The sequence below is a fragment of the Elephas maximus genome, chromosome 11 (genome assembly GCF_024166365.1).
Source record: "Elephas maximus indicus isolate mEleMax1 chromosome 11, mEleMax1 primary haplotype, whole genome shotgun sequence".
Classification (NCBI taxonomy): Eukaryota; Metazoa; Chordata; class Mammalia; order Proboscidea; family Elephantidae; genus Elephas; species Elephas maximus.
Window position 1 is genome coordinate 88920271 of NC_064829.1, and position 72089 is coordinate 88992359.

At 42.7% G+C, this 72089-nt stretch overlaps 2 protein-coding genes across 4 annotated transcripts; both read right to left on the minus strand.

The window, feature by feature from the left end:
• Window positions 1-2866: 2866 nt before the first annotated feature.
• LOC126085065 (zinc finger protein 530-like) lies at window positions 2867-50102 on the minus strand. 3 transcript variants are annotated; one of them, XM_049900018.1, is made up of 2 exons: window positions 50024-50102; window positions 2867-6649 (listed from the first exon to the last, which is right to left on the minus strand). In XM_049900018.1, the coding sequence occupies exon 2, from the start codon at window positions 6358-6360 to the stop codon at window positions 5164-5166; it is 1197 nt and encodes a 398-aa protein (XP_049755975.1). In that variant the 5' UTR covers window positions 6361-6649; window positions 50024-50102; the 3' UTR covers window positions 2867-5163. The 3 variants fall into 3 exon arrangements, with proteins under 3 accessions (XP_049755975.1, XP_049755974.1, XP_049755973.1); XM_049900017.1 differs by lacking the exon at window positions 50024-50102 and adding an exon at window positions 27556-27933; XM_049900016.1 differs by lacking the exon at window positions 50024-50102 and adding an exon at window positions 26984-27423.
• Window positions 50103-66948: 16846 nt separating this feature from the next.
• Window positions 66949-69759, minus strand: LOC126085062 (zinc finger and SCAN domain-containing protein 4-like). The gene is made up of 3 exons (XM_049900012.1): window positions 69364-69759; window positions 68271-68436; window positions 66949-67688 (listed from the first exon to the last, which is right to left on the minus strand). The coding sequence occupies exons 1-3, from the start codon at window positions 69757-69759 to the stop codon at window positions 66949-66951; spliced, it is 1302 nt and encodes a 433-aa protein (XP_049755969.1).
• Window positions 69760-72089: the final 2330 nt, after the last annotated feature.

Below are 72089 nucleotides of genomic sequence, written 5' to 3' on the forward strand. Positions count from 1 at the left end.
CCCTCCCCTTATCCCGTGGCCCTCCCAACTGCCCTCCCGCGCCCTTCCCCCTCGCCGTATCCCGTGGCCCTCCCAACTGCCCTCCCGCATGCCCCTTCGTCATCTCCCTCCGCCAGAAGTCTCCACAGCCCCTTCCTCGGAGGGCACGTCCTGGAAAGCGAACGAGCTGTTCCTGTGGATGCGCAGCCATTGCTGGGGCGATTTGCAATTTGCTTTGAATTTTATGTGGCGCGGTGGTTAAGAGCTCACCTGTTAACTAAAAGGTCGGCAGTTCAATTCAAGAGCCGCTCTTTGGAAACCCTATGGGGCAGTTCTACTCTGAACACATGGGGTCGCCATGAGTCCAGATGGAATTGATGGCAACTGGTTAGGGAGTCCCTGGGTGGTGCAAAGGGTTAATGTGTTGCGCTGCTAACTAAAAGGTTGACGGTTGAAGTCCACCCAGAGACACCTTGCAAGAAAGGCCTGGCGGTCAGCCTTCCGAAAAATCAGCCATTGAAAACCCTATGGAGCCCAATTCTACTCTGACACACATGGGGTCGCTAAGAGTCCACTCAAAGACAACCAACAACAAGCGGGGGAGGTGGGGAGGCAGAGCCGCAGGGCTGGTACGGTAAGGGTCAGTCTCGGTTGCAGCATCTCTCCCAGTGCCCACTATAATGATAACGGGGTGACAGCTGGGTATGGGAACACGGAGTTGAGAGGCCACCCTGCAGCCGAATTTAGATGAAGACTGACAGGACCGTGGGGCATCTCACTGCATGTGGGGGTATCTGGGATGACACCAGTGCCCCTGTCGGAGTGCCTAAGCAGTGGAGATGTGGTCTCTGGGAATCATATTCACCGGAAGGAAGCGAGTTTGCAGGGGAGGCGATATTCACTCCTACAGGTGGAGTATGAGGGGCCCCTGGGGATGTCGGGGTGCAGTGCATTGGTAGTTGGAGTTCGCGAAGGAATCGGGGATCCGGGCCTGGCGTCCTCGCCATTCCCGGCGGTGAGAGTGCGCGGTGCGCAGTGGAGCACGCGGCAACTGGGCATTCCTCAACACCGGCGCTGATCCGAGGGTTCGGGACCGCCGGCATCCGGGCGGGCAGGTTTGTAGGGTTCTCCAGTCCAGGGGTGCCCGGGGCAACAGGGCGAGGGCAGGTTCCCCGGAAGCGAGCCCAGCGGGCTGGGCTTGATCGGAACCCCTGTTTCTCAATGAGGGCTCACAGACCCGAAACCCTGAGTGCCCACCCGGCCATGAGCTCCACCTGTACGGACGCAGGCAATGCGTGTACCCAGCCCAGGGCCCAGCATCCAGGGAGGCGCCGGGATGGCCAGTGATTGTGTCTGGTGGGAAGACCTTGGGCACAGCGGCCGCGTGACCACGGGGCTGCAGTTCCGGTTCCCCACTCCCTCCGTTCCGACCGTCCCCTCCCAGCCCAGGCACGCAGCCTGCAGGGAACCTTTCCGCAGAGCTATCCTGCGCCTTCCGTCCCAGCACGGCCCCTGCCCAACTGCAGGGCTGTCTGCTGATTGCGGATCTCTTGGCGCCTCAGTCTCCTGGTCTATGAAACGTGGATGTTAAAGGCCCTTTCTCTCTATGGCCCTGGGAGGGTGAGGCTGTGAGGAGCACCGGGCATCCAGGTGGCAAGCTGTGGCCTTGACGACCACCACTGACAGGCCCTGGTGCTCCTGAAACAGACTTCTCCGGCTCACCCTGCCTGGACCAACTCCCCCATGGACTTGGTAGTGTTTCCAGGAGCTATGACCTTGAGCAAGGCCCTTGGTCTCCATCTCCTCAGGTCTAAATGGGGATATAAACAGTTCCTCCAAGTCTGAGGGGACTGGTAAGGGCCATGTTATATCCCTAGTGCCCGCTCATTGCCTCTCCTGAGGTAGGTAATGATGGTACCACTCCTCTGCCCATGTCCACAGAAAGTTATTCAGGGTGGCTGAGATGGATTTAACAGGGAGAGTTACTGGGATGCTTCCCGTCATGGTCACTGAGGAGTCACTGTTGAGGAGGAATGTGGGGATTACCGCAGAGACCTGAGTTCCAATTCCAACCCTGGCTCGTTAGACTGGGAAGCTGAGCCATCTCCCAGAGTAGTATTCACTGGGACACACATGTATTGCAGCATGGAGGATTAATGAAAGTTGCAAAACACGTTTCTTTACTCCTGACAACATCCTGGTGAAGTGGGATGAGGGAACTGAGCCTCAGAGCAATTAAATGACGTCCACAAGGCCACACAATGTGCTGGACTCACACCCCAGCAGGCTGGCTCCAGACTTAGGGAACTTTTAATTGCTTTAACATGGTATTTGATGCCCTCAGCAGAACACATTCTTAGGGCAGTGAGACTATTCTGTCTGTAATGGTGGACACATGACAGTTTGCATTTGTCAAAACCCATAAATAGTACAAGTGAACCTGGATGCAAACTATGTTGTTGCTGGGTCCTGTCTTGTCGATTGTGACTCATAGTGACCCCAAGTGACAGGGTAGAATTGTCCCATAGGGTTTTCTTGGCTTCAATTTCTACAGGAGCAGATTGCCAGGTCTTTCTCCAGCAGAGCCATCAGACGGTGAACAGCCCATGCGAAAGCCCAGCGCTTAACCTTTGCACCACCAGACTCCCCGGTGCAAACTACAGACTTCAGTAATAATGTGTTAATCGTGGTTCATCAACTGGAACAAATGTACCACAGGAATGAAAGATATTAATAGGAGAAATAGTGTGTGGCGGGGGCGGGGGGTCGGGGTGGTTATATGGAAACTTGCTATACTCTGCACAATCTTCCTCTAACCCAAAAAACTGCACTAAAAAAAGAGCTATTAAAAAATGCTCATTAAACATGAGACAAATAAAATTAAAACCACAATTAAACGACAGTTAATTAAAACTATACACCTATTAAAACTACTAAAATTAAAAACACTGGCCACACTGGGTACTGGCAAGAAAATAGAGGAACTAGAATTCTTTCTCATACAATGTTGGTGGGAATGCAAAAGATATCATTTTACATCACAATTCGGCAGTTTCTTCAAAAATCATTTCACCTACCCTGTGATGTGAGCACTGCCTTCGGAGATGTGAGCATTAAAAAATAACACAGATCAACATAAATGTATGCCTATGTTCATAACAGATTTATTTGTAACAGCCAAAACCAGAAACAACTCAAATGTCCATTAACAGACAAATGGATCAACAAACTGTGGCATATACACAGAACAGAACTACTACTCAGCAATAAAAACAATCAAGTAGTCACATAAGCAACACTGCTCAATCTCAAAAGAACTATGCAGTATGAAGGAAACCAGGGGGAAGAAGTCAGCATCTTAAGTTTTCAGTCATATAAACGTCTAGAAAATAGAACCTAATCTACTGTGAAAACAGAGGAACTATGCAGTTGCCTGGAGGGCTGGGAGAGCAGGAGAGATTCTAAGAGGGCCTGAGAAAACTTGGTGGTGATGGATGTGTTCATTTTCATGCTTATGATCGTTTCACAGGTTCATACTTACATCGAAAATATCAATTATAACTCAATTATTTGAAGAGTTCAAAATAAAAACTGGGGAAAAAAAAATTTTCCCCCTCAGAAAACTAGGTTGGGCAACTTCCCCGACCGCAGCATCTTTGCTTATGCCTGGGCAAAGGCAGGCCTGCAGCAGAGGCAGAAAATGCATTGAGGAAATGCACTGAGCAAAGAAGACCGTTTCCATCTGAGGCAACAGGCATGCTGGCTGGGTCACAAATGCCACAAGCTGGACAACAGCACTTCCATTCTCTCCAACCTCATTGTCCAGCCGCGCCAACAAGTCTTAAGGCCAACAGGCCAGCAATGCGGTAAGAATCCAGAAACCCTTTAGATTACTGGCTCCGCTGATTACCAAAGCTCCAGGGGAGACATGAGTTTGGAGGCTCCGAGAACTTCTGTAACATCATGCTGCAGAGCCGTCATCTCTGGAACTACATCGACGCACATGTAGAAGAGACATGTTTGCTCTCATTTACTAGTATTCCCCACTCCCTATTAGTGACACCCAGAATCTTTGTACCAATTATCATTTGCATTTTGGATACCAGGGTACATGGCTCCTTGGTGGGACCTGGGGATTCGTCACATTAACAGAGATCTATTACGTGACATCCCCTGGGAACAAGGAGACACATCCCTGCTGTCCCCAGAAGCACTGGAGGTCATCACAGCAGTGGCCCCCTTCTCAAAGCAACCTCTGGGGCTGCAATAAATCCTGACAGCCAGGACACAAACTAGGATTGTTGGGTCCCGCAGTCTTTTCCTGGGAGGCGTGGGCAGCAAAGCACACAAGGTCCAAACTTGCGGGAGAACTACTCTCCGCCATCACACTGTCCATGACAAGGAACACAAATTTGCGGGCACAGAGAAAAGCTGTTCATCTATTCCTACTAACTGGCTCTAGTCTGTTTTCAACCTACACTACAGTGAATAGAGCCCCCAATGTTAAAGGTGACTGAAACAATAAGGCCTTTATCAGTACACAAACCAGAACAATTTATGGGAAGCATTTCTTGGTTGGTGACCTGGCTGGAAAAATTAATGAGGAGCATCCCAGGAGACCAACAATGGCATGAAGAAGGTAAACCTTTTAAGGCAGCTGCCGGCAGAACCCAGACCAGGTCCTCTTGTCCAAAACCAGATCAAGTTCATACCCTAAAGGTTCAGATTCCTCATTATTTCTCCAGGGAAGGCGAGAAAGAGCATAGACATCTGCCATTCCTGAGGACAGTGGGTTGAATGATGCATGGTAGGGTGACCTGTTAGGTGGTGGTTTTGATGGCTTCTACCATATAAACTGGCAGTGACATAATTCTGCCAAGGGCCTGGGCAGGTCAGAATGTGCAGTGCAGCTCTTCAAAGTTTCATGCACCTGGAACTTGTGGGGAATTTCCCCAGTGTGGGTTTCAGATGTAAAGGGTTCAACTTCATGCCATATAAAGTCTATTGCACTGACGTTGAATGAGATAGCACACTCCCTGCAGGTCTGAGGTCTTTCTCCCGTGTGCACTTCCTGGGGCTGAAGGCTTTCCCACATTTGCTACACTCATAAGGCCTCTTTTTGGTGTGAAATTTTTGGTGATGACGTTGGAGAACTGGCTGAAGGATTTGCTGCATTCACAGCATTCATAGTGCATTTTCCAAGGAGAAGTCTCCAGTGAACTCGTCGGTGAACTCTTCAGCAAAATCTCCACTGAACTCTCCACTGAACTCTCCAGTGTGGACTCTCCGGTGCCGAGTGAGGGTAGAGTTTCGGATGAAGGATTTCCCACAATCACTGCACTCGTAAGGCCTCTCTCCTGTGTGAACCCTCTGGTGTTCAATGAGACTGGAGACTCGTCTATAGGCTTTCCCACACTCACCACACTCATAAGGCCTCTCTTCTGTATGAACCCTCTGGTGCTCACTGAGGATGGAGCTTCGGCTAAAGAATTTCCCACATTCGCCACACTCATAAGGCCTTTCTCCTGTGTGAACCTTCTGGTGTTCAATGAAGTTGGACCTCCGGCTGAAGGATCGCCCACACTCAGCACAATCATAAGGCCTTTCTCCTGTGTGAACGCTCTGGTGTTGCATAAGGTTGGAGATTTGGCTAAAGCACTTGCCGCACTGGTCACACTCATATGGCCTTTCTCCTGTGTGAACCCTCTTGTGTAGAGTGAGCTTGGAGCTCTGTTTAAAGGATTTTCCACATATGCCACAGGTGTAACGCGCATAACCAATCTCTCCGGTGTGACTCCTCTGATGTTCAACAAGGTTGGAGCTTCGCGTGTAGGATTTCCCACATTCACTGCACTCATAAGGCTTTTCTCCTGTGTGGATTCTCCAGTGTCTGATGAGTTCAGCAGTACGCTTAAAGGACTTTCCACATTCGCTGCACTCGTAAGGCCTTTCCGCGCTGTGAGTTATTTGGTGTTTGACAAGGATGGAGATTTGGCCGAAGAACTGCCCACATATACCACACTCATAAGGCCTTTCCTGAGGGCCAGTTCGCTGGCCCTTACCGCGTCGACACTTGCAGCTTACGGTGGGGTGCCCACACTTTTTACATCGATAAAGCCCCTCGCCAGTGCAGAAGCTCTGGGGCTGGAGAAGTGTGCGCTCGTGGCTAAAAGTGCTCCCGCATTCACCCCACTCATACTGACTGCTTCCACTGTGAAAGGCCTCCCCACATTCAATGCCACTGTGTGGCTTCTCACTGCTGGGCGCAGCCTGGTGTGGGAGTAGCCCTGAAGAGGCTGGAAAGTCCATCCCAACCTCCTCACAGGTGCCTGTTCCTGACACATGAAATATGCAGCTCTTCACAAACGAGTTCCTGTCCATGGCCCTTGATACAGTTTCTCTCTACTGTACTCCTTTTTTTGCTGGGCAAAGTTTGCGCTGAACCAGAAGTCTCTCACGCACACCCCACCCAAGTTTGGTTTCTGTCCAGGGTATGTTGCCTGACGCTGTGCCAGGCACAAACTGTTTTTCAAGATGGAACACACACCTCACTCATAAGGGTGTTTTCAGGACTGACAGACCTGCCTGGGGAGTCCTGACTTGTAACAGTCCTTCCAATAGAAACACACTGCTCAGAAGGTGTCTCTTCAGCGCCCGTTCCATGCCCAACCTGAAAGCAGAGAAACGATAATGAGATATTGATTTTAGTGGGAAAGACAATCCCATCACAAATGTGTGTCTGACACACCAAGGAATGAGTTCATGGGACTCTTCTGAGGATAAGGGAGCTGGGGCAAACTGAGGAAGGGACTGCTTTGCAGTACTGGCTTCTGTTGGGAATGGGTGCCACTGAGTTGCTTTTGACTCACAGCAACCCCACGTGACAGAAGAGAACTGCCTCATAGGGTTTTCTAGGTTGCAATCTTTACAGGAGTAGATCACCAGGTCTTTCTCCCACAGAGCCGTTGGGTGGGTTCGAACCACCAACCTTTCGGTTAACCGCCAAGTGCTTAACTGCTGTGCCACCAAAGCTCCTTACTGGGCCTCTAAATCACAGAATTTATACATCATGAAGTGCAACACAGCGAGGAGAGGCAGGGTCTCTAGTTCAATTCTGTGCCAATAGCCTTTAAGCAGGGCCTTGTCTGCTGGCGACATGTGCGTGGTATGCGGAAAATATGTCTACATGCAGGAAAATTCAATTGAACTAAGTAACTGATGTTCGACACTGATATGGGTATGTGCACACCTCATGACAAATTATGTGGGGGCCAACGTTGGGGAAAGGTGTTCTGGCGGCACAATGCTTAAGTGCTCAGCTGCTAACCAAAAGATTGATGGTTCAAACCCACCCAACAGCTCCATGGGAGAATGACGTGCGGTTTAGAAAACCCCATTGCGCAGTTCTGCTCTATCACATGGGGTCACCATGATTCAGAATCGACTCGATGGCATACAACAACAACAGTAGGGAACAATGAAGAGAAACAGGTAACGTATAGAGGTCAGAAAGGTAGGTATAACAAGGCGCCAGAAGTCACAGTAGAAAATGGTAAATCAGCAAAGTGTCACAAATGAGGAAAAGCACAGTGACATCGGTAAGATGGTGGAGTAAGAAGCTCCAGGCTCCTCTCCTCCAACAAAAACACCACAAAACAAGTAGAAATTGTCAGAGCCAACCTAGTGAGAACTCTGGAAAACAGTCAAGCATTTACACCAACCAAGCCAAGATGGAATCAAGAAAAAGGCAACATATGTTAATGATGGTGGAGTATTTTGGCAAAGGGTAGTGATGATGATGGCACAACATGAAGAATGTAATCTATGTCACTGAATTGCACATGTGGAAACTGTTGTGTTGGCGAACATTTAGGTGTATATATTTTCACCACAATAAATGAAAAAAAGCAACTTCAAAATGTTACGAGCACTTTGTGGCTTCTTCACTTGCCTGTGTTCCATTCATTTCCCGGCTTGGCAGCTAACTTGGCAGCCATGCTTCTGCCATGGAAACCTGGAACCCATTTCCAGAGGAAGCTGAACAGACCTCATTTATAAATTATTGTGCTTGTGTGCTCTAACCTGTCAGACAGCTACCTAAAGGACTGAAGCAAAGCACTTGTCTGTTTTGTCCACTAAAAACTCAAGCTGGGCAGTAGAGCAGCATACACTGTACAAAACACTGTAAGGCAAACAATAAAAATGTACTCATCCAGAGCAAAAGAGTGCAACTGAGATACAGAATCGGCTGCCTAAAGCCAAAGCGGAAAAGCCAGGAAAAGAGCTTATTTGGTAAATTAGGGCATAAAAAAAGTGCCCACAGGTAACAACAAATGATGGTGAAGGGCACACAGCTTGACAAAGGTAAACAATGTCACTAAGATGTACACAGAAAAAGGAACCTTTTGGTAACTGCTCTGGCATATAAAATTTTGCAGCAACAACAACCAAAAAATATATGTGTGAGTGTGTATGTATGTAGGCATATAAGTGTATAGCTATGTATGTAAGTATATGGTGTGTGCATATGTATATGAATCCATGTGACTATGTGCATATATTCATATATGTAATAAAGCACACAGGAGGCACAGTCACAGATACCTCTTAGACATAACCAAACACCTTGTGAGACTGGACTTCCGAGTTTGAAGGATTAGGACCATTGTCTCATGGGACAACTGGCAAAATATAGTTCATAAAGTTTTATGTTCTATATCCCAGTTTGGCGAGTACTGTCTGGGGCATTAAAAGCTTGTGAGCGGCCATCTAAAACACAAAAATTGTTGTCTACTCGTCTGGAGCAAAAGAGAAAGAAGGAAACCAAAGACTCAAAGAAGAAACTAGTATACGGGACTGATACTCTACACAAACCATGGCTTCATCTACCCTGAGACCAGAAGAACTAGATGGTGCCTGGCTACCATAAACAACCATTCTGCTCAGGGCCACAACAGACGGATCCTGATAGAAAGGGAGAAAAATGTGGAACAGAACTTCAATTCTTAAAAAACCCAGACTTATTGGACCAGTAGAGACTGGAGCACTCCCTGAGACTTATTGCCTTGAGATACTCTCTTAAACCTTGAACTGAAGCTGACCCCTGATGTCACCTTGTAGTTAAATAACAGATCAGCTAATAAAGAATATCACCCCTGAGTACTATGCTCCTTTAAAAATTAATCTGTATGAGATCAAACAGTCAACAGTTACTTTAAAACAAAGGTAAGAGGGTAAAGGGGCAGGGAAACTAGATTACCAGAAATGGAACAACCAGAACAGAAATAATGAGATTGTTCACATGTTGTGAAGAACGTAACCAATGTCACTGACTAACTTGTGCAGAAAATGTTGAATGGGAACCTAAACTGTTATCTAAACCTTCACAGAAAACACAATAAAATATTTAAAGAAAAAAAAAAGGCCCCGTGTATACAGCAGAGTTTAGAAAACCACACATATGTCCAGGGCAAGATGTATGCTAAGCTTTCACCTCTGACTGTTCTCTGGGCTAAGTGCTGAAGAACTGTACCAGCAGACTCAATCTGCGAAGACTGAAAGAGGTTTTTCTTTCCCTCATTATTTTTCTTTGGTTTGCTTGTTTCGTTTTCAAAGTTATGTTGTGCAGGGAATCTGTAAAAAAACAGCTGAACACAAGCTAAAGGAACAGGGACTCCAATGACCGACATGTCAAGAAACACAGTCTTTGCAAACATAGTTAGAAAAAGTCATTAAATCAATGACTACTACAGCCTTCAACAATCAAAATAAAACAAAAACCCTGACAAACTCTGAGGGGTGGGAAGAATCTGATTTAGAGTTAGCACACTGTAATATTCAAATGCCCCGTTTGCAACAACAAAAAATTATAACAGTACAAAGATACAGAAGGGATGGGCCCATTCAAATGAACAAAATATATGACAGAAAACACCACTCTGGAGTTCAGACATTGTGCTTACTAGATAAAGACTTTAAAGCTATCTTAAAGAGCTAAATGAAAACAGGGAAAGAAAATAAAGGAAATCAGAAGATGATGTATAAATAAAATGAGAACATAAGTAAAGAGTAAGGAGTTATAAAAAGGAACTACACAAATTCTGGAGCTGGACTGTACGATAAATAACAAATTCACTAGAAGGGTTTAACGGCTGATTTAAGCACCCAAGCGAATTGGAGAATTGAAGATAACGGAAATTTTTAAATCTGAGGCGCAAAAAGAAAAAAAGGATGAAGGGAATAGAGCCTAAGGGACTTGTATACCACGAACAAGTGGACCAAAATACACATTGTCAGAGTCCCAGAAGGAGAAGAAAGGGACAGAAAGTATATTTGAATAATAGCTGAAAACTTCCCAAATTTGATTAAAGACATGAATCTGTGCATCCAAGAAGCTCAATGAACTTCAAGTAGGATAAACTCAAAGTATCCCCACCAAGACACACCAAACTGTCCAAAGTGAAAGACAAAGAGAGAATCTTGAACTGCTCTATGAGAAATACTGAAGAGAGTCTTCAGGTCAAAATGAAAGGACACTAGACAGTAAACTGAAGCCATATGAAGAAATAAAGATCTTGGATAAGTGTAAAATTCCATGGGTGTCTTACCAATGCTGCTATAACAAAAATTCAACAAAAAGGTGGCTTTAAAGAACAGAAGCTTATTTTATTATAGTATAGGGCTGCTGTAAGTCGGAATCAACTGAACTGAAGCAACTTGTTTGGCTTTTGGTTTAAGAGGCTAGTAGACTGAAGAAAGGGCACTGGCTACCAGGGAAGGCTCTCCCTGTTGGCTCTGGGTGAAGATCCTTGTCTGTTTCAAATTCTGTGACCCCAGCATTCCTTGCTTCCTTGGTGATCCTCATACATGCTTCTGTCTTTCCCAGTTTGTTCTTGCTTGTCTCTGTCTATAAAAAAAAAACCTACTGCCATCGAGTTGATTCCAACTCATAGTGACCCTATAGCTACCCTACAGAACAGAGCACAATTGCCCCATAATTTCCAAGGAGCCGCTAATGGATTCGAACTGCCAACCTTTTGGTTAGCAGCCACAGCACTTAACCACTATACCACCAGGGTTTCCTCTGTGTCTATACTGCTCTTTATATTACTCAGAAGTGATTAGGTTTGGATACACCCTACACTGATATGGTCTCATTAACATAAGAAAGCCCTATCTCCAAATAGAATCTCATCCACAGGTACAAAAATCAGGACTTTAACACATTTTTGAGGGAAACCATTCAAGTCATAACAAGGGGCAGGAGTAAAAGCCAGTATTATTGTGGCTATCAATTCAAACTAGATTGTTATCAATTTAGGATATTAAATGTAATCCCTATGGTAACCACAAAGAAAAAGCCTTTAATATATACACACCAAAAAAATAAATGAAAAAGGAATCATAATGGTTCGTGGTACAAATGGCATGGAGGCAGCATCTGACCTCCTCCTTTAACTTCACAAGGGGTTTGGGGAATCATTATCAGCTGATTCCTATGAGGCAGAGCTCAGGCCTATCTCCTCTCTCCAACCTTTTTTTTTTTTACCAATTCTGACAAAAGCTGTCCCTCCCACGGCACTCTCTACTTCTCTGCTGGGTTCAATAATTTGTTGCAATTGCCACACAGAACTCACAGACAATACTCAGGATTATGGGGTTTATTAGGGAAGTAACAGGTTACAATTCAGGACCAGAAATGACTTAGGATGCAGTTCTTTGGTCAGGACAGCTTCTCGGCCATGCCTGCAGGCAGGCCTCTCCCTGGCCCTCAGCATTTCAGCCCCTCAAACCAGCCTCAGCCCTGCTGCAACAAGTCTCTTTAGCTCTGCCAATAAGTCCCCAGGAGCACCCCATTCCAGTAAGCCTTGGCCTAAAGGTGCTCAGCTCTTACCCTGTGGGTCGGCAAGCCTAGCTCTGCTAACAAATACCCAGAGACACCCTACTCCGCCAGGAAGCCTCCTGCCCGAACACTCGGCTCTCTTACTCTCAGTCAGTGTACCCACGGTAACTGCCTTGCTCCATAGGCCGGGAAGGCCACTGCACCGTCTCACACCAGTCTCCTGGTTCTGCTGCCACCATTTCTCATCATCTTGCACCACATCTCGTGTTAAAGCTCTCTCTCTCTCTGTCTCCTAGGTCTAGGAGGTTCTCAGTAAAGGGATCCTGGGTCCAAAGGTCGTGCTCCTGTCTCATCTTGGTAGTAGTGAGGTCCCTCCTTTCCGCCTCTGAGATTGCTCATTTGAATACAAGCGGATGGCAAAACTGACCATTCTTCTTTCATACGTGGAGGATAACTTCCCCCTCCCAATCATTTTCCAGTCCGAAACAGTCATTAATAATTAGTCCTTCAGTAAGGCAGGGTGAGGTTACTCAGTACCAGCCATTCAGTCTGCTCCAAGTATTCACCTGATCTGGTCAAGTTCTCCAAAAGTCATCTCAACTTCACCCTTTCTGGTGTCTGATAAAATTTAACTGAGAAGATAATTCTCTCGCTCTGAGCTTCATGAGGTAGCCATATAGCAAAACCTTTAAGGGACTTTAGGTTCGGCCACTGTACTCCAGTCCAGCAGTGCCTCCCCTACTTAGCCCACTCTTTCACACTTACAGCTTCTACAGTTAGTTTTACCATCACAATTAACCCTGTTAACAATCAGTACTCACAACCAAATCATAATCATTATCAGTATCTTCCCCCACCCTCCCTTAACCAGACCCATGAGGAAAAGAGGAAACTACTCAGTGGGGATCTTCCTTGTCCCCCTCATTCTAAGTACACCCCTGAAAGTGTGTAAACCAGGCACTTCATGTCTTTATTGTCCCCCATTTTAGATAGCCAGTTTCTAAACTGCTCATCAAACCAGTACTGAGGAGACAATCATGTGCCTTGATCTGAATAATCTTCTTTTGCGATTGGAACTTTTGAGCATCTGCATCCATAAACCAAGCTTCTAGTCCAGAGCAAGACATCAAATTGCAGCAATTCATATCAGCTTACAGTGTCAAACATGTCTCTCTCTCTCTCATCCCCCATTACCTGGGGTCAGATCATCTCACCTCCACTGAGTCGGGGTCAGCACATCATCCCTAATCATCCAAGCTAAGTCAAGGGGTACCAGCTCAAGAATCTGCACACCTCCAAGCACTTCAGACCAGCCAGTCCCTTCTCTCTCATCCCTGGCCACCTGGGCTAGGCCAACAGATTTCAGAGGAACATGTCCAAACTCAGCCTGTCTCTTCATTGCTGCACTTCCCTCGCTTCCACTCATCTGGTGGCCCCAGGTGGTCACCTCTAGCAAGCATACCAGGCTGTCTACTCACCCACCCCCTTTTAACGTCCAGTCCTGAAGGGGGTTGCTCTGATGGGCAATGACTTTTCCTGCCTCAGAGCATCCAATGGCAAACCACTTGCTCAAAATCCAAAAAGCAAAAGTCACTTTTTATTGCAGATCCTTCTTTCAAATGCAAATTTTCTGCTCTCTCTGCAGTTCTGGGTAGGTTTGCATGTCTTTTCAAATGCAAACTTCCTGACTTGAAAGGTTTAGGGTGGGGCTCAGGTTTTAAACCTAAGCCCCCAATCCTCTAAACACAGGGCTACGGCATTCAAACCAACAGTCTGTGTTTAAGGCAAATCCTAGTTCCCCTTTTAGCATATCCAATCAAGTATTGGCTGAAGACAGAGTTACACACTCTGTTTTCTGTAAGAGCCAATATTCATTTCCATTTTACATTTAGGTCTGTTTTACAACATTAGGTAGGAGAAACATTCAATGTCCACAGTACATTCTGATAAATACATAAACCCTTTTGAAACACTCCAGTTTCATCTTCTCTTCTCCATCCTTTGGCTGTTTTTCCATTCATATGCATATGGCCTTGGACCTCTCACTGGGTGGAACCAGAAGACCCTGGCCCCGTATCAGTCATCTTGCTTAACTGGTCTGGCCCTTGCCCCAAGCCACTCCAGATGCAGCTTTTCTTCCCTCAGCTGCACCACAACATCTCTTACTTTTCTTTCAGCCATTACAGATAACAAGAACAAAAGTAATCATCTAAGAATCAAAAGTTTCACTTCTCACACTTCTTCATTCTTTCTCTTACCAAGTCCCATGCTTCCATGAGACTTGGGGCCATTACAACAAACTCCACTACTGACACCAACTTTAAAAATGGCGTAGTGGCGTCAGAGGTCCTTAACTTCACAAAGGAGAATCCGCACCAATAGCCCAGGGCTGATTCCTATGCGTGGGGGTCATACATGCCTCCTCCCTCCAACTTTTTTTTTTTTTAAACCAATTCTGACACCAGCTGTCCCTCCATGGCATGCTCTACTTCTCTGCTGGATTCAGTAATTCAGTGCAATGGCCACACAGAACTCACAGACAATACTCAGGATTACAGGGTTTATTGGGGAAGTAACACGTTACAATTCAAGACCAGGAACTACTCAGGATACAGTTCTTTGGTCAGGACAGCTTCTCAGCCATGCCCACAGGCAGATCTCTCCCTGGCCCCTGGCCCCGGCCCAGCCTCAGCCCTGCTCCAGCAAGTGTTACAAAGCTCTTTAGCTCCACCAATTAAAGTGCGCAGAGGCACCTGACTGCCAGGAAGCCTCCTGCCTAGAGATTTTCAGCTCTATCTGTGAGCCGGCACACCCACTGTAGCCTCCTTACTCCACGGGCCACAAAGCCCACTGTGCCATCTCGCACTGGTCTCTTGGTTCTGCTTCCACTGTTTCTCTGCCACTGCTTCTCGCCGTCTCTGGTGTTAGAGCTCTTTGGCTCCTGGGTCTAGGAGGTTCTCAGCGCAAGGACCCCTGGTCCAGAATTCACACTCTGCTCCCCCTCTTCTTCTTGGTAGTAGCGAGGTCCCTCCTTTCCGCCTCTAGGATGGCTCATTTTAAGCCTAGTATCTGGCAAAACTGACCATTAGGGCTCCATACACCTTATTTACATGGGTCCCACCACCAAGAGGGTGCCACACACCTTATCTGCATTATTAGCAAGCTGTCCAATCCCCTTGGTGGGCCACAAGTACCTTATTTGCATAGACTCACCCAATCATTCGGTGGGAGTTTTAAAAGATCATGGCAAGAAAGGCCATATAAAAGTTATCCATTGCACCACCATCATTCATTAAATAAGTAAAAACACATACCCAAACACACATACAAAAGAAGACAGTATCAGAGGAAATAAATAATGCCCAAAACAGGCATAAGACAAACAAAAATATTAAAATTACAGAAATAAAATCTCTTTTATCAGACTACAAACAGACTAAACTCTCCAAACAAAAGGCAGAGATTGGCAGAATGGATTAAAAAAGCCTGAATCAACTATATCCTTTCTTCAGAGAGTCCCTTTAGTAGCAAAGACACAAATAGGCTGAAAGTGAAAGGATAGAAAAAAATATTTTATACGAACAGTAAGCAAAAGCAAGCTGATGTGGCTATACTAATCACTACGGATTATTTTGTGTGTGTTCCCCCTACCCCAAACATGTGTTGGGACTCTAACCCCTACACCTGTGGATGAAATCCTGTTTGTAAACAGGGTCTTCCTTGTTGTCTTAGTTATCTAGCACTGCTATAACAGAAATACCACAAGTGGATGGCTTTATCAAACAGAAAATTTATTCTCTCACAGTCTAGTAGGCTGTAAGTCTGAATTCAGGGTGCCAACTCCAGGGGAAGGCTTTCTCTCTCTGTTGGCTCTGGAGGAAAGTCCTTGTCATCAATCTTCTCCTGGTCTAGGAGCTTCTCAGATACAGCGACCCCAGATCCAAAGGGTGCGCTATGCTCTCAGTGCTTCTTTCTTCTTGGTGGTATGAGGTCCCCATCTCTCTGCTCACTTCTCCCTTTTATATCTCAAAAGAGATTGATTTGCGACATAACCTAATCTTGTAGATTGAGTTCTGCTTGTTAATGTAACAGCCACTAATCCCACCTCATTACCATCACAGAGGTAGAATTTACAACACATAGGAAAGTCACATCAGATGACAAAATGGTGGACACAATACTGGGAATCAGGGATTAGCCAAGTTGACACACATTTTTAGGGAACACAATTCAATCCATAACATTTATTACGTTAATTAGATCATACCAAAGTGGGATGGCTTCTAAATCTAATCACTTCTGAATTCTAAAAACCCACAGCCATCAAGTCAATTCAGACTCACAGGGTTTCCAAAGCTGTAACCTTTATGGAAGCAGACTGCCACTTCTTTCTCCCACAGAGTAGCTGGTGGGTTCAACCTGCCGACCCTTCAGTTAGCAGCTGAGATAGCACTTACACTGCACTGCGCCATGAAGGCTCTTTGAGTTCTAAAAAGAACAGTTGTAAAAAAGACACAGAGACACATACACGGGGGAAGACAGATGCCATGTGAGGACTACGAAGGAACCAGGGAACAAATTGGGCTACTGACAAGGAAGGAATCAATACAGTCAAGACCCTCATCTGGACTTCTAGCCAAATATGCAAGAAAATAAATCTCTGTTCTTTAAAGCCATCCACACTGGTATTTGTGTTACAGCAGCAGTAGGTAAGACAAACGTAAGCAACAAAGAGAGACACTGTATACAGGTAAGAATCACTCAAGAAGATACAACAATTATAAAAACATATGTACCCCAACAACAAAGCCTAAAAATATATGAAGCAAACAGGGACAGAATTGAAGGGAGTCAGAGTTCTATGATAATAGTGGGAGACTTCAATACACTATTTTCAGTAATGGATAGAACATGTAGACAGAAGATCAACAAGAAAATAGAAGTCTTGAACAATACCATGTGTCAATTAGATCTAATAAACATATATAGACCATTCATTTAACAAGAGAAAGAGAATATACATTTTTCTTTATTACACAGGGATCACTCTCCAGAAAATACAGAAAATACATAAGGCCAGAAAATAAGTCTCAATAAATTAAAAAATTTTGAAATTATACAAAGCATCTTCTTTGGCCACAATGGAGTGAAGCTAGAAATCAATAAAAAAGGGAAACCTGGAAAAAATCTCAATTACACACAAATTAAACAACACACTCTTAAACAGCCATGGAGAATGAGGAATTCACAGGACAAATTAAAATATACTGAAGAGACAAAAGGAAAAAAACAAACTAAACTTGCAGGCAGGGAAGGCACTGCTCAGAGGGAAATTTACAGGTGTAAAAGCCTACATTATAAAATAAGAAACATCAACAACCTAACTTTACACCTTAAAGAACTAGGAAAAAAAAACAAACTAAACACAAAGCTAGGAGGCCTGGTGAAGCAACTGTTAAGTGCTTGGCTGCTAACCAAAATGTTGGGAGTTTGAATGCACTGAGGAGCTTGGCAAGAGAAAGACCTGGTGATCTTCTGTAAAGATTTCAGCCTAGGAAACCCTATGGGATAGTTCTCTGTCACTCTGGGTCACTATAAGTCGGAATTGACTCAACTGCACGTAACAACAACAAACCCAAAACTAGCAGAAGAAGGAAATAATAAAGATTTCAGCAGAGACAGATGAAATAGAGGACAGAAAAACAATAGACAGAATGGATGAAATCAAGAGTCGGTTCTTCAAAATATCAGTAAAAGAGATAAAACGTTACCTAGACTGACAAAAAAGATAGCTAATAACTAAAGTCAGACAAGAAAGTAGGGGCACTAACACTGGTCTTACAGAGATTAAAAAGGATTATAAGCGAATACTGCAAACAAACTAGATAACCCAGATGGAATAGACAAATTCCAAGAAACACACAAACAACAAAAACTGACTCAAGAAGAAACAGACTGAAGAAGAGACTTGTAAAAAAATAAATAGATTGAATCAGTAACCAAAACTTCCTGAAAAACGAAAGTCCAGGACCAAATGGTTTAACTGGTTAATTCTACCAATCATTTAAAGAACAGTTACCAGTCCTTCTCAAAGTCTTCCAAAAAACAGAAGCGGAGAGAACATTTCCCAACACATTCTATGAAGCCGGCTTTATCCTATTCCCTAAGCCTGACAGGCACAAGAAAAAAAAACAATATTCCTTATGAATATACAAGCAAAATTCCTCAACAGAGTACTGTTAAACCAAATCCGGCAGCATATTAAAAACATCATACAGCATGTCCAAATGGGATTTATTCCACAAACACAAGGGTGGTTCAAGAAAATCAATGTAATACATCACATTAACAGAACAAGGCAGAAAAAAATCCCACGTGACCAAGTCCATTACGCAGAAAAAGTATCTAAAAAAATCCAACACTCTTTCATAATAAAATCACGCAGCAAACCAGGAATAGAAGGGAAATTCCTTAACATGATAGAGAGGATTTATGAAAAACCAATAGCTAACAACATACTCAGCGGTGAAAGACTGAAAAACTTTCCCCCAAGATCACAAACAAGACAAGCATGCTTGCTTTTGCCACTTCTATCCAATAGGGAGGAACTCTGGTGGTGCTGTGGTTAAGAGCTCAACTGCTAACCAAAAGGCCGGCAGTTTGAATCTACCAACGGCACCTTGGAAACCCTATGAGGCAGTTCTACTCTGTCCTATAGGGTTTCTACGAGTCGGAATCGACTCAATGGCAATAGATTTGGTTTAGTTTTTTAAATGCAATATGGTACATCAGTGTAAAGAGAAAATGGAAAAGCTCAATATCATCAATCGTAACCAAGCCAGGGGCCAACTGCGGAACAGACCATCAATTGCTCATAGGCAAGTTCAAGTTAAAGCTGAAGAAAATTAGAATAAGTCCAACAAAGCCAAAGTATAACCTTTAGTATATCCCACCTGAATTCAGAGACCATCTCAAGAATACATTTCACACACTGAACACTAATGACTGAAGGCCAGACAAGTTGTGCAATGACATCAAGGACATCATACATGAAGAAAGCAAGAGGTCATTAAAAAGACAGAAAGAATGAAAAGACCAAAATGAACGTCAGAAGAGACTCTGAAACTTGCTCTTGAATGTTGAGCAGTTAAAGCGAATGGAAGAAATGATAAAGTAAAAGAGATGAACAGAAGGTTTCAAAGGACAGTTCGAGAAGACGAAGTAAAGTATTACAATGACGTGTGCAAAGCCTTGGAATTAGTGAAGCAAAAGGGAAGAACACGCTCAGCATTTCTCAAGCTGAAAAGAACTGAAGAAAAAATTCAAGCCTTGAGTTACAATAGTGAAGGATTCTACGGGCAAAATACTGAACAACACAGGAAGCATCAAAAGAAGATTTAAGGAATAGAGTCGCTGTACCAAAAACAACTGGTCAACATTCAATCATTTCAAGAGGTAGCTATGATGAAGAACCGATGGTACTGAAGGAAAAAGCCCAAGCCTCATGGAAGATACTGGTAAAAAAACAAGGCTCCAGGAACTGATGGAATACCAATTAAGATGTTTCAACAAACATTCAGTGCTGGAAGTGTTCACTCACCCATGCCAAGAAATTTGGAACACAGCTACAAAGCCAACCAACTAGAAGAGATCCATGTTTATGCCTGTTCCAAAGAAAGGTGATCCAAATGAATGTGGAAATTATCGAATAATATTACTAATATCACACACAAATAAAATTTTGCTGAGGATCATTCAAAAGTGGCTGCAGCAGAACATCAACAGGGAACTGCCAGATATTCAAGGCAGATTCAGAAGAGGACATGGAACAAGGGGTATCATTGCTGATGTCAAATGGATCCTGGCTAAAAGCAGAGAATAACAGAAAGATGTTTACCTGTCTTTTATTGACTATGCAAAAGCATTCAACTGTGTAGGTCATAACAAATTACAGGTAACATTTTAAAGAATGGAAATCCCAGAACACTTGATTGTACTCATGAAGAACCTGTACATAGATCAAGAGGCAGTCATTCGAGCAGAACAAGGGTATACTGCGTGCTTTAAAAATCAGAAAAGATGCGTGTCAGGGTTGTATCCTTTCACCATACTTACTCAATCTGTACACTGAGCAAATAACCTGAGAAGCTGGATATCAAGATTGCAGGACTCATTAACAACCTGCGTTACGCAGATGACACAACCTTGCCTACTGACAGTGAAGAGGACTTGAAGCTCTTATTGATGAAGATCAAAGACTACATCCTTCCGTACATATTACACCTCAACATAAATAAAAAAATCCTCACAACTGCACCAGTAAGCAACATCATGATAAACGGAGAAAGGTTGGACGTTGTCAAGGATTTCCTTTTACTTTGATCCATAATCGGCTCCCATGCAAGCAGCAATCAAGAAATTAAACAATGCATTCCACTGGACAAATCTGCTGCAAAAGACCTCTTTAAAGTGTTAAAAAGCAAAGATGTCACTTTAAGGACTAATGTGCGCCTGACCTGAGTTATGGTGTTTTCAATCACCTCATATGCGTGTGAAAGCCAGACAACGAATAGGGAAGACTAAATAAGAATTGATGCCTTTGAATTATGATGCCAGCAAAGAATACTGAATATACTGTGGACTGCCAAAAAAACAAACAAATCTATCTTGGAAGAAGTACAGCCAGAATGCTCCTTAGAAGCAAGGATGGCTTTGGACATGTCACCAGGAAGAAACAGTCCCTAGGGAAAGACATTATGCTCGGTGAAGTAGAGGGTCAGAGAAAAAGAAGAGGACTCTCAAAGAAATGGATTGACACAGTGGCTGTAACGATGGGCTCAGGCGTAATGACGACTATAAGGATGGCGCAAGACTGGATAGCGTTTCGTTCTGTTGTACACAGGGTTGCTATGAGTCAGGACCAACTCGAGGGCACCTAACAACAATTCGATATGGTTCTGAAGTTTTAACCAATAATTAGGCAGTAAAAAGAAATTTGGAAAGGAAGAAGTAAAACTATCTCTATTCAAATGAAATGACTATATATATATATAATATCACAAAGAATCTATAAGAACGCTAATAGAGCTAATAAATTTTGCAAATTTTCAGGGTTCAAAAATTAGTTCCATTTCTATATACCACTAATGAAGAATCTGAAAAGGAAGTTAAGAAATTCCACTCAACACCAGCATCTAAAAGAATAAAATACCTAGGAATAAATTTAACCAAAGACGTGAAATACTTGTACTGAAAGAAATTAAAAAAGAAATATATAAATTGGAAGATATCCCATGCTCATGGTTTTGAAGACTTAATCTTATTAAGATGTCAACAGTACCCAGATGATCTACAATTTAACGCATATCCTGTGAAAACCGCAACAGCCTCTTTCGGCAGAAACAGAAAAGCTGATGCTAAAAGTTATATGGAATTGCAAGGGACCCCGAAAAGCCAAAACACTCATGAAAAAGACACTACAAAGCTATCTTAATGAAGACAGTGTGGCACTGGCATTAAGGACAGATCTATGCCAAAGGACAGACTATGGAATAAAATTGAGGGTTCAGAAATAAACCTATACATCTACGGCCAACTGTTTTTCCACAAGGGTGCCAAGTTCATTCAATGGGGAAAAAATAATCTCTTCAACGAATACTGCTGGGACAACTGGATTTCCACATGCAAAAGAACAAAGCTGGACCCCTACTCACATCATACATGAAAATTAACTCAAAATAGATGAATCACCTAAAAATAAGAGATAAATTATAAAACTCTTAGAAAACATAGGGGTAAATCTTCAGAGCACTGTATACGGCAAAGTATTCTTAGATAGGACACCAAAAGCATGAGAAACAAAAGGAAAAATAGACAAATTGGACTTCACAAAAATTTAAAACTTCTGTGCATCGAGAGACATTATTAAGGTGCAAAAACAACCTACAAATGGGAGAAAATATTTGAAAATCATTTATCTTGTATGAGTGGAGTATCCAGAGGCTATAAAGAGCACTTACAGCTCAACAAAAAGACAAACAACCCAATTAAAAACCTGAACAAAGGACTTGAAGATACATCTCTCCAAAAATATACAATTAGCCAACAAGCAAATAAAAAGATGAACATTATTAGTTATTAGGAAAATGAAAATCAAAACAACAATGAGATATCATTTCATACTCAAGAGGATGGCTTTATTTCCCTGGATGGTACAAACAGTTAAGTGTTCGACCACTAGCCAAAAGACTGGCAGTGTGAACTCATCCAGAGATGCCCTGAAGACAGGCCTGGTAATCCGCTTCTGAAAGGTCACAGCCTTGAAAATCCTATGAAGCACTTCTATTCTGCATACATGGGGTTACCATGAGTCGGGATGGGCTCTACAACTAACAACAACAGGATGGCTATTAACAAAGAAATGTAAAATAACAATTGTTGGGCAGGATGTGGAGAAATACAAACACTTGTGCATTGCTGGTGTGAATGTAAAATGGCACAGCCGTTTTTGAAAACAGTCTGGGGGTCTCTAAAATGGTTAAACAAAGAATTATAATCCAGAATTTCTACTCCTAGATACATACCCAAAATACTTAAACACAGGACTCAAACAGATGCTTGTACACTAATATTCACAGCAAAGTTATTTATAATTGCCCAAAGGTGGAAACAACCTAAGTGTCCATCAACAGATGAAGTGATGAACAAAATGTGGTCTATACACAGAACGGAATATTACGCAGCTATAAGAAGAACGACGTTCTGATACATGCTACAATATGAAGTGAGCCTTAAAAACATTACGCTAAGTGAAAACCAAAAAAACCCACTGCCATCGAGTCAATTCCAATTCATAGCGACCCTACTAAGGGAAATAAGTCACAAAAGAACAAATATTGTATGATCCCCCTTACACGAAACACCTAGAACTTAAATTTAGTGAAAGATGGTAGATTAAATGATATTATGGGCTGGGGAGAATGGGAAGTTATGGCATAATGAGTAAAGTCTCTGTTCGGGTGATGAAAATTTTTGGAAACGGTGGTCAAAGTAGTGCAACACTGTGAATGCAATTAGTGTCACTGAACTGTATCACTAAAAAATAGTTAAAATGGCAAATCTTGTGTTATACAGGCAGTCCCCTGGTTACCAATATTCAATTTAAATGGACAATTCATACTTAAGAATGGACTTCCATAAAGCCTATTACATTAAAAATTTGAGTTAAATACAATGGCTCTTAATAATGAATCCACACACTACGTTCATGAAAACATTGCATGGTTTGGAAGTGTTTAAGTGTTTTATATGCATACAAACGTAAAATATATACTATATACTAAGACAAACATCTGACTGACACTAAGTAAGAACCATATGTACCTGTTCTGACTTATTACAAATTCAACTTAAAGACAGACTTGGGAAAGGATCGCATTAGTAATCTAGTGAGTGTCTATATATTCGTGTATATGTATATACATATATGTATACGTTCATGTACACACACACACACATATGTAACCACAATTAAAATAGACTGTATGGTCTCACTTACATGAAATAAGCAAATATATAAACCCACTAAAACCAAACCCACTGCCATCAAGTTGATTCTGACTCATAGCAACCCTAGAGGACAGAGTAGAACCGCCCCATAGAGTTTCCAAGGAGCGCCTGGTGGATTCGAACTGCTGACCTTTTGGTTAGCACCCATAGCACTTAACCACTACACCACCAGGGTTTCCTAAGCAAATATACAGAAACCAAAAATTATTAGTGGTTACCAGGGGTAGGAGGGAGATAGAAAGGGGGAATTTTTGTTAGGGGCATTGAGTTTATGTTAATGGTGATAGAATATTTTGGGAAAGGACAGAAACAATGGTGGCACAATATGAAAAATGCAATCAATGTCACTGAATTGTAAATGTGGAAGTTGCCGTGTCGGTGAATGCTTTGGTGTATATATTTTCACAATAAAAAAAAAATCTTTGAAATCTCGAAAAAAAATGAGGAAGGTAAAAAGAGGTATGCCCAGTGGCATTTGCACCAAAACACTGGTGGACAAGGACAAGTTCCCAGTATGATCTGAACAGAGTTCTTAACATCATGCCCTCCCAGAACTGCCACTCAGCAGGGCCATGACTCCTCTCAAACCAACTTGGCATGGATGGAGTCATGTCCACCTGGGAGCAAACAGGGCTCCCCTCCCACAGGAGCTGAGCAACGACATGTGACTGGCATGATACAAGTCCTAAGGGAAAGACTGGACAAAGGAGTGGCCAGCACTGGCCCAAAGTACAACAAACCACAGGAAAGAAAACTTTAAGAAAAAAAAAAAAAAAGAAAACCACAAAACCTTGATAAAGGGCATTGCAAGAAGAGTCCCCGGTCCATGTCAATGCCTGCAATTCCTGGCACAGACAAGCAGGAGGAGGTGTCAACTAGATGTTATTGTTAGTTTACTCACGGCAGCCCCATATGATAAAGTAGAACTGCCCTATAAGGTCTTCTTGGCCGTAATCTTTAAGGAAGCAGACTCCCAAGCCTGTCTTCCAAGGTGCCTCTGCATGGGTTCAAACTGCCAGCCTTCTGGCTAGTAGTTGAGCACTTAACCATTTGCACCGCCCAAGGCCTTCGACTAGAGGGGGGTAGAACTGGGGTACAGAGATACTGTTGTCTGGACACAGTCACCCCGCCTGGGGAGGGTAAGCAAGCTAGGCTGATAGCCAAGACTCCTGACTCCCAAACCCTTCTATGCAAGGATTCAGGGTAGCAGGTGGCAGGGCTGCTCTGGAATGCACTGCTGGGGCAGTGGATACAGTTCAGCCCTGGTACTCACAGTACATATGCTGGGGAAGTGGGGAAGGCAACAGTGCCCATGGTTTGACTGTGGGAAGACAGAGTTGCATCTGGGGAAAAGAGAAAGACCTGCTCAAGACACACAGGTGGGTGCGAGGGTCTTACCCAATGATGCTATAATCACAAAGTTCTCCAGCAACACATGGCAGAATAGCAGCCTCTGCAGCTCATCTAGGAGCCTCAACTCTTCCTGGGAAAAGTCATTGGCCGTGTCCTCAAAGGTCACACAGCCCTGCTAGGATGTGGACAACAGTTTATTCCATGATTAGCTTTTTTTGTGGGATCTCAAGTTCATGCCCCCCATTATGGACTGAATTGTTTCTCTGCCAAATTTGTGTTGGAATCCCAGCCCCTATTTCTGTGGATCTAATCTAACCTAATGTAATGCAATCACCTTTCATAATACAACCTAATGTGATGTGACCAAGTAATGTACTAAGATCCTACAAGTGTAGGGTGAGTGCTAAACCTAATCACTTCTGAATTAAACGATGAGCAGCACAGACACAAAGATGTACAGACACAGGAGGAAGACAGATGGTATCAGAGGACAAGCGAGTCAGATGTCATCTACAACCCCAGGAACTCCAAGGATTGCTGGCTACTAGAAGCTGAATAAACAAAGACCACCTCCTAGAACCCCCCTTGAACTCAGACCTCTCACCTCCTGCACTGTGAGAAGACAAACTTCTGTCCTTTAAAGCCACCCATCTGGAGTATCTGTTACAGCACCACTAGGAAACTAAGACATACTCTCACCCATCCCCTGATCACCTTCCTCCCCAATCCCCACCTCAGAGCAGAAAGCAGGTTCTGGTGGGACTCACACCACTCTCTCCTCATTCTCCTCATTGTCCCACTGATAATAACCTTGTCAGCCTCCAGCACCAACTAGCTGGTCGATTAAAAAGAAACAAAAAGCAAACCCATTGCCATAGAGTTGATATTGACTTGTAGAGACCCTACAGAACAGAGGAGAACTGCCCCATAGTGTTTCCACGGAGCAGCTGGTGGATTCAAACCACTGACCTTTTGGTTAGCAGCCCATAGCTAACAGTAACTCTTAACCACTGCGACACCAGGTCTCCAGGCTGATCAATACATGTGGGAAAATAGATGATATCTAAGCTCTGGGCCTGGCATGCAGAGTATACACCCTCTCGCCAGGAAATTCTCCTGGGGGTCCCCGAGAGTGTGCCTCCAGCCACAACCAAATGTGGACTCCAGTTCTCCCTATTCTTCCTGCCTGCTCCCTCTCCCCTACAGTCTTTTCTCCACTCCAGTTTTTACATCCTGAGTCAGACCACCTCCCTCATCTTCTGCAAACCTCCCGTCACTCCCACCAACTCTAAAACAGATGCCCATCTTCTCAGGCCTGACTCCTACCCCTAGCTGTTTGCTGTCTGTCTCCATCAGAAACAGAGACAATCTGTAGTTCCCTGAATACCCCTGGCTGAGCCTCACCTCTAAGCATTCGGATATGCTGGTAACTATTCCTGAGACAATCTTCCACACCTCTTTGCACTGTTTGCCAAACTGGAACCACTGCATATAACTGCTTGTTTGAACTCAGTGATCTACTTCCAGATCTATTTCCATAAGAACCACTGCATATAGCCTACCACCTAATGCCCCAAATCACTGCAGGGAAGAGTTTGGTAATCAAGAGTCTTGCTATCAGCCTAACGGTTCCCACCTTGGGATCTCACCTCGGAACCAACTGACAGCACCTAACAACAACAAAACTTCAGCTCATTTCTTGGTATCCTCTCCCTCCCTCCGTCCATTCTCTGGGATACAATCACACTGAAGCGTCAAATACCCTGTCTTCTTTACTGTTCTATTCTTTTAAATCTTCATTCCTCTCCGACACCCACTGTTTACTTTTTACTTATCTTAGACCAAGTCCCTCCTCTGTTCACAACCTTCCGAGGCTTCCAGTGCCCTGAGAGAGTACAACCCCTCAGCTGCCATTCCAGGCGTGGCTACCCACACCGTTCCCTACGGACACGAGAATGACTCCATGTTCCCCGGATGTTCCCCACTCAGTCGTATTTCCAAGTCTTTGGACATTGCGGTCCCTCAGCTTGCAACATTTTTCCACAAGGACCTTCACCGACGCTTCCACACCTCACCACACTGGGTGTTCAGAAACGGGAACCTCCACCCACGCGCGCCTGAGTCCTGGACAATAGGGCCTGGGCCGCGGTGACCTGAGCAGGCACCGCTCACTTGGGAGTTTGATATTCGGAAGGGAGTTTAGTTAAGGGCGGATGAGGGCCAGAAGGAGGCCGAATTTACCTGAGCTGCGTCCCTCAAAGCAGCCACGCCATCTTGGCGGGGACACCCGGACCGCCGTCCGGAACGGGCCCCGGCGGCGAGCTCACCGCAGCCTGGTACCGCCGCCCAGACTCGGACTAGCCTCGTTGCCGTGGGGACAACGGCCTCCGCTCGCACCTCCCAGGCCCCGTCGCTTCGGCAACGGCGTCCTGGGGCTACTGGTCGCTTGAGGCGTTCGGAGAACACTTAAGATGACTACCACGAGGAAGACGCCTTAAGTCCCGCCCCATGGCGTTGAGCATGCACGGAAGTCACCCAGTTTTGGATTTTCATTGGCTGAGCGCCCCTGCCTGTCAGCGCACAGCCCTCTGAGTAATGTAGTTCTCACAGCGTTACAGGGCGCGGCAACTGGCCTGCGACCCCGCGAGGGGCGTTGGGAAATGGCGTCTCCCACCTCCAACGGTGGGGAGGGGCTTCTCCTTAATTAAAGGGGCCGCAGGGGACTATCCCACCACCGCCCCCCACCCCACCCCCGTCTCCGGCTCAGCCGATGGGGACCGGCGAGGTTGTACCGGGCTAACGTGGACGCTGACCTGGGCGTGGGCCGGGCCTCGCAGGGCGGGAGTGACGGAAGCGCCTTCCAAAAATGTTCTTAGACCCCCCAGCCGACTGTCGGAGCAGGCCGGGCTTCCCGCTGTCGCCAGACGTGGCACGTCCCGCGGGGTCGGGACTTGGCGTCTGGTGAAGAGTGGAGACTCGGCCTCTGGTGACTCAGGAGGTGACTCGGCCTCCGGTGACTCAGGGGAATGACTGGACTTCCGGAGGGGAAGCGGGGACTAGGTCGCCCGCTGCGGGTTCTGCACCTGGCCTGGAGCTAGACGAGGCGAAGAAGCCCATGGGGCCTTTTTATGTTAGGAGTGTAGTCCCTGCGGGAAGTAGGGAGCGAACAAAACCAAACCGTTGCCTTAGAGTCCATTCTGACTCAAGGCGCGCGTGCGTGACTGTGTGTGTGTGTTTGTGTGTGTGTAACTGCCCATTAGGGTTTCCAAGGCTGTAATCTTTGTGGAAACAGACTGCCAAATCTTTCTCCTGCAGAGAGCTGGTGGGTTCTAACTGCCAACCTTTCAGTTAGCAGTCAGCACTTAATCACTGCGCCAGAAGGGCTCATGCGTTGATAGATGCTGTCAAGTCATTTTTTACTCATAGCGGCCCCATGTGACAATAGAACTGCTCCACAGGGTTTTCTTGGCTGTAATCTTTATGGAAGCAGATGGCCAGGTCTTTCTCCTGCAGAGCTGCTGGGTGGATTCCAACCACCAACCTTTCTGTCAGCAGCCAAAGGCTTAACTGATTTGTGACCAGTCCTCCTCTTTGCTAATAAACCCACTAAAAGACAATTTAAAACTCCGGAATGGTTAATGGTGATGGTTGAACAAGATGATAAAATGAATGTCACTGAACTGTACATGTGAAGTTTATAGAAATGGCAAATGTTTTGTTACCTATATATTTACCAATATATACAATTAAAAAAAATAGTAAAAACACTTTTAACTCCACATTAAAAAAAAAAGTGTAAAGGAAAAAGCATGCAAAAGATTGAGGATAGAAAAGGAAGATATTTTGAATACTGTGAGTGTGTGCTCATTCCTATCTTGAGACATTCCTGACTGGTTGAGAGTGTTTAGGTTAAAGGAGTATGAACCTGTTTTCTTTTCTGCAGGAGTATTTTTAATCTACTTAATGTGTCTAATCAGAAGAAGATATGGAATCATAAGGGATATTTTGATGTATTCAATCATGAATTGAGTTAACATATCTCCTCTCTGCAATCATTATTTTGTGACACTGATTTGCTGAGTTACATATATTTAAATCATTTGGTTTGGTATGAAAGGTGCTATTTATCTCTCACTATAAATACCGTGTAAAATAAAGGGCCTAGAGGAAGGATGAGGTCCCCATACAGACCATTACACAGTTAGAGACACAAAGAATATTCTCAAAATATGTGAAGTTTTGAAAAAATGTAGTTGGTGTATGTCTTAGTCATGTAGTGCTGCTATAAACAAAAATACCACAAGTGGATGGCTTTAACGAAGAGAAATTTGTTTCATCACAGTAAAGTAGGCTAAAAGTCCAAATTCAGGGCATCAGCTCCAGGGGAAGACTTTCTCTCTCTGTTGGCCTTCTCATCAATCTTCCCCCAGACACGGAGCTTCTCCAAGCAGGGAACCTGGGTCCAAAGGACAGGCTCTGCTCCTGGCACTGCTTTCTTGGTGGTATGAAGTCCCCAACTCTCTGCTTGCTTTGCTTTTATCTCTTGTAAGATAAAAGGTGGTGCAGGCCACACCCCAGTGAAACTCCCTTTACATTGGATCAGGGATGTAACCTGAGCAAGGGTGTTTACCTTCCACCCTAATCCTCTTTAACTACAAGCAGAGATTATGATTTATAACACATAGGAAAATCAAAAAATGGAGGACAACCACACAATACTGGGAAATCATGGCCTAACCAAGTTGACACATATTTTTGGGGGACACAATTCAATCCATGACAGTGTACCAAGGATAATTCTTGGGTTCTTGAATAGGAAATATTTTAAAGCTGATATTTTGTTGTGGAAGCCATTAAAAATTCTAAATTTTTAGGTAATACTCATTCAAGGGGGCACCTAGGTAAAACACTGAGTGCTTAGGTAAAACCTTGAGACCATAAAGTAAAAATAACACATCAAATTAAAACCCTTAAAGAAAATGTGTAGATGCTCCATTAACTACATAATAGACTTACTGTCCATGAAAATAAGCAACTCTTTCTATGAGAAATAGTGTTGTTGTTCAGTTTATTAGAGGCAAGAAATTGCATTTATTTCAGCATGGCTTATCATTCATAATATATCACCCATAACTGATTACCATTGAGTCAATTCCGACTCATAGCAACCCTGTAGGACAGAGTAGAACTCCACAGAGTTTCCAAGACTGTGATCTTTATCAAAGCAGACGGCCACATCTTTCTTCCATGGAGCAGCTGGTGGGTTGAACTGCCAACCTTTCAGTTAGCACCCTAGCCCTTAACCATTGTGCCACCAGAGCTCCTTCCATAAAGTTATAAACCCATTGCCATGGAGTCAATTCTGACTGACTCATAACAACCCTGTAGGACAGAGCAGAACTGCCCCATAGGGTTTCCAAGGTTGTAATCTTTACAGAAGCAGACTGCCATATCTTTTTCCCTTGGAGCAGCTAGTAGATTCAAACCGCCAACCTTTCCTTTAGCAGGCGAGTGCCTTAACACTGTGCTACCAGGGCTCCTTCATAATATGTTATTTAAACGTATTGTATTTAAGTATTATTTAAACAATTCAGTTACAGGTTTTATGTTTATGAACATTGAACTCCACATGCCCCTTCCAAACTCAGAGTATTCCCAGGTCGTTTTTCTCTCCATTTGAAACATACTCTACCCACTATGCTTAGAAAATACTAACAAATATTTTAGGAGTCAGCGTAAAATTCAAACCCACAGTTGGTTTCTACTTCCGAGTTTCCAAATCCTGAAAAAATACATACATTACTTACTTAATAGCAGAATTCCTTGAATGTCTCTAATGAATAACAGTATATGGTTTTAGAATATCATCTCTGAATATTTATTTACACAATATTCATTTTGTGTCTATCCTATAAGCACCATCAGGGCAGAGGTATTATCATTGTTATTCATTACGGAATCCCAAGGGGCTGTACTCCTGCCACTGTGCACTTTCTAGTGGGTGCCTGCGTATCACAAAGAACCGTCTATAAACTAGGCACAAGTTTTCTCTTCCTCAGTCAGCTGATCATAAGGAACTTCCCATGAGGTCAGACCGGGAGATGGAAGATAATGTGACAGGAATGGAGACCATGGCATTAGGGCCACTTCCTTATGCAACTTACTTGCGCCCTACACGTCCTGCTCAGAGCCAATCTCGTATATACCACTTCCAGTTAATTATGGAGTGCTGCTGTGCACGTCCAACTTTATGACTCTGTGGGTCAGACAACACCCAGTTTATTATGCGCAGCTCAGGCCGCCTGGTGACATGGTGGCCCATGGTTAAAATATAAAAATATGTGTTGTAAATCCTAACCCCTATACCTGTGGTTATAATCCCATTTGGGAATAGGTGTTCTTTGATATGTTAATTAGACACAATTAGTGTAGGATGTGTCATAAATCAATCTCTTTGAAGTGTAAAAGAGATTAGGCAAGGAAGCAAGCAGAAGTGGAATACAGATGCCATGACACATGATGACCACCAAGGAGCCAAGGAACAGAAGCTGAAAAGAGCAAGGACCTTCCCCAGAGCTGACAGAGTGAGCCTTCACCTAGATCTGGTGGCCTGAATTCCAACCTCTAGCCTCCTAAATAGGCCTATTCCAAAGAAAGAGGACCCCACCAAATGCAGAAATTATCGAACAATATCATTAATATCACATACAAGTAAAGTTTTGCTGAAGATCATTCAAAAGCAGCTGCAGCAGGACATGAACAAGGAACTGCCAGAAATTCAAGCTGGATTCAGAAGAGGTTGTGGAAACAGGAATGTCATTGCTCACATCAGAGGGGTCCTAGCTGAAGGCAGAGAATAACAGAAAGATTTTTACCTGTGTTTTACTGACAATGCAAAGGCATTCAACTGTGTGGATCATAATAAATTATGGATAACATTACAAAGAATGGGAATCCCAGAACACTTAATTGTCCTCATGAGAAACCTGTACATAGATCAAGAGGCAGTCATTCAAACAGAACAAGGGGATATTTCGCAGTTTAAAGTCAGGAAAGGTGAACCAAAAGGTCGGAAGTTCAAATCCACCCGGTGCTCCTTGGAACTCTACGGGGCAGTTCTACTCTGTCCTATAAGGCTGCTATGAGTTGGAATCAACGACAACGGGCTTTGTTTTGTTTTTATGCCATCTGTGTGCTGAGCAAATAATCCAAGAAGCCGGACTATATGAAGAAAAATGGGGAATCAGGACTGGAGGAAGACTTATTAACAACCTACGATATGCAGATGACACAACCTTGCTTGCTGAAAATGAATAGGACTTGAAGCACTTACTGATGAAGATCAAGGACCAGAGCCTTCAATATGGATTACACCTCAACATAAAGAAAACAAAAATCCTCACAACTGGACCAATGAGCAACATCATGATAAACGGAGAAAAGATTGAAGTTGTCAAGGATTTCATCTTACTTTGATCCACAATCAACACCCGTGGAAGCAGCACTTAAGAAATCAAAAGACGCATTGCATTGGGCAAACCTGCTGCAAAAGGACCTCTTTAAAGTGTTAAAAAGCAAACATGTCACCTTGAAGACTAAGGTATGCCTGACCCAAGCCATGGTGTTTTCAATCTCTTCATATGCATGCGAAAGCTGGACAATGAATAAGTAAGAGCAAAGAAGAATTGACGCTTTTGAATTATGGTGTTGGCAAAGAACATTGAATATACCATGGACTGCCAAAAGAACAAACAGATCTGGATTGGAAGAGATACAGCCAGAATGTTCCTCAGAAGCAAGGATGATGAGACTACATCTCACATACTTTGGACATGTTATCAGGAGGGATCAGTCCCTGGAGAAGGACATCATGCTTGGTAGTGTCAGCAAAAAAAAGAAGAAAACCAAAGCAAAAAGAAGCAAAGGAGAATGAAGAACACCAAAGACACTAGGTCAAGGAAATGGATTGACACAGTGGCTGCAACAATGGGCTCAAGCATAACAACGATTATGAGGATGGCGCAAGACTGGACACTGTTTTGTTCTGTTGTACTTAGGGTCGCTATGAGTCAGAACCAACTTGATAGCACCTAACAACAACAAACCGTGAGAAAATTAATTTGTTTGTTAAAGCCACCCAATTGTGATATTTCTGTTAAAGCAGCACTAGATATCTAAGACGGAGGATCTGGGGGAGAGACTGTTGATGTGAATGCTTTGGACTTGCTGCTTGTTTCTGAGCAGGCAAGGGCCACGGAGGCCAGATTATGAGACAGTACGACTGCAAGAACAGACCTTATAAATCTCTCTGTCTCGAGTGGGGAATAGTATCCATAGTTTATTTTCACACTTAGGTTTTTGCGGTTCAATGGACCTGTCACTTTCGTAGGAAGAAAGATACATACCAGCAAATGCAGGATCCAGCAAAGGAAACAGCAAAAGCCATTGCACTTTGGGGATTTCATTCTGTAAAATAACCCTGTAAAAATGGCATGGGGGAGGTGTTTGACCTCCTGTAACTTCACTAGTAGGAAGGAGAATCAAGATCAACAGCCCAAGGCTGATTCCTGTGAGACAGAGGTCAGACATGCCTCCTCTCTTCACCATCTTTACCAATTCTCTGCTTCTCCCACGGCACTCTCTACTTCTCTTTTGGGTTCAGTAATTCACTGCAATGGCCACACAGAACTCACAGACCATACTCACAGTAATGTGGTTTATTAGGGAAGTAGCAGGTTACAACTGAGGCTCAGGAACACTCAAGAATACGATTCTTCATCAGGAGGCAAGCCTCTCCCTGGCCCTTAGCCTCAGCCCAAAGGCACTCAGCTTTCTCTCTCAGTGGGCTGGGAAGCCCTCCAAGCCACCTCCTGCTGCCAGATCTCTGCTGCCGTTTCTCGCTGCCTTTAGTGTTACAGGTCTCTCTCACTCTGTCTCCTGGTTCCAGGAGCTTCTCAGTGCAGGGATCCTGGGTCAAAAGGATACGCTGGCTCTTCTTCCTTGGTGGTGGTGGTATTTTTTTTTCCACATCCTGGGTGACTCATTTCAAGTGCAGCAGGATGGCAAAACTGACCAGTCCCTTTGGTAGGCCAAAATTACCTATCACACAGTTCCACCCATTCACATGGGTGGGAGTTACTAGACCATGGCTAGAAAGGCCACACAAAAGCATACTGTCATGGGCCTCTCCAGTCAACTGGCCTAATATTGTTCTTAGAGTTTCTACATCTACCTACTCTATCTCCTACTTCAGTGTGTAGTGCCTGGGGTCTTAAAGGCTTTCAAGCAGCCATCCAAGAAACAATAATTGGTCTCTATTTGTCTGGAGCAACAGATGAAGAAGGGGACCCAGGAATACCAAAAACCAAACCCACTGCTGTTGAATCTATTCTGACTCATAGCAACCCTATAGGACACAGTAGAGCTGCCCCATAGGGTTTCCAAGGCTGTAAATCTTAATGGAAGCAGACTGCCATATCTCTCTTCCGTGAAGAAGAACCACAGACCTCTTGGTTAGTAGCTGAGCACTTTAACCACTGTACCATCATGGCTTTCTAGACCCAGGAAGAGGATAAGGAAATGGACTGCAGGTCTAATTGCCTTCAGGAGCTACTGCCTCCTTTGTCATAAGACAAGAAGAAATGGATGGTGCCCAGCTACCATTACTGAACATTTTGATAAAGGCCTCAATAGGTGGATCTTGATCAAGAGGAAGAAAAAAATGTGGAAGAGAATTTCAAATTCTTATTAGAAACCAGGCATACTGAATACATTGAAACTGGAAGGCCCCCCAAACCTATTGCCTGGAAACTACTTTTAAGCCTTGAACTAAAACTATCCCATGAAGTCATCTTTAAACTAAACAACAATTTAGCTCATTCAATAAAGAACACTCACCTTCAAAACCACAATGAAATACCATTTCACTCCCACTACGATGGCAAAGATTAAAAAAAAAAAAGCATAGCTGCTGAGGCTGCTTATGTACAACCAAACACTTCATTGAATTTGGTTCTTTAGTTTGGAGGTTTAGGGTCATGGTTTCATGGGATAGCCCAGCTAATTGGCCAAATAACATGTTTAATACTTCTGTTTTACCTCCTAGTTCATTGCATAGTGCCTGGGTCTTAAAAGTTTGCAAGTGAAGCTGCCATCTAAGATGTATCAATTGGTCTCAACCCACGTGGAGCAAAGGAGAATGAAGAACACCAAAGACACTAGGTAATAATGAGCCCAAGAGACAGAAAGGGCCACATAAACCAGAGACTACATTAACCAGGGACCAGAAGAACTAGATGGTGCCCGGCTACAACCAATGACTACCCTGACAGGGAACAGAACAGAGAACCCCTGAGGGAGCAGGAGAGCTATGGGATGCAGACCCCAAATTCTCATAAAAAGACCAGACTTAGTGGTCTGACTGAGACTAGAAGGACCCCAGTGGTCATGGCCCCCAGACCTTCTGTTGGCCCAGGACAGGAACCATTCCCAATGCCAACTCTTCAGACAGGGGTTAGACTGGACAATGGGTTGAGAAGGATGCTGGTGAGGAGTGAGCTTCTTGGATCAGGTGGACTTTTGAGAATATGTTGGTATCTCCTCCCTGGAGGGGAGATGAGAGGGTAGAGGGGGTTAGAAGCTAGTGAAATGGGCAGGAAAAGAGAGAGAGGGAGGGAGCGGGCTGTCTCACTAGGGGGAGAGCAACTGGGAGTATGTAGCAAGGCGTATATAAGTTTTTGTGTGAGAGACTGACTTGATTTGTAAACTTTTACTTAAAGCACAATAAAAATTTTTTAAAGAAAAAGAACAAAGTGGGAGGCCTCACGCTACCTGATTTTAGAACCTATTATACCGCCACAGTAGTCAAAACAGCCTAGTACTGGTACAACAACAGATACATAAACCAGTGGAACAGAACTGAAAATTCAGACATTAAATTCATCCAGCTATGAGCAGCTGATATTTGACAAAGGCCCAAAGTCAGTTAAATGGGGAAAAGACAGTCTCTTTACAAATGGTGCTAGTATAACTGGATATCCACCTGCAAAAAAATGAAACAAGACCCTATACCTCACACCATGCACAAAAACTAACTCAAAATGTATCAAAGATCTAAATATAAAATCTAAAATGATAAAGATCGTGGAAGAAAAAATAGGACAACACTGGGAGCCCTAATACGTGGCGTAAACAGAATACAAAACATTACTTACGATGCACAAACACCTGAAGAGAAACTAGATAGCTGGGAACTCCAAAAAATCAAACAATTATGCTCATCAAAAGACTTCACCAAAAGAGTAAAAAGACAACATACAGACTGGAAAAAATTTCTTGGCTACAACATATACAATCAGGGTCTTATCTCTAAATTCTACAAGACACTGCAAAACCTCAACAACAAAAAGACAAATAACTCAATTAAAAAATGTGCAAAGGATACGAACAGATACTTCACCAAAGCAGACATTCAGGCAGCTAACAGATACACGAGGAAATGCTCAGGATCATTAGCCGTTAGAAAAATGCAAATCAAAACCAAAATGAAATACCGATACCATCTCACCCCCCCCCCAAAAAAAGGCTAGCATTAATCCAAAAAAACACAAAATAATAAATATTGGAGAGGTTGTAAAAAGACTGGAAAACTTATATACTGCTGTTGGGAATGTAAAATGGTACAACTACTTTGGAAATCGATTTGGCGCTTCCTTAGAAAGTTAGAAGTAGAAGTACCATATGACCTAGCAATCCCAGCCCTTGGAATATATCCTAGAGAAATAAGAGCCATCACACAAATAGATATATGCACACCCATGTTCACTGTAGCACTGTTCTCAGCAGCAAAAAGATGGAAACAACTTAGGTGCCCATCAGTGGATGAATGGATAAACAAATTACGGTATATTCACAGAATGGAATACTACACAATTATAAAGAACGATGATGAATCCGAGACGCATCTCATAACATGGATGAATCTGGAAGGCATTATGCTGAGTGAAATTAGTCACAAAAGAACAAAAATTGTATGAGACCACTATTATAATAAGTCAAGAAATGGTTTAAACACAGGAGAAAATATTCTTTGATGGTTACAAGGGTGGGGAGGGAGGGAGAGGGATATTCACTATAGAAGCCAAGAATTATCTTAGGTGAAGGGAAGGACAGCACACAATACAGGGGAAGTCAGCACAACTGAACTAAACCGAAAGCTAAGAAGTTTCCTGAACACAACCATACACTTCGAGAGACAGAGTAGCAGAGGTGGGGGCCTGGGGACCACGGTTTCAGGGGACATCTAGGTCAACTGGTATAACAAAGTTTATTAAGAAAATGTTCTGCATTCCACTTTGGTGAGTGGCATCTGGGGTCTTAAAAGCTAGGGAGCAGTACTGGTCCCACCTTTGTGAAGGTGGTCCTGTTTATAACAGATCCCACTTTATTTTCATTCCTTTGTCCGCACAAGACTGTAAGTCACCTGAGGACAGGGACCATATCTGTAATAAACAATAAGTACTTGTTGAGAAAAAAAAAAAAAGCTAGCGAGCGGCCATCTAAGAAGCATCAATTGGTCCCAACCCACCTGGAGTAAAGGAGAATTGAGAACACCAAAGGCACAAGGAAAATATTAGCCCAAGAAACATAAAAAATAACAAGCCCAGTGCCACCGAGTCAATTCCAACTCACAGTGACCCTATCAGACAGAGTAGAACTGCCCCATAGAGTTTCCAAGGAGCGCCTGGTGGATTCAAACTGCCGACCCTTTGGTTAGCAGCTGTAGCACCACTACGCCACCAGGGTTTCCAAGAAACATAAAGGGCCACATAAACCAGAGACTCCATCAGCCTGAGACCAGAGGAACTGGATGATGCCTGGCTACCACAGATGACTGCCCTGACAGGGGACACAACAGAGAATCCCCAATGGAGCAGGAAAAAAGTGGGTTCAGACCTCAAATTCTAGGAAAAAGACCAGACTTAATGGTCTGACTGAGACTGGATGAACCCCAGAACACATGGCCCCTGGACTCTCTGTTAACCCAGAACTAAAACCATTCCCGAAGCCAACTCTTCAGACAAAGATTAGACTGGACTATAAGACATAAAATCATACTCGCGAAGAGTGTGCTTCTTAATTCAAGTAGATATATGAGACTAAATGGGCAGCTTCTGCCCAGAGGCGAGATGAGAAGGCGGAAAGGGTCAGGAGCTGGTTGAATGGACACAGGAAATCCAGGGTGGAAAGCAGAAGTGTACTGTCACATTATAGGGAGAGCAACTAGGGTCACAAAACAATGTGTATATAAATTTTTGTATGAGAAACTAACTTGAGCTGTAAACTTTCACTTAAAGCACACACACACACACACACAAAAGATTATAGCAAAGAAAACCTTATGGAGCTCAGTTCTACTCTGTAACACATGGGGTCACCATGAGTTGAAACTGACTTGACAGCTACAGATTTGGTATGGATCTTATGTAGATTACATCTGAATCAGTGATTAAAGTCATCATGGGACAATTACTGTCATGGTAGGCTGGAGTTGTAATAACTGAAGAGAGTAGGGGGTCTAAGAAACTCCACATAGTCTTTGCCTTACCCTGGGTATTGGTTATATCAGTAAGCTAATTAAAAATAAAGGTAACATATATCTTATATACAGCTTCTGTTTATATGATGTAGTTCCCAGTAAATGAATAAAATTGGATGTACACAGTATACTTTTGGTCCCGGAACACACATGTGTAATGGAGTGAATCCGGTTTATACACGATTTCCAGCATCTCCATCACTGAGGAAAGGAGAACCCACCCAACAACTGGCTTTGGGACAAGTTACTATCAATGTGGGGAAAATAATTTGTATCCTTATCTTACAAAAATTTTTAAAAATACGCACAAATTTTTAAAAATCTATTTTAGGTTACAAACAAAGACATTGCAAACTGGATAATTTTTTTTTTCCCCAGCTCTGTCCAGGACCCTCTATTGTGATCCCTGTCAGAGCAGTCAGTGGTGGTAGCTGGGCACCATCTGGTTGTACTGGACTCAGTCTGGTGGAGGCCGTGGTAGTTGTGGTCCATTAGTCCTTTGGACTAATCTTTCCCTTGTATCTATGGTTTTCTTTATTCTCCCTTGCTCCTGAAGGGATGAGATCAGAGGAGTATCTTAGATGGACGCTCACAGGCTTTTAAGACCCCAGACACTACTCACCAAAGTAGAATGTAGAACATTTTCTTTACGAACTATGTTATTGAGCTAGATGTTCCCCTAGACCATGGTCCCCCCAGCCCTCAGGAAAACTGATATGATACACGTATTGTGAATTTTATGTTATTGGTGCTGGACGGTTTCTAAAAATTCCTTATATTTGAGCCTTGCTCTGAAATGCAGATAAGTTACTTTGAAATAGTTTAAACCTTTCCAGGTTTGTTTTTAAATTCTTATGTGGAGCCAGAGCAGCCTTATGTCTAGAGTAAATTTGGCTCCACTATAGAAGCCCTAGTAGTGCAGTGATTAAGCACTTGGCTGCTAACTGAAAAGTTGGCAGTTCAAACCCACCAACTGCTCTGCGGAAGAAAGATGTGCCAGTCTGCTTCCATAAAAATTTACAGCCTTGGAAACCCTATGGGACAGTTCTACCCTGTCCTAATAGGGTTGTTTTGAGAGGAATCACCTCAGAGCCAACAAAAAAAAAAAAACCTTCTTAGTACTCAACAATATGCCTTGTGTATTAGTTGTTTCAGGAGACTTCGTGGCACAGTAGTAAAGCCCTCGGCTGCTAACCAAAATGTTGGTGGTTCGAACCCACCAACCACTCTGTGACAGAAAGGTGTCGTAGTCTGCTACCATAAAGATTAAAAAAAACAGATTACAACCTGGGAAACCCTATGGGGCAGTTCTACTCTGTCCGGTACAGTTACTATGAGTCGGAATCTACTCAAGGACACACAACATTAGTTGTTTCTCCACTCTGGCTGTTGGTAAGATGAACTATGCCAAGCCATGTGTGAGCTCCATATGTTGTTCTTTCTTTCCAGCAACTGTTTTCCCATTTTGAAGAAACATCTGCAGATCTACAGACACACTCTGTTTTCCGCTCTCTCCTCTCTCTACTACTCTGCCCTGTGAATTCTAGCTGCCTTGAGCTCCCCAATCTTGGAACTCTTGTCCTGTCAATGAGGGAGATAACTCGGCTCTGTTTGGGGGCTCCTTCTCTGCTCTACATCTGGGGAACTTGCTCTCGGCAATACGCTGAGACAATCATATGGCTCACCTCATATAACATCCAAGAACTGGGAAACAATTTCAAAAGGTAGAACATAGGCATGACTGGAAGACCAGAAGGAGAAGAAAGAGAGGGTGGAGAAGAAGTAATAATTAAAGTAATAATGGTGAGACTTCCCAAAATTAATGACAGACATCAAATCATCTAGGAAGGTCAGGAAACAGCAAACAGGATACCTGTTGCCATCAAGTTGATTCCTACTCATAGCGACCCTATAGGGCAGAATGGAGCTGCCCATTAGGGTTTCCAAGACTGTAAATCTTTTACAGAAGCAGACTGCCACATCTTCCTCCTGCAGAGCAGCTGGTGGGTTCAAACCACTGAACTGCAGGTTAGCAACTGAGCGCTTAACCACTGAACCACCAGGGCTCCTTGCAAGCAGGATAAATACCAAAAAATCTATACCTAAAACCAAAATCAAACCCGTTGCTGTCGGGTTGATTCCGGCTCATGGCAACCCCACGTGTGAAAAAGTTGAACTGCTCCATAGGGTTTCCTTTGCTGTAATCTTTACGAAGCAGATTGCCAGGCCTTTCTTCTGTGGTGCCATTGGGTGGGTTTGAACCGCCAACCTTTAGATAACAAGCCGATCGCAACCTGCTTGAGCCACCCAGGGATGTAATCTATACCTCACCAAAAACCAAACCCAGTGCTGTCGAGTCGATTCTGACTCATAGCGACCCTATTAGACAGAGTAGAACTGCCCTATGGAGTTTCCAAGGAGCGCATGGTGGATTTGAACTGCCAGCTCTTTGGTTAGCAGCCATAGCACTTACCACTGCGCCACCAGGGTTTCCAATCTATACCTAGGCATATCATATTCAAACTGCAGAAAACCATAGACAAAGGGAAAAATCTTGAAAGAAACCAGGGCAGGGGGCCCTTACCTACAGAGGTACAAAGATAAGAATTATAGCAGACTTTTTGTCAGAAACTACACAATGAAGAAGAGAAGAAATATTTAAAGGATTAAAAACAAAAAAGCACCACCCTAGAAATGTACATCCAGCAAAATTATCCTTCAAAAGTAGAGATCATGAATATCTCCCATAAGTACTGTGCTCCTTTAAAAAATCACCTGTATGAAACCAAACGGTCTTTAAGACAAAGCTGAGAAGATAAGGGGGCCAGGAAACTGGGTTAATGGAAAAGGGACAACCAGAACAGAAATAATGAGAATGTTGACACACTGCGAAGAATATAGGCAACGTCACCGAACAACTTGTATAGAAATTGTTGTGTAGAAACTGCTCTGTAAAACTTAACCAAAAACAGAATAAAATATGATTCAAAAAAAAAAAGTGAAGGAGGAATAAAGTTTTTCTCAAATACTGAGTGGATGCATCCCAGCAGGCTTGCCTTGCAAGGAAAATGTTAAAAGAAGTTCTTCCACAAAATTCTAACTTAAAAAGAAAGGCCAGACTTGCTGGCCTGACAGAGGCTGGAGAAACCCCAAGAATAGGGCCCGCAGACATCTTATCAGCTCAGTAATGAAATCACTCCTGAGGTTCACCCCTCAGCCAGAGATTGGACAGGTCCATAAAACAAAACGAGACTAAAGGCACACACCAGCCCAGGGGTAGGAATTAGGAGGCGGGGGGGACGAGAAAGCTGGGAACCCCAGGTTGAGAAGAGAGAGTGTTGACATGTCATGGGGTTGTTAACCAATGTTAGAAAACAACATGGGTACTAACTGTTTAATGAGAAATTAGTTTGTTCTGTAAACCTTCATCTAAAGTACAATGAAAAAAGCAAACCAAAACAAAAGTTCTCCTGGCAGAAGGAAAATGACACAGGCCAGAAGCTCAGATCTACAGAAAGAAAGGAAGAGCATCAGCAAAGGAATAAATGCAGGCAACATAAATTTTTCCTTCATTCTTTTTTTGGTATTTTTCTTTATTGTGGTAAGTATATAGGTAACAGAATATTTGTCATTTCTACTGTCTCCACATGTACAGTACCGTGACACAATTACATTCATCAAATTGTTCATCCATTATCCTTAACCGAAGCTCAGTGTCCCCTAAGTATTGTGTCTTCCTTTCTCAGCCCCTCTGGCCCACCCCTGGTAATTACTAATAAACTTTGGTTCCTATACACTTGCATATTCATTTAAGTGGGATCATACAGCATTTGTCCTTTTGTGACTAACGTACTTCACTTAGCACAATGTTTTCAAGGTTCATCTATGTTGCAGCATGCGTCAGGACTTCATTTCTCTTTATCACTGAGTAGTATTCTGTTGTGTGTATACGTCACATTTTGCTTATCCATTCATCTCTTGACAGGCATTTAGGATGTTTCCATCTTTTGATGATTGTGGATAATGCTGCCATGAACATTGCTGTGCATGTATCTGTTCATGTTCCTGCTTTTAATTTTGGGGGGTATGTATTTTTCTTATTCTTAATTGATATAAAAGATCATTCTTTGTTTAATGCTTTAATAGTGACAATGCACTGGATGATTATAGCTTATGGATATCTGAAACGAATGACAGCAGTTACACAAAGGATGGGAGGGAGGAATATGGAGTACTCTGTTAAAAGGTATCTGCACTGCATATGAAGCACCATAGTATTAAAGGTGGACTTAGATTAGTTAACAATGTATATTGTAAATTCTAGGAAAAGCACCAAAAACTTTTAAAAAGAAGTGCAACAGATACATTAAGAGAAAAGACAAAATGGAATGGTATAAAATGCTGAATTAAAACCAGAGGCTGAAAAAGAGGGTAAAAAATAAACAAAAGACAAATGCAATGATAGAAAACAGTCACAAACATGGTCCAACCATATCAATAACCACTTTAAATGTGAAGTGTCCAAATACACCAATTAAAAGGCAGTGATTGTCAGAATAGATAAAAAAAAAGCAAAACACAACTGAATGTTTTCTACAAGAAACCCACTTTAAGTATAAAGACTCAGATAGGGTAAAAGGAATGGGATGGATAAAGCTTCACCAGGCCAACCCGAATCAATTAATTTCAAACAAATTAGACTTCTGAAGAAGGAAGATTATTAGGAGGAAAGGGAGTGCAGAGCAATGGGTTTCTCTTTATATATGGCCTTTCTGGCCCTGGGTTTGTAGTTCTGCCAAGGTGATTTGCCAGGCCACAATCCTGCAAAGGGATTGAACCCTTTACTATGCAAATAAGATGTGTAAAATCTTTGCAGGGATTGGACAGTTTACTGTGCAAACTAAGTGAGAACAGCCTACCTAGGGGATTGGTTAGTTTTGCCATCCTGCTAGGGTTGCCACAGAGGTTGAGGGGAGACCTCACTACCATCAAGAAGAGCCAGGAGCATAGTGCACCTTTTGGACCCAGGGTCCTCATGCTGAGAACCTCCTAGATCTAGTAGTCAAGAGAAAGCTGTAACACTGGAGATGGCACAAGACGGTGCAAGAGTGTATGAGTGGTGAGAACCAGGAGACCAGCATGAGACGGTGAATCTGCTGCCATGAGCTTGGCCACAGTGAGCTTGCTGATGCATGAAGTGAGAGACCCGAGTGCCTCTGGACAGGAGGCTTGCTGGCGGAGTAGGGTACCTCCAGGTACTCGTTGGCAGAGCCTAAGAGCTGTAACACTTACCCAACCAGGGCAGAAGTCAGGCCTAAGTGGGCCCAGTGGTAGAAGGCAAGAGTGAGGCCTGCCTGCGGGCATAGCCAAGAAGCTGAGAGCTATCTTGGTTGGAAGCTGTCCTGCCTGATGAACTGTATCGTGTCTCCTGTTATTTCTAAGTTGTTCCTAGTCCCAAGTTGTATCCAGTTATTTCCAAGATGATTCTGATCCCGAGTTATAGCCTGTTACTCCCCAAATAAACAACTGTAAGTACAGTTTGTGAGTTCTGTGAGATGTTGCGGTGAATTACTGAACCCAAAGACAGAAGGAAGAGTACAGAGAGAAGTGGGAGTAGTTGGTGGTAGAGATGATGGAGCGGTACAACAGCTTAGAGAAGCTGGACATTTGGAAAATCTCTGACCTCTGCCTCAGAGAAACAAGCTTTGTGCTGATTCTTATTAAAGAAATCATTTGTTTAGGGAACTATCACATAATGAAAATGTTGCTGCTGTTAGTTGCCATCTAGTCAATTCTGACTCATGGTGACACCACACGTGCAGAGTATAATTGCGCCAAAGGGTTTTCAAGGCTGTGACCTTTCAGAAGCAGATTGCCAGGCCTGTCCTTCAAGGTGCCTCTAGGTGGGTTTGAACTGCCAACCTTTTGGCTTATAGTCAAATGCTTTACCATTTGTGCCACCCAGAGACTCCTCACAAAATGATAAAAAAAAAAAGGTTAATTCTCCAGGAAGATGTAAAAACACAAAATTTGTACCATCTAGCAACAAGGCATCAAAATATACAAGGCAAAAATGGATAGAATCAGAAGGAAAAACAGACAAATCCACTATGATAGTCAGAAACTTAAACACTCGCCTTTCAGTAACTGGTATCGTTGTTGTTGTTAGGTGCCATCGAGTCGGTTCTGACTCATAGTGACCCTATGCACAACAGAACTAAACACTGCTCGGTCCTGCGCCACACTTACAATCGTTGTCACGCTTGAGCTCATTGTTGCAGCCACTATGTCAATCCACCTCGTTGAGGGTCTTCCTCTTTTCCACTGACCCTGTACTCTGCCAAGCATGATGTCCTTCTCCAGGGACTGATCCCTCCTGACAACACGTCCAAAGCTTGTAAGACGCAGTCTCACCATCCTTGCCTCTAAAGAGCATTCTGGCCGCACTTCTTCCAAGACAGATTTGTTCGTTCTTTTGGCAGTCCACGATATATTCAATATTCTTCACCAACACCACAATTCAAAGGCGTCAACTCTTCTTGGGTCTTCCTTATTCATTGTCCAGCTTTCACATGCATATGATGTGATTGAAAATACCATGGCCTGGGTCAGGTGCACCTTAGTCTTCGGGGTGACACCTTTGCTCTTCAACACTTTGAAGAGGTCCTTTGCAGTAGATTTGCCCAATGCAATGCATCTTTTGATTTCTTGACTGCTGCTTCCACGGCTGTTGATTGTGGATCCAGGTAAAATGAAATCCTTGACAACTTCAATCTTTTCTCCATTTATCACGATGTTGCTCATTTGCCCAGTTGTGAGGATTTTTGTTTTCTTTATGTTGAGGTGTAATCCATACTGAAAGCCATGGTCTTTGATCTTCATTAGTAAGTGCTTCAGGTCCTCTTCACCTTCAGCAAGCAAGGTTGTGTCATCTGCATAAGGCAGGTTGTTAATGAGTCTTCCTCCAATCCTGATGCCCCGTTCTTCTTCATATAGTCCAGTTTGTCTGTCAGTTTGTTGTACTGTGGGGGCTTGCGTGTTGCTGTGATGCTGTAAGTATGCTACCGGTATTCAGATACCAGCAGGGTCACCCATGGAGGACAGGTTTCAGCTGAGCTTCCAGAATAAGACAGACTAGGAAGAAGGAACCGGCAGTCTACTTCTGAAAAGCATTAGCCAGTGAAAACCTTATGAATAGCAGTGGAACACTGTCTGATATAATGCTGGAAGATGAGCACCCCAGGTTGGAAGGCACTCAAAAGATGACTGGGGAAGAGCTGCCTCCTCAAAGTAGAGTCAACCTTAATGATGTGAGTGGAGTAAAGCTTTCGGGACCTTCATTTGCTGATGTGGCATGACTCAAAATGAGAAGAAACAGCTGCAAACATCCATTAATAATCAGAACCTGGAATGTACGAAGTATGAATCTAGGAAAATTGGAAATCGTCAAAAATTAAATGGAATGCATAAACATCGATATCCTAGGCATTAGTGAAATGGACTGATATTAGCCATTTGGAATCAATCATATAGTCTACTATGCTGGGAATGACAGCTCAAACAGGAATGGTGTTACATTTGTCATCAAAAAGAACATTTCAAGATCCATCCTGAAGTACAACACTGTCTGCGATAGGATAATATCCATATGGCTACAAGGAAGACCAGTTAATATGACTGTTATTCAAACTTATGCACCAAGCACTAGGGCCAAAGATGAAGAAATAGAAGATTTTTATCAGCTGCTGCAGTCTGAAATTGATCAAACATGCAATCAAGATGCATTGACAATTACTGGCGATTGGAATGCGAAAGTTGGAAACAAAGAAGAAGGATCAGTAGTTGGAATATATGGCCTTGGTGACAGAAACAATGCCGGAGATCGAATGATAGAATTTTGCAAGACCAATGACTTCTTCATTGCAAATACCTTCTTTCATCAACATAAACGACAACTAGACACATGGACCTCGCCAGATGGAACGCACAGAAATCAAGAAAGAGATGATGGAAAAGCTCAATATCATTAGTCAGAACAAGGCCAGGGACCGACTGTGGAACAGGCCATCAATTGCTCATATCCAAGTTCAAGCTGAAACTGCAGAAAATCAGAGCAAGTCCATAAGAGCCAAAATATGACCTTGAGTATATCCCACCTGAATTTAGAGACCATCTCAAGAATAGATTTGATGCATTGAACGCTGGTGACCAAAGACCAGACGAGTTGTGCAAGGACATCATACATGAAGAAAGCAAGAGGTCATTGAAAAGACAGGAAAGGAGGAAAGGCCAAGATGGATGTCAGAGGAGACTCTGAAACTTTCTCTTGAGCGTCAAGCAGCTTAAGCAAAAGGAAGAATTGATGAAGTAAAAGAACTGAACAGAAGATTTCAAAGGGCAGCTCGAGAAGACAAAGTAAAGTATTATAATGACATGTGCAAAGAGCTGGAGATGGAAAACCAAAAGGGAAGAACATGCTCGGCATTTCTCAAGCTGAAAGAACTGAAGAAAAAATTCAAGCCTCGAGTTGCAACAGTGAAGGATTCCATGGGGAAATTATTAAATGACACGGGAAGCATCAAAAGAAGATGGAAGGAATACACAGAGTCATTATACCAAAAAGAATTAGTCGATATTCAACCATTTCAAGAGGTGGCATATGATCAGGAACCGATGGTACTGAAGGAAGAAGTCGAAGCTGCTCTGAAGGCATTGGCGAAAAACAAGGCTCCAGGAATTGATGGAATATCAATTGAGATGTTTCAACAAACGGATGCAGTGCTGGAGGTGCTCATTCGTCTATGCCAAGAAATATGGAAGACAGCTTCCTGGCCAACTGACTGGAAGAGATCCATATTTATGCCTATTCCCAAGAAAGGTGATCCAACCGAATGTGGAAATTATAGAACAATATCATTAATATCACACACAAGCAAAATTTTGCTCAAGATCATTCAAAAATGGCTGCAGCAATATATCAACAAGGGACTGACAGGAATTCAGGCTCGTTTCAGAAGAGGACGTGGAACCCGGGATATCATTGCTGATATCAGATGGATCCTGGCTGAAAGCAGAGAATACCAGAAGGATGTTTACCTGTGCTCTATGGACTATGCAAAGGCATTCGACTGTGTGGATCATAACAAACTATGGATAACACTGCGAAGAATGGGAATTCCAGAACACTTAATTGTGCTTATGAGGAACCTTTACATAGATCAAGAGGCAGTTTTTCCGACAGAACAAGGGGATACTGATTGGTTTAAAGTCAGGAAAGGAGTGCATCAGGGTTGTATTCTTTCACCATACCTATTTAATCTGTGTGCTGAACAAATAACACGAGTAATTGGTATATTAAGCAAAAATTAGATGACCTAAGCATCACTATCAATCAACTTGATCTAATAGACTTTCATAGATAAATCCATCCAAGAACAGAATACACATTATTCTCAAGTTCAAATGAAACTTTCACCAAGACAGACCACATTCTGGGCCATAACACACACCCTAAGAAATTTAAAAGAACAGAAATTAGACAATGTAGGTTCTCAGACCACAATGGAATTGAACTAGAAATAAATAATGGAAAGATTTCTGGAAAATTCTCAAATATGTGACAACTATACAACAATTCTGAGCAGCTCAGGGGTCAAAGAAGATTGTAGAAAAATTATAAAACATGTTGGACTAAGTGAAAGCACAACTTTCCAAAATTTGTGCAAAAACTATGCTTAGAGGGAAAATCATAGCATAATGTGTGTATATTAGAAAAGAAGATCTAAAATCAATAACCTAAACTACTTTAGTAAACTAGACAAAGAATAGCAAATTGAGTATAAGGCAAGTAGAAGAAAAGACAAAATAAAGAAACAAAGCAGAAATCACTGACATTGAAAACAGGAAGACAATGAGGAAAAAAAATCAGTGAATCAGAAACATGGTTCTTTGAAAAGATCACAGGGCTATCTAATGCGACTCCTTTTCCTCAGGGATCACTCTTCTGAGTGGCCTATTACCTCAGGTTTGAAAAGCATTGTTTCATACCTTTTGTCTAGTTTTGTAATTGTTTAAGGTCAATAGCTAAAAGTAGTCCTTGTTTTTTTTTTTCCCATCATGGTTGGAATTGGCAATCCTTTATCTGAGGATATTCTAACTTAATTTTTCAAAGAAATACTAGGAAGAAAAGTATGAGAAATGGTTGTGATTTTTATTTTTGAGAAATTTAAATACTGACACACACAGATAACACCATGACTTCCTTTGGTCATGGGTACCTGGGTACTGTAATGGGCACTGGTCCTCTATTTTGATAAGACAGGATGTCTACAGAACCAATGGGATTTGCCCTCATGGACACTGGCTCCCCCTTTTAGACTATGCTGTGTCTGGGAACCCTGAAACATTTGACCACATGGCCCTGGAGATCATGATCAGGTTCTTCACAGGCCTCTCCCCAGCATGCATCCTGTGAGGGATTAAGGCATGAGTACAGACACATTTGGAGTCCCTTGGTGGCACAAATGGCTAAAGCACTTGACTACTAACTGAAATACTGGTGGTTCAAACGTTGGTGGTTTCAAATCCACCCAGAGGCACCTTGGAAGAAAGGCCTGACAATCTGCTTCCAGAAGGTCACAGCCTTGAAAACCCTATGGAGCACAGTTCTACTCTAACACAGTGGGGTTGCCACGAGTTGGAACTGACTCCCCAGCAACTGGTTTCTTGGCTTATGGACACACCTAGGTATACTGTGGGAGAAACAGGCAGGCCGAGGGCCGTGGTTTTCCGTTAGAGCTCTCTCCCTGACTTAGGAAATATCAGGGGCAGCACCGAAGCGAGATCTCCCATTCATTCCCAAGTGCTTTGTACTTGTCAGCCCAACTGGGGAAGGAGCAGGGCATAGCAGGATCCCTGTTCCCAAAGCTCACATCCAGCGAAGAATGTCACAGTTCTCTGCGCTCTCCACTCAGAGGGAGCCCATTTTCTTTCCAGCATAGAACAGTACTGACACATCAAGAAATATAGATCCAAGCAAATAGGATAGCTCGTGCACTCCTTTCCCCCAGCGACCAGAAGGTCAATTCTGTTAAGTTTCCATGTTGGCATCCTATCTTTTTCATGATGCATTTTACTGCCATAAATTGCCAGTGTGAGCATCTCCATGTTGTTGTGAGCTGCTGTTCAGTTGGCACCCCCGCCCACCACACCTCCATGGGCTGCAGAGCAGAAGTGCTCTATACAGTTTTCTTGGCTATAATTTTTAACGGAAGCAGATCTCTAGGCCTTTCTTTCGCAGTACCGCTGGATGGGTTCAAACCACCAGTCTTACAGTTAGCAGCTGATGGCAAACCGCCTGCACCACCCAGGCACCTCGAGCATCTCTACACCAAAGTTTATATTCACCAACAGCTCTAATACCGTCATATTTTAAAAGCTCTCCAGCTGTAAGTTTGGAGGAGGCAAGCCCTAAAGCCCAGAGATGGGCACTGGTAGACTTCACTTATGATCTAATTCCATACACATTCGGCCCAGCTACAAGACGGGATGCAGTTAATCTGGGCCGATACAGGACCAGGAAGAACGGGAGAAACCATTTTGGTGGACAATTCGCAGGCTCCAAGAGCCCGTGGGCCCGGATCAGCGACTGGCACCCGCCCCCTAGCTCCAGGAGGGACTTCTACCTCGTGTCTGCGGGTGGTCTCCCCTCCAGCAGTTGACGCCGCCGCAATTCCTCTGGGCACCAGATTTCTCGTGCGCCTGCGCAGAGCGTGCTGCACCTCCCAAAGAGCACAGCTGTCTGCTGGCGGACTACAAGTCCCAGAATTCCTAGTTCTTACCTTTCACGGGTGGGACTTTAATCCAGCGCAGGCAGAAGCCTTAACTGGAAAGTTGACTGAGGAAACCTTTGTATCTGGGGACTCTGGATATAATCACTGATCTTCGGAGTTGAGTGGAGGCCAAATGCTCCTTTTGCATGTTTGAGGTTTGAGTACTGTATGACGCCAAGTGAAGGTTACCCAGTTTGTGCTTGACTACTAACCTAAAGGTTGGGGTTTGAACCCACCCAGCGGTACCAAGAAAGAAAGGCCTGGCGATCTGCTTCTGTAATGAATGCAGCCAAGAAGATCCTGTAGTGCAGTTCAATCAAATTGACTACAATTAATAACAATGGAGCCCCAGTTGCACGGTGGTTAAGACCTCGCCTGCTAACCAAAAGATAAGCAGTTTAAATCCACCAGTCGCGCCTTAGAAACCCAATGGGGCAGTTCTACTCTGTCCTGTAGGGTCGCTATGAGTCAGAATTGACTCGATGGCAACGGGTATCAACAACAATGACACCAAGTAGAATGTGACAGGCAGGGATTTAGCCTGCAATTTCCAAGTGTATTGGGCCTTCAGCGGGAGAAATAAGAGCTTTAATCCTTTAGCGTACCCACTGACCCCCATTAAACTGTACCCAAAATAAAAAAACCAAACCTGTTGCCCTCCAGTTGATTCCAACTCAGGGCAACCCCATGTGTTAGTAGAACTGCACCATAGGGTTTTCTTGGCTGTGATCTTTACCGAAGCAGATCACCGTGCCTTTCTTCTGCGGTTCCTCTGAATGAGCTCTAACCACTACACTTAGGCATGTGACTGAGTACAAATCATTTGTGTCACTCAGGGACCTAAACCTTACCTAGGTTTGGGTATTAACATCAGACCATTCACCATACCGAGTGTTTGGGAAATCATGGACATTCAAGGTCTTTCATCTTGCTGATGGTCTCATAATAAGTAAAAGCACTGTGAGAAACTGTTCCTGCCTCATAGAGGCCTTTCCAAAGAGAAGCATTGCTTATGTGTCCCATGGGACATTACAATATTCACATTGCAAAATTGTCAAATGCTTTGTTACCTACATATTTACCACAATTAAAAAAAAAATAACTTGAATGTAACCAATGCCATTGAATTGTACATGTAGAAATTGTTGAAATGGTGTATCTTTGGTTGCGTGTACTTTCACTTCCACCCCAAATAAAAAGGTTGAACTCTATTTTGGAACTTGACTTAGGTGATCTTGAAATTTTCTAAAATTAATTTTATCTTGCAAGCACTGAAATGTAAAAAAAAAAAAAAAAAAAAAGTCCACAAAAGCAAACACCCGGAGAAACTCCAGGAAAAAGGGTGGATAAACAGGTTTCTCCACACAATGGAAGACTACCAGCTAGCCAAGAATGACGTTCCATGACTTCAGCAGGGGCATTAAAGAAACCTCACAGTTTATGATGCAGCACCTCGCCCCCTTCTTTCCATGATTTGGGCCCATTCTACATGGTATCCCTCAGGTTCAAAATAGGATTGAGCTCCATTTTCCTAGTGGGAACCAGCTCACTGATGCATCACAAATAACCTGCTAGATGTGTGCCTTTGCCTCGGCTCTGCACAAATTCTTCTTTTTTTTGCTCAAAAATGCGCTTTTATGATTCAAACACACTCTAAGGTGCATTGGAAAAAAGGCCTGGCAATCTCATTCTGAAAGATCACAGCCTTGAAAACTCTATGAAGTGCAGTTCTGCAGTTCTCATGGGGTCACCATGAGTCAGAATCAATTCAATGGCAACCGGCTATAGGAGTCCCTGGATGGCACAAACAGTTAAGCACTCAACTACTAGCTGAAAGGTTGGAGGTTTAAACCCACTCAGAGGTACCTTGGAAGACAGGCGATCCTGTCTTCCGAAAAAAAGCAGTTTTGAAAACTCTATGGAGCACAGCTCTACTCTGCACTCATAGGGTCACCATGAGTGGAAATCGACCCAAGAGTAACTAACAACAAAATGCCCTTCTAAATTGTGTCTGGAAATCACTGCTTTTCCCCATCTTTGGATGAAATTAATGAATGACACTTGGCTTTTCTGGTATTTACTTTTCAGTAAAACTGCATTCTGCAAATTGGCAAAGAATATCGAATATACCATGGACTGCCAAGAGAACAAACAAATCCTGTCTTGGAGGAATTACAGTCAGAATTCTCCTTAGAAGCCAGGATGGCAAGACTTCGTCTCCCATACTTTGGACAAGTTATCAGGAGGGACCACTCCCTGGAGAAGGACATCATCCTTGGTAAAGTACAGGATCAGTGAAAATGAGGAAGACCCTCAATGAGATGGATTGACACTGGCTGCAACAATGGGCTTAAGCATAGCAAGATTGTGAGGGTGGTGCAGGATGAGGCAGAGCATAGCAATGAGTGTGAGAGTGGCATAGGACTGGGCAGTGTTTCATTCTTTTGCACATAGAGTCACTACGAGTCAGAACCAACTTAATGGCACCTAACAATTATATTCAGGCCTAGTTTAGCTATTACATTTGCAGTGAATTCTCTTAAAGTCATGTCTTTAAACATAAAGTTTCCTTCCCACCAACTCAAACCTGCTTATGGGTTTCCACATTGCTCCCTGCTTATTTTAGGCTGCCCGTGGCTTAGCCAGAGTCAAAGGGTGCAGCTGGAGGGCAGTGGAACTGGCAGGAAAGTGTCACTGGATGACTGTGAGCTGTTGTTTATCTTGGGACTCACTGCCTTTTTATGTGGGGCACATACTTGGGTGTAAAAGAATAAACAACATTATACATTTGTTCATTTAGTCAATGGATATGACAGTTGAAAATATCTCCGCCTCTTTTCTAAGCACTTGGGATACTTTACTGCACAAAACTAACAAATTCTCTGTCCTCCTTAAATTTATCTTTTAGTAGAGTGAAACAATAAATAGAAAGCATAATCAGAAGGAAATTATATGGCATGTTATAAGTAGATAAAACTCTGAAAATATACAGTAAAACCCATGAAAGCCAGAGCCTTTGTAAGACAAAAACATGTTAGAGAAGGAAAACTCAAATATTTTCCTCTAAAACGAGCAATAGAAAAGTTTTCCAAACTGTCAAAGCAAAAAACTTGCAAGACTCAGAAAAACAAGGCAGTCTCATTGAGTTCTTGCCCTCATAGGTTTCACTGTATATACATGCCATGGTGGTGCAGTGATTTAAGTACTCAGCTGATGTTTGAAAGGTCAGGGGTGTGAACTTGCCAGCCGCTCAATGGGATAAAGATGTGGCAGAAAATATTTGAGTTTTTCTTGCCTGACAGGTTTCTGCCTTACACAGATTCCAGCTTTCACAGGTTTACAATATATTTCCATAGTATTATCTACTTAGAACGTGCCATATAATTTCCTTATGATTATGCTTCCATAAGGACTACAACCTTTGAAACGCTACGGGACAGTTCTATTCTGTCCTTTAGGTTTGCTATGAGTCAGAATCAACTCAATAGCAATGAGTATAACAGGATACTTCTTGAAGGGTCTGGGATGTCTGCTGAGCACCCTGCTCAGGGTCTGAGGGGTCTTGAGAAGCCTTAGAGAAAGCCAAAGGAGACCTCGTGACGCAATTGAAAGGTCAGTGGTTCGAACCCACCCAGCAGTTCCATGGGAGAAAACACCTGGCAATCTGCTCCTGTAAACATTACAGCCTAGAGAGGTGGGGCCAAGATGGCGTAGTCAGACACTTCCGGTGACCCTTCTTACAACCAAAGCTCAAAAAAACAGGTGAAACAATTGTATGTGTGACAAGCTGGAAGCCCTGAACATCAAAGGCAAAGTTAGAAAATGGACTGAGCAGCAGAGGGAGGGAGAAACAGCTCAGAAGTGGCAAGGAGCTGCTGGACCCAAATCACCAGGAACCCTCAGGCACCATTCCCTGGACCTACAGTGGCGGGCTGGTGGTAGAATTCAGGACGTGGTTTCCTCAGGGAGAGACAGTGAGCTGCACAGCCTACTCACACCTGCAGAACCAGAGAAGAACGGCTCTCTCAGCAAAAGCTAAGCACTTGCATTTATTTTACCGTGCCCCCAGCCCCCAATCCAGCTTCAGTGGCTATTGATTTCCCTGGGCCTGAGACAGGTCCTGCTGTGCATCCTGAGCCATTCTCCTGGCCTTGGAGAAGGAATAAATTCATAACTGGGGGAAAAGATAACCTGCCAGATCCACTAAGCTGGGGAGCTCAGGACAGAAGCAGCTCCCATCCAGGCACAAATGGTCTGTAGAATTTGAATACTTATCACCCTGCATGGACCTGTGTGGACCCATTTCAGGAGACTAGACCCTTGTTGGCAGAATGCAATTGTTTCAGTTGTGTGGTGCAGAGGTAGCTGTTTGATGTTTGACACCACCTTGCCTAATAAACAGGGTCCTCACCTACACACATCAGAGGCCTAAGGACTGGTGGCTCCACCCACATCACCTAGCCACCTGCGATAGGGGTCTAAGGATAAGTGGTACCTCCCAGATCTTACAACCAAAAGCATTGGGTTCCCATGGTCCAGCTGCAGAATGCACCCACCAGTGCACTCTAGGGAACAAGGACACACTTTCCTGGCAGACACTTGGGGGACAGTTGTCAGCCCCCTGCCTTGCTCAGAAGGTGACCCCCTGCTGCAACAAGATACCTGTACCTACACCAATCACCCCTGCCCCTCTAAGACTGTAGGACAGAGCCTGTACTACACACTTGATGACCAATACCTAGACACCTGAGCTGAATCCACACAAGAAACATGAATGAACTCGGAGGCTCATATACCTGGTAACAGCTCTAGCCTTCTGGTGACAGGACATTAGAGCTTAAAAGGCAAAAATAATCAAGCTAGCTCACTCGAGCAGCCTATTTGGGTATATCAAAACAAAACAAAGCAAGAAGCCAGGATACAGTAAGCAAACATAAAATAAACTAATACAATAACTTATAGACTGCTCGGAGACAACAGTCAATATCAAATCACATAAAGAAGCACACCATGATCCCTTCAATAAGCTCTCAAAACAAAGAATTAAGGAATCTTCCAGACGAAGGTGTCTTCCTAGAATTACCAGATGCAGAATACAAAAGATTAATATACAGAACTCTGCAATACATCAGGAACGAGATCAGGCAAAATGCAGAACAAGCCAAGGAACACACACACAGATAAAGCAGCTGACAAAATTAAATGATTATTCAAAACAAAATGAAAAATATAATAAGCTGCAAGAATCCATAGAGAGACAGCAATCTAAAATTCAGAAGACTAACAATAAAGTTACAGAATTAGACAACTCAATAGAAAGTCAGAGGTGCAGAATTGAGAAAGTGGAAGGCAGAATTAGTGAGACTGAAGATAAAACACTTGGCATCAATACATTAGAAGGAAAATTGGATAAAAGAATTTAAAAAAATGAAGAAGCCCTCAGAATCATGTGAGTCTCTATTAAGAGAAATAATCTACAAGTGATTGGAGTATCAGAACAGGGAGGGATAACAGAAAATACAGAGAGAATTGTTGAAGATTTGTTGGCAGAAAACTTCTCTGATATCATGAAAGATGAGAAGACATCTATCCAAGATGCTCATTAAACTCCACATAAGGTAGATCTCAAAAGAAAGCGACCAAGACATATTATAATCAAACCTGCCAAAACCAAAGATAAAGGGAAAATTTTAAGAGTGGGTAGGGATAAAAGAAAAGTCACTACAAAGGAGAATCATTAAGAATATCCTCGGACTATTCAGCAGAAACCATGCAGGCAAGAAGGCAATGGGATGACTTATATAAAGCACTGAAGGAAAAAAATTGCCAGCCAAGAATCATAAATCCATCAAAACTGTCTCTCAGATATGAAGGCGAAATTAGGTCATTTCCAGATAAATAGAAGTTTCAGGAATTTGTAAAAACCAAATCAAAACTACAACAAATACTAAAGGGAGTTTAGTATAATATCAGATATCAATCCAAGACTAGAACACAGGACAGAGCAACCAGATGTCAACCCAGCTAAGATAATCACAAAAATAAATCCAGATTAAAAAAAAAAAGCCTCAAAACACAGAAACAGCAATGTCATTATGTAAAAGAATACAACATTAAAACAATAAACAGGGACTAAGAAATGTATTCATAGATCTTTCATATGGAAAGGAAGTCAAGGCAATATAAATAAAAGTTAGGTTTAAACTTAGAAAAATAAGGGTAAATATTAAGGTAACTATAAAGGGGACTAACAGTCCTACTCATCAAAATAAAAGAAAAAAATAAAGACCCAGGGGAAAAAAAAAAACAGCAAAGAATAAGAGGAAAAGACAATATATAAACTACTGAGCACAAAAAATTAATGGGGAAAAAGAAGCTCTCAACAACACACAAAAAAAAGAACTCAAAATGACAGTATTAAACTCATACCTATCCAAAATTACGATGAATGTAAATGGACAAAATGAACCAATAAACAGACAGAGTGGCACAGGGATTTAAAAAAAAAAAAAGATCTTTCTATATGATGCCTACAAGAGACACACCTTAGACTTTAAAGTTAAATACACCACAAAGGATAAGGAAGGACACTAATGATTAAAGGGACAATACACCAGGTGGTTATAATTGTATTAAGTATTTATGTACCCAATGACAGGGCTTTAAGGTACATAACACAAACTCTAACAGCAATGAAAGTGAGACAGCTCCACAATAATAGCAGGAGACTTCAATACACCGCTTTCAGTGCAGGACAAAACATCCAGAAACAAGCTCTATAAAGACACAGAAGATCTAAATGCCACAATCAACCAACTCGATCTCATCGATGTATACAGAACACTCCACCCAACAGCAGCTAAGTATACTTTCGTTTTTACCGCATATGGCACATTCTCTAGAATAGATGACATATTAGGTCTTAAAGCAAGCCTTAACAGAATCCAAAACATCGAAATAATACAAAGCATCTTCTCTGACCATAAGGCCATAAAAGTAGAAATCAATAACAGAAAAAGCAGCAAAAAGAAATCAAACACTTGGAAACTGAACAAAACTCTGCTCAAAAAACACTGGGTTATACAAGACATTAAGGATGGAATAAAGAAATTCATAGAATCCAATGAGAATGAAAACATTTCCTACAGAACCTTTGGGACACAGTTAAAGCAGTGCTCAGAAGTCAATTTATATCAATAAATGCGCGCATCCAGAAAAGAAGGGCCAAAATCAAAGAATTAACCCTACAACTTGAACAAATAGAAAGAGAGCAACAAAAGAAACCCTTAGGCACCAGAAGAAAGCAAATAATAAAAGTTAGAGCAGAATTAAATGAAATAGAAAACAGAAATCAGTTGAAAGAGTTAAAAAGACCAAAAGCTGGTTCTTTGAAAAAATCAACAAAATTGATAAGCCATTGGCCAAACTGACGAAAGAAAGACAAGAGAGGAAGCAAATAACCCGAATAAGGAATGAGATGGGTAATATCACAACAGATCCACCAGAAATTAAAAGAATCATATCAGGCTACTACAAAAAATTATACTCAAACAAATTTGAAAACCTAGAAGAAATGGATGAATTTCTAGAAACACACTACCTACCTAAACTAACACAGAGGTAAAAAAAAAAAAAAAAAAAAATTTTTTTTTAGATAGAACAACTAAATAAACCCATAAAAAAAAGATTGAAAAAATAATTTAAAAACTCCCAACAAAAAAGAAAAGCCCTGGCCCAGACGGCGTCACTGGAGAGTTTTACCAAACTCTCAGAGAAGAATTAATACCACTACTACTAAAGGTATTTCAGAGCACAGAAAAGGCTAGGATACTCCCAAACTCACTCTATGAAGCCAGCCTATCCCTGATACCAAAACCAGGTAAAGACACCACAAAAAAAGAAAATTACACACCTATATCCCTCACGAACTTAGATAGAAAAATCCTCAACAAAATTCTAGCCAATAGAATTCAACAACTTATCAAAAAAAAATAATTCACCATGACCAAGTGGGATTCATACCAGGTATGCAGGGATGGTTCAACATTAGAAAAACAATTCATGTAATCCATCATATAAATAAAACAAAAGATAAGAACCACATGGTCTTATCAACTGATCCAGAAAAGGCATTTGACAAAGTTTTAACACCCATTCATGATAAAAAAAAAAAAAAAACTCTCAGCAAAATAGGAATAGAAGGAAAATTCCTCATCAAAAAAAGGGGCATTGATACAAACCAACAGCCAACATCATCCTAAATGGAGAAAGCCTGAAAGCATTCGCCTTGAGATTGGGAACCAGACAAGGATGTCCTTTATCACCACTCTTATTCAACAGTGTGCTGGAGGTCCTAGCCAGAGCACTTAGGCTAGATAAAGAAATAAAGGGCACCCAGATTGGTAAGGAAGAAGTAAAAGTACCTCTATTTGCAGATGACACGCTCTTATACACCGAAAACCCTAAAAAATCCTCAAGAAAACTAATGAAACTAATAGAAGAGTTTAGCAGAGTACCAGGATACAGGATAAACATGTAAAAATCTGTTGATTCCTCTATAACAAAAAAAAGAACATCAAAGAGGAAATCACTAAATCAATACCATTTACAATAGCCCCCAAAAAGACAAAATACCTAGGAATAAATCTTACCAGAGACGTAAAAGACCTATTCAAAGAAAACTACAAACCACTACTGCAAGAAACCAAAAGAGACCTACATAAGTGGAAAAACATACCTTGCTCATGGATAGGAAGATTCAACATTGTAGAAATGTCTATTCTACCAAAAGCGAGCTATAGATACAATGCAATTCTGAACAAATTTCCAATGACATTTTTAAAAAATGTTTATTATGCTTATGTGAAAGTTTACAAATCGCGTCAGTCTCTCACACAAAAACTTATATACACCTTGCTACATACTCCCACCCCCACGTGTCTGTCAGTTTGTCGTACTCTGGGGGCTTGCGTGTTGCTGTGAGGCTGGAAGTATGCTACCGGTATTCGGATACCAGCAGGATCACCCATAGAGGACAGGTTTCAGCTGAGCTTCCAGACTAAGACAGACTAGGAAGAAGGGCCCGGCAGTCTACTTCTGAAAAGTATTAGCCAGTGAAAACCTTATAAATAGTAGCGGAACATTGTCTGATATAGTGCTGGAAGATGAGCCCCCCCAGGTTGGAAGGCACTCAAAAGATGACTGGGGAAGAGCTGCCTCCTCAAAGTAGAGTCGAGCTGAATGATGTGGGTGGAGTAAAGCTTTCAGGACCTTCATTTGCTGATGTGGCATGACTCAAAATGAGAAGAAACAGCTGCAAACATCCCTTAATAATCAGAACCTGGAATGTACAAAGTATGAATCTAGGAAAATTGGACGTCGTCAAAAACGAAATGAAACACGTAAACATCGATATCCTAGGCATTAGTGAGCTGAAATGGACTGGTATTGGCCGTTTTGAATCGGACAGTCATGTAGTCTACTATGCTGGGAAGGACAACTCAAAGAAGAATGGTGTTGCGTTCATTGTCAAAAAGAACATTTCAAGATCTACCCTGAAGTACAACGCTGTCAGTGATATGATAATATCCATATGCCTACAAGGAAGACCAGTTAATACGACTATTATTCAAATATATGCACCAAACACTAGGACCAAAGATGAAGGAATAGAAGATTTTTTTATCAGCTGCTGCAGTCTGAAATTGATCGAACATGCAATCAAGATGCATTGATAATTACTGGTGATTTTAATGCAAAAGATGGAAACAAAGAAGGATCAGTAGTTGGAAAATATGGCCTTGGAGATAGAAACAATGCTGGAGATCAAATGATAGAATTTTGCAACACCAATGACTTCTTCATTGCAAATACCTTCTTTCACCAACATTAACTGCAACTATACATATGGACCTCACCAGATGGAAAACAAAGAAATCAAATGACTACATCTGTGGAAAGAGATGATGGAAAAGCTAAATATCATCAGTCAGAACAAGGCCAGGGGCCGACTGTGGAACGGACCATCAATTGCTCATATGCAAGTTCAAGCTGAAACTGCAGAAAATCAGAGCAAGTCCACGAGAGCCAAAATATGACCTTGAGTATATCCCACCTGAATTTAGAGACCATCTGAAGAATAGATTTGAAGCATTGAACACTGGTGACCAAAGACCAGACGAGTTGTGGAATGACATCAAGGACATCATACATGAAGAAAGCAAGAGGTCATTGAAAAGACAGGAAAAAAAGAAAAGACCAAGATGGATGTCAGAGGAGACTCTGAAACTTGCTCTTGAGCGTCAAGCAGCTAAAGCAAAAGGAAGAATTGATGAAGTAAAAGAACTGAACAGAAGATTTCAAAGGGCAGCTCGAGAAGACAAAATAAAGTATTATAATGACATGTGCAAAGAGCTGGAGATGGAAAACCAAAAGGGAAGAACACGCTCGGCATTTCTCAAGCTGAAAGAACTGAAGAAAAAATTCAAGCCTTGAGTTGCAATAGTGAAGGATTCTACGGGGAAATTATTAAACGACGCAGGAAGCATCAAAAGAAGATGGAAGGAATACACGGAGTCATTACACCAAAAAGAATTAGTCGATGTTCACCCATTTCAAGAAGTAGCATATGATCAGGAACCGATGGTACTGAAGGAAGAAGTCGAAGCTGCTCTGAAGGCATTGGTGAAAAACAAGGCTCCAGGAATTGATGGAAACCAATTGAGATGTTTCAACAAACAGATGCAGTGCTGGAGGTGCTCATTCGTCTATGCCAAGAAATATGGAAGACAACTTCCTGGCCAACTGACTGGAAGAGATCCATATTTTATGCCTATTCCCAAGAAAGGTGAACCACCCAAATGTGGAAATTATAGAACAATATCATTAATATCACAGGCAAGCAAAATTTTGCTGAAGGTCATTCAAATTGGCTGCAGCAGTATATCAACAAGGAACTGCCAGAAATTCAGGCTCATTTCAGAAGAGGACATGGAACCAGGGATATCATTGCTGATATCAGATGGATCCTGGCTGAAAGCAGAGAATACCAGAAGGAGAAGGATGTTTACCTGTGCTCTATTGACTATGCAAAGGCATTCGACTGTGTGGATCATAACAAGCTATGGATAACATCGCGAAGAATGGGAATTCCAGAACACTTAATTGTGCTCATGAGGAACCTTTACATAGATCAAGAGGCAGTTTTTCGGACAGAACAAGGGGATATTGATAGGTTTAAAGTCAGGAAAGGTGTGCGTTAGGGTTGTATTCTTTCACCATACCTATTCAATCTGTATGCTGAGCAAATAATCCGAGAAGCTGGACTATATGTAGAAGATCAGGGCGTCAGGATTGGAGGAAGACTCATTTTCAACCTGTGTTATGCAGATGACACAACCTTCCTTGCTGAAAGTGAAGAGGACTTGAAGCACTTACTAATGAAAATCAAAGACCACAGCCTTCAGTATGGATTGCACCTCAACATAAAGAAAACAAAAATCCTCATAACTGGACCAATGAGCAACATCCTGATAAATGGAGAAAAGATTCAAGTTGTCGAGGATTTCATTTTACTTGGATCTACAATCAACAGCCATGGAAGCAGCAGTCAAGAAATCAAAAGACACATTGCACTGGGTAAATCTGCCACAAAGGACCTCTTTAAGGTGCTGAAGAGCAAAGATGTCACGTTGAAGACTAAGGTGCACCTGACCCAAGCTGTGGTATTTTCAATTGCATCATATGCACTTGAAACCTGGGCAATGAATAAGGAAGACTGAAGAAGAATTAATACCTTTGAATTGCGGTGTTGGTGAAGAATATTGAATATACCATGGACTGCCAGAAGAACAAATAAATCTGTCTCGGAAGAGGTACAACCAGAATGCTCCTTAGAAGCAAGGATGGCGAGACTGCATCTTACATACCTTGGACGTGTTGTCAGGAGGGATCAGTCTCTGTAGAAGGACATCATCCTTGGCAGAGTACAGGGTCAGCAGAAAAGAGCAAGGCCCTCAACGAGGTGGATTGACACAGTGGCTGCAACAATGGCCTCAAGCATAACAATGATTGTAAGGATGGCGCAGGGCCAGGCAGTGTTTCCTTCTGTTTTGCATAGGGTCACTATGAATCAGAGCCGACTCGACAGCACCTAACAACAACAACAACACATACTCCCAATTACTCTCCCCCTAATGGGACAGCCCACTCCTTCCCTCCACTCTCTCTTTTCTTGTCCATTTCGCCAGCTTCTAACCCCCTCTACCCTCTCATCTACCCTCCAGGAAGGAGATGTCAACATAGTCTCAAGTGTCCACCTGATCCAAGAAGCTCACTCCTCACCACCATCCCTCTCCAACCCATTGTCCAGTCCAATCCATGTCTGAAGAGTTGGCTTTGGGAATGGCTCCCGACCTGGGCCAACAGAAGATCTGGGGGCCATGACCACCGGGATCCTTCTAGTCTCAGTCAGACCATTAAGTTTGGTCTTTTTACGAGAATTTGGGGTCTGCATCCCACTTCTCTCCTGCTCCCTCAGGGTTCTCTGTTGTGTTCTGTGTCAGGACAGTCATTGGTTGTAGCCGGACACCATCTATTTTTTCCGGTCTCAGGATGATGTAGTCTCTGGTTTATGTGTCCTTTTCTGTCTCCTGGGCTCATAATTACCTTGTGTCCTTGGTGTTCATTCCCCTTTGAACCAGGTGGGTTGAGACCAATTGGTGCATCTTAGATGGCCGCTTGCTAGTGTTCAAGACCCCAGACGCCACTCTGCAAAGTGGGATGCAGAATGTTTTCTTAATAGATTTTATTATGTCAATTGACTTAGATGTCCCCTGAAACCATGGGCCCCAAACCCCCGTCCCTGCTACGCTGGCCTTCGAGGCATTCAGTTTATTCAGGAAGCTTCCTTGCTTTTGGTTTAGTCCAGTTGTGCTGATCTCTCCTGTATTGTGTGTTGTCTTTCCTGTCACCTAAAGTAGTTATTATCTACTATCTAACTAATGAATACCTCTCTCCCACCCACCCTCCCTCCCTCCCGGCTCTCATAATCATCAAAGAATACTTTCTTCTCAGTTTAAACTATTTCTCGTGTTCTTATAATAGTGGTCTTATACAATATTTGTCCTTTTGCAACTGACTAATTTCACTCAGCATAATGCCTTCCAGATTCCTCCATGTTATGAAATGTTTCACAGATTCATCATTGTTCTTTATCGATGTGTAGTACTCCGTTGTGTGAATATATCATAATTTATCCATTCATTCCTTGATGGGCACCTCGGTTGCTTCCATCTTTTTGCTATTGTAAACAGTGCTGCAAAGAACATGGGTGTGCATATATCTCTTTGTGTAAAGGCTCTTATTTCTCTAGGATATATTCCAAGGCATGGGATTGCTGGATCATATGGTAGTTCCATTTCTAGCTTTTTAAGGAAGTGTGAAATCGATTTCCAAAGTCGTTGTACATTTTACATTCCCACCAGCAGTGTATAAGTGTTCCAATCTCTCCGCAGCCTCTCCAACATTTATTAGTTTGTGTTTTTTGGATAAATGCCAGTCTTGTTGGGGTGAGATGGAATCTCATTGTAGTTTTGATTTGTATTTCTCTAATAGCTAATGATCATGTGCATTTCCTTATGTATCTGTTAGCTACCTGAATGTCTTCTTTAGTGAAGTGTCTATTCATATCTTTTGCCCATTTTTTAATTGGGTTATTTGTCTTTCTGTAGTTGAGTTTTTCCAGTATCATGTAGACTTTAGAGATCAGGCGCTGATCGGAAATATCATAGCTAAAAACTTTTCCCCAGTCTGTACATAATCTTTGTACTCTTTTGGTGAAGTCTTTGGATGAGCATAGGTGTTTGATTTTTAGGAGCTTAATTTTTTTTTTTTTACCCAGTTATGTAGTTTTTCTTCTGCATTGTTAGTAATGTTTTGTATACTGTTTATGCCATGTATTAGGGCTCCTATTTTTCCTTCCATGATCTTTATTGTTTTAGATTTTATATTTAGGTCTTTGATCCATTTTGAGTTCGTTTTTGTGCATGGAGTGAGGTATGGGTCTTGTTTCATTTTTTTTCAGATGGATATCCAGTTATGCCAGCACCATTTGTTAAAGAGACTGTCTTTTCCCCATTTAACTGTTTTGCGGCCTTTGTCAAATATCAACTGCACACATGTGGACGGATTTATGTCTGGATTCGCAATTCTGTTCCATTGATCTATGCATCTGTTGTTGTACCAGTACCCAATGACATTTTTTAATGAGATGGAGAAACAAATCACCAACTTCATGTGGAACGGAAAGAGGCCCCGCATAAGTAAAGCATTTTACTAAAAAAGAAGAACAAAGTGGGAGGCCTCACACTACCTGATTTTAGAACCTATGATACCACCACAGTAGTCAAAACAGCCTGGTCCTCAGCCCTTGTGGGTTAGGCGTTCTTGCTGTATGGACTCATTAAACCATCTACCCATCTACTTCTGTTATTATAGCATTTATTGTCTTCTATTGATGCCTTTGAATTGTGGCGTTGGTGAAGGATACTGAATATACCATGGACTGCCAAAAGAACGAACAAATCTGTTTTAGAAGAAGTACAACCAGAATGCTCCTTAGAAGCAAGGATGGCGAGACTGTGTCTTACATACTTTGGACATGTCGTCAGGAGGGATCATTCCCTGGAGAAGGACATCATGCTTGGCAAAGTACAGGGTCAGCAGAAAAGAGGAAGACCCTCAATAAGGTGGATTGACACAGTGGCTGCAACAATGATCTCAAGCGTAACAAAGATTGTAAGGATGGCACAGGACCAGGGAGTGTTCGTTCTGTTGTGCATAGGGTCACTATGAGTTGGAACCGACTCGACGGCACCTAACAATAACAACAACAATTAATTTGCTTATTTGTCTGTTTTTCCTACTAGACTATAAGACATGGAGTCTTCTCTCACAAAGCAAGCATATAATTGGTATTTAAAAGACAAATGTCAAATAGATGAATGAAATCTTCGGGGGAACAGTCTACAAAGAAGAAATTCAAACAGGCAAATTATATTTTTACACTAAGCATTTATTAAATAAGCAAGCTGAGAGAACTAGAATATACTTTAGAAGCTTAATAGGCCAATTTCTAGTTACTTGTATTAGTTGTGAATCCCTGCGTTAAGCGCTTGACTACTCGCCAAAAGTTTGGCAGTTTGATCCCACCCAGAGGCACCTCAGAAGATGGGCCTGGTGATCTGCTTCTGAAAGATCACAGCCTTGAAAACTCTATGGAGCAATTCTACTCTGCACAAATGAGGTCACCATGAGTCAGAATCAACTCAATGGCAACTAACAACAACCTATTAGTTGCAGAGAGTTCATACACACAGAATATAAAAAAGATTTTTGAAACCAAGTTGTTGCCATTAGTTTCAGTCTGTTCAAACTAGCAATTCTTTTCAAAAGGCTTAGGTAGGTGAGACTGTTGTTCTCAGTGACTCACTGTCATTCCTGTACAAAGAAGGTGCCGGGTAAGTTGTCAAACCTTCCTGCAGAAGGATTATACTTCCCTGTCCGCTGAAATCAGGTTGGCCAAGAGACTTACTCTGGCCAATGAAATGTGGGCAGAAGTGATATATGCCCCCAATTTTGTAAAAACAGCCAAAAACTATACGTGTGTCAATATGCGGGTAGATATGAGTGCATATATGTGTATAGAATGGCATACATGAGTAAATGCCTGTGCATGTATAGGTGTATCTGCAGGCATATGTATATACACATTTGTGTGTGCTGCATATATACCCACATAAATAACGAACCACATGGAGGCACAGTTACGGAGGCTTCCTAGACGTATCCAAATAACTCATAAGATTGGTTTACTGAGTTAGAAGTCTTGGGACCATAGTCCCAGGGAACAACTTAGTCAATTGGCATAACATAGTTCACAAAGATAACACTCTACATCCTAGATTGGTAAGTAGCATCTGGGGTCTTAGTGGCCACCTAAGATACAACTATTGGTCTCTACTCATACGGAGTGAAAGAGAATGAAGAAAATCAAAGGCTCAAAGAAGAAACCAGTCCACAGGACTAAGAGCCCACATGAACCACAGCCTCCTCAACCTGAGACCAGAAGAACTAGATGGTACCTAGTTACCACTACTGACCCTTCTGGCTAGGGACATAATAGAAGGTTCTGGATAGAATGGGAGAAAAAGGTAGACTAAACTCAAATTCCTAAAAAAGGCCAGATCTACTGGGCCTATAGAGACTAGAGGAATCCCTGAGACTACTGCCCTAAGATAACCTTTGAAACTGAATTTGAAACTATTTCTGCAGGTCACCTTTCAGCCAAATAATAGATTGGCTTATGAAATAAACAATATCATGCATAAGTAACATGCTTCCTTAAACAGTCAACTATATGAAACCACACAGTCAACATTAACCCAAAAGCAAAGATGAGAAGGCAGGGAGGGGAAGGGAAGCTACCTCAATGGAAACAGAACAAACAGAATGGAAATAATGAGAATGCTGACACACTGTAAAAATTGTAACCAACAGCATAGAACAATTTGTATAAAAATTGTTAAATGGAAACTTAATTTTCTCTGTAAACTTTCACCTAAAACACAATAAAATATTACTAAAAAGAAAGAAAAAGTTACAGCCTAGGAAATTCTATGGGGCAGTTCTACCCTCTCCTCAGGGTCGCCATGAGTCAGAATCGACTCAATGGCACCCCACGACAACAAATATTTATAAATATAATGGGGGGCATTAGCTTAGGAACCTTCTGCTGTGTTGGGAACGCCTTTGAGGGTAACTTTCTGGTGAGTCTTCACATGGCGGTGGTACGTGGATGACTGGCGGTAGCTTTTCCTGCAAATGGAACACACATAGGGCTTCTCTCCCGTGTGGATTCTCTCGTGAGCCCGCAGGTTGGTTCTGTGACTGAAAGACTTGTCACACATGCTGCAGTGGAAGGGTTTCTCCCTCCTGTGAATCATCTGGTGCACGCGCAGGTCTGAAGTCTGGAAGAAGCCTTTGTGGCACTCAGCACAAACAAACGGCCTCTCGTTCCTGTGTCTTCTCTGGTGGGCTTCTAACTGAGAGAAGTAGTTAAAGATTTTGGGACAGTCCCCACATCTGTATGGTTTTGGGGTTTTGTAAAATCTTTCTTGGTGTCCCCCACCTGGAAATTTTCCTTCATTGCTCTGGTGGGCAGGGGCAGGCTCAGGAGTGGCCACATCTGGCCTGGAGATAAATCCTGGTTCCATCTCCATAGGGACATCTTGATGAGAGGGTCCTCCCAAGGCCCCTTCCTGGGATCCAGAAGTGCCTAGCCCTGCTCTTCTGGAGCTTTCTGGGTTGTCCCAACAAGCACCTCCCTCTTCAGGTTTGGGACAATTCTCTCCCTGGATAATCCGTAGAAAAGGTTCTCCATTGCCTTGGCTAGTGATACTGTCATTTACTTGGATAGTTTTCAAAGAAAGTTTGCTATTGTCGTCTTTATCTTCTCCTTCTGTGAAAATAAAGGGACAACCCCATGAAGTTGCACCCCCAAAGGACCCACACAGAACATCCCCCTTGTGGTGGTTAATGATATGTGTCAACTTGGCTAGGCTATGATTCTCAGTGGTTTGGTAGACACTGAACTGGGTGCACTTCGATAATATAATATAATGTAATCAACTTCTATGATGTGATCTGATGTGAGCAGCCAATCAGTTGGAAGATGAGTTTCCTTGGAGGTGTGGTCTGCCTCCAGTATATAAATGGATGTTCTGGCAAAGCTCGCTAGCTCTCGATCTCTCTCAACCTTGCCTGACCTCTGCTTCTTGGGACATAAGCCTGCAGAAGCCTCTGGCCTGCTGCCTGTCCTCCAGATTTTGGATTCTCCAACCCTCGCAACCCCGTGAGCAGCACAGACCTCTAGCCTGTTGTCTGACCCACAGATCTGGGACTTGCCACCCCCACAGTTGCATGAGCCATTTCCTTGAAGTAAATTTCTATATATATATATTTATATATATGCTTCACTGATTTTGCTCCTCTAGAGAACCCAGACTAAGACACCCCTGGTATCCAGATTCCCCTCACTCACCTCGTCCTGTTTGCACAGGAGGGTCTTGGGGAGTCTGGAAGAGGGTCCCCATGATCTCTCCTGTTGGAGTCTCTGCTGACAACTGCTTTGTGAGGTGAGCAATGACATCTCTTAAGGACATATTCTCAGAACAGAGGGCTTCCTGTCCCTGCATGCAGACGTGGACCTGTAAACAAACCCCAGTCACTGTCGTATCGATGTCTGTTGTGTGGCAGAAGACGTTGTGGGGAATCTGTTCTCGTCAGTCTTCTGCAGGATCCCTCAGCTGGGGCAATCCACACCTCCCTGTCCTCCCCTTATTGCTAATGGTGTGAAATTTCATGATAAGTACCTCTTTAGTATGCCTTTCCTGATTACCAAAAGTCACAAGAAGGCTTCCTGAGGGAAGAACTAGTTCAAGGCATTTCTTCCTTATCCTTGAAGTCTCTGCTCAAATATAGATCTCCCAGAGGGTTCTCCTACTACCCACTGGCTAAAAATAATTAAATCAACCAATCAAAACTAACAAAGCCAAGAAGGTTGGATGAATCCCCAAAACTGTTGCCCTGGGTTAATCTTCAAACCTTAAGCCAAAATACTCCCTAAAGTCGTCTTTAAATCAAATAATAATTTAGCTTATTTAGTAAAGAATGTCTGCCTTGAGCATTCTGCTCTTTTAAAGACAGCACCAGTAAAAAAGGAAGCTTAGGGGGCAGTGAGTTTAGGTTAATGGGGGAGAAACAATTTGTAAAAGGAGGGTGAGAATGGTTGCCCAATTTAAAGAATATAATCAATGTCACTGAACTTTACACACAGAAATTGTTGAATTGGTGTATGTTCTGTTGTGTATTCTTCCAACAATAATAAAAAAAAAATCAACCAGTCAATCAGTATGTTTGGTCCTATATGTCCCACAGAATAAACACTTTCTGCTTCGTTCTCACTAACTTAAGACGAGGAGATGCTTCTTAGTGAAGAGGAGTGGTGAGAGGGTGTGTGATCCGGCTAATAACTGCTTCTACAATAACTCTTCTTTCTCTGCTTCCAGGCAACTCCGCCTTCCCGTACCTATTCCCCACTCCCCTCTGCCCTGAGGTCAGAACCCTGTACTCACATAAGCAGGTGGCTCCATGAAATCATCAGTCAGGTCCTCCAGGAACTTCTGCAGGTTTCTGCCACTTGAATCCCATTTCTCTTTCAAAGCAGACCTATTTCTGCACTGTTCATTCATCATAAACTGCTCCAGGACCAATTGGGAAATCATTTCCTCCTTGCTGTGTTTCTCTGGCTGTAGCCACAAGTGAAATAACTTCTGGAGCCTTTGCAGTTCCCGCCTTGCATATGAATTATTTCTATACTGAAATACACTGAGTGGAGTGCCCTGGAGCCCAGAGATCCCCTCTGCCTTCTGGACACCAGGTCCTTGGGTGGGTTCAAACTCTCGATTTTCTAAACCAGAATCATTCCTGGATGGTTCACTTTGAAAGAACGTTCTGAGATCTAAAGCCATGATTGGCAAGATTTCTCAGAGACTCAACTTGGAGGACTCAGCCTCTGCTGGCTTGTAAGACTAGCAACGTTGCAACAACTGGTGGATGCTTAAAGGCTGAGAGGTAGGAATAGAAGAGAGATATGATTAATGCCAGCACTGACATAATTAAAACCAACAAACAAAAATTTCTTGCCCAGATGGCTTCATGGATAAATCCCACTAGACATTTAAGAAAGAGCTCTACTCTTACACAAAATCTCCCAGAGCACAGAAAAAGAAGGAATACTCCCAATTTTAATTAGTGAGGTCAGCACCTCCATGATAATGAAACCTTACAAATACACTAAAGAAAGGAACACTACAGGGGAATATTTCTCATAAACACACATGAAAAATCTGAAACAAAATATTTGCAAATCAAACCCATTTACAGATAAAGACATCATGAACAAGAGATAATTGTTTTCTAAATATGAGGTTAGGTTCATATTAAAAAACCAGTATCACTTGTCTACTGACAGAACGTAGAAAAAAAATGATATAATCATTCAGTAGATACCTTAAAAACGTTTAATGAAAATCAGTACTCATTCCGGAAAAAAGGCATTTAGTAAAGGAGGGATAGAAGGGGACTTCTAGACTTCAATAAAAACATTCAACTTAACCTTGAGATGATTTTTTTAAAGGTTTAAAGGAGTACCTTAAACCTTGAACTAAAACTATCCTTTGAGGTCGCCTTTTAGCTAAATAACAGATTGGCTCATAAAATAATGAATAGTACCCATGAGTACTGCACATCTTTAAAAATTATCTATATGAGACCAAATGGTCAACCATTACTCTAAAGCAAAGTCGAAAGGGTAAGGGGACAGAGAAACCAGATTACTGGAAAAAAAAACATCCAGAACAGAAACAATGAAAATGTTTTGTGAAAAATGTAACTAATGTCACTGAACTATTTGTGCAGTAATTGTTCAACAGGAACCTAATCTGCTGTGGAAATTTTCATGGAAAACACAATAAAATATTATTTTAAAAAGTGTTCAATTTAAAACAGTAAATATAATTATGACTAGATTTGATGTAACTGAATGAAGGCACTGATTTGGTATGAATGTTCATTTGATAATTGTGAGAAAATAAAATATTAGAAAAAGCAGAGAATAAAGTGAATGTAACAGAAGAGCCATAGTTATCCATAGTTGGTTTTAATCCACACGGTCGAATGCCTTTGTATAATCGATAAAACACAGGTAACATTCTCCTGGTATTCTCTGCTTTCAGCCAAGAATGGGAATTCCGGAACACTTAACTGTGCTCTTGAGGAACCTTTACATAGATCAAGAGGCGGTTGTTTGGACAGAACGAGGGGATACTGATTGGCTTAAAGTCAGGAAAGGTGTGCGTCAGGGTTGTATTCTTTCACCATACCTATTTAATCTGTATGCTAAGCAAATAATCCGAGAAGCTGGACTATATGAAGAAGAACGGGGCATCAGGACTGGAGGAAGACTCATTAATAGCCTGCCTTATGCAGATGACACAACCTTGCTTCCTGAAAGTGAAGAGGACCTGAAGTACTTACTAATGAAGATCAAAGACCACAGCTTTCAGTATGGATTACACCTCAACATAAAGAAAACAAAAATCCTCACAACTGGACCAATGAGCAACATCGTGATAAATGGAGAAAAGATTGAAGTTGTCAAGGATTTCATTTTACCTGGATCCACAATCAACAGCCATGGAAGCAGCAGTCAAGAAATCAAAAGATGCGTTGCATTGGGTAAATCTGCTGCAAAGGACCTCTTCAAAGTGTTGAAGAGCAAAGATGTCACCCTGAAGACTAAGGTGCACCTGACCCAGGCCATGGTATTTTTAATCACATCATATGCATGTGAAAGCTGGACAATGAATAAGGAAGACCCAAGAAGAGTTGACACCTTTGAATTGTGGTGTTGGTGAAGAATATTGAATATATCGTGGACTGCCAAAAGAACGAACAAATCTGTCTTGGAAGAAGTGGGGCCAGAATGCTCTTTAGAGGCAAGGATGGCGAGACTGGGTCTTACATACTTTGGACGTGTTGTCAGGGGGGATCAGTCCCTGGAGAAGGACATCATGCTTGACAGAGTACAGGGTCAGCGGAAAAGAGGAAGACCCTCAACGAGGTGGATTGACACAGTGGCTGCAACAATGAGCTCAAGCATAACAACGATTGTAAGGATGCCGCAGGACCGGGCAGTGTTTCATTCTGTTGTGCATAGGGTCGCTATGTGTCAGAACCGACTAGACGGCACCTAACAACAACAACAACAGAAGAGCCAGGCCAGACTCCATAGAACTGA

Bases quoted from the DNA above. Each gene is read 5' to 3' on its own strand.
- LOC126085062 (XM_049900012.1), bottom strand. From the start codon at position 69,759: ATGGCTTTAGATCTCAGAACGTTCTTTCAAAGTGAACCATCCAGGAAT. The intron at 68,437-69,363 runs GTGAGTACAGGG...GTTTGTTTACAG, and splicing joins TCATGGAGCCACCTGCTTAT to GTCCACGTCTGCATGCAGGG. The intron at 67,689-68,270 runs GTGAGTGAGGGG...TTATTTTCACAG, and splicing joins TCCTGTGCAAACAGGACGAG to AAGGAGAAGATAAAGACGAC.
- LOC126085065 (XM_049900018.1), bottom strand. From the start codon at position 6,360: ATGGACAGGAACTCGTTTGTGAAGAGCTGCATATTTCATGTGTCAGGA.